Here is a 69849-nt window from a genome sequence, read left to right on the forward strand (position 1 = left end):
TGATCTGCTTTTTCTAATAATTTCATCTCCTCACCAAAAATTTTCTCAAAACTTGGATCTGACACATCTTCTTCTTCTTCTTCTGGACTTTCCTAAATGTAATTTATTTCTAGAGATTAATTATTCGGTTGGTTCCCTAGATTAAAAATGTTAAGATCAGCAGTCAAATTCCCAAATGATAACTTCATTTGAGTAGTTCTACAGTTGATGAGAGCATTGGAAGTGGCTAAGAATAGTTATCCTAAGATGATAGGTATCTATCCTTTGGGATTGGAAACAGGTTGTGTTTCCAAGACTACAAAATCCACTGAAAAAATAAAATCCCCAACCTTAATCAGAACATCCTCTATCTCACCCATGGGGACCTTGATAGATCTATCAACTAACTATAAAGTGCATCGGGTTGGTTTCATTTCATCTACACCTAGTTGCTGGTAGACTGAATAAGAAAGCAAATTGATACTGGTCCCCAAGTCTAAAAACGTCTTATCAGTGTGAGTATTACTAATGACATATGAAATGATGGGAGAACCTGGATCTTTACATTTCAAAGGTAATGACTTTGAGAGCATATCACTGATGTTGGTAGCCAAAAAGACTTTTTTCGGAACATTTATTCTACTCTTCTTAGTGCATAACTCTTTTATAAAAATATGGTATAAGATGAGATTTGTTCAATTACATCTAAGAGAGGAATGTTGACATTAACCTGTTTGAAAGTTTCTAGGATCTTCTCCTCTTGAGGGGAGTATTTCCTAGGCCTGAGTCTATCTGAGAAGGGAGAAACTGGTCTAAACCTATTAAAAGTAGGCTCAGATTCGGGTTCTTGGTCATCTGAGGGGGATGATTGTTGAATAGAGTCATCAGAAGGGGAAGGAATTTGTTTTGGTTCAAGAGTTGGAAGTGTTCTAACTTGATTATTGACCTGTCTTCCTAACCGTAGTGAATGGATTGCATTCACTTGAGCTTCGTAGGATGAACTAGATCTTGTGTCCTTAGGGTTGACCACGGTTTGACTCGGAATTTTTTTCTCTCTTTCACTCATAGCATTAACTAGTTGACCAAGTTAGGTTTCTAATCTAGCTATGGCTTGAGTGTTGGAGTTGATTATTTGTCTGGTTGATTGCATGAAGGAATTCAAAGTGCTGTTGAGTCAACATATTCGTGATTTGTGTAGAGGCCTTAATTATGGTTTCCAAACCCTTTTTCAAGACATTGAGACGTTTATCATGATCTGAATTGGGAGGAGTGTGAGTTACAGCTTGATGATGAGGAGACTACTTTTGATATGACAGATTAGGTTGTTGAAAACTTGGTTGAGAACTGAAAAGAACTGTAGTTCCCCTAGGAAATTGTTGGTTTGAAGTGGGAATGAAAATTTGATTTCTGGAGAGATTTCCTTGATTCCATACAAAATTAGGGTGATTTCTCCAACCTGGGTTGTAGGTTAGAAAAAATGGATCATTTACAGAATGCTAGAATGCAGAGTTAACCTATCCTAGTGGTTGAGTGTTTCCTAAGAGAGGACATTTTTCTGAAACATTGGATGGTGAAAGACAGTTGTGACAACCTGAGACAAAAACTTGATTGAGTTGAGCTAGGGCTCTTTCTTTGATTTATAGGGCTTCTAACCTTCGTATGCTTGTATCCATCTTCGCTTCAGATGCTATGTTCCACTCTAAGAAAAGACCACTGGACTTAGGTTGAGGAACTGATAAAACCCTGTCATCACAATATTCTCACTGCTTTAGGGATCTTAATGCAAAAAGGGATTGCATACCTAGTGGGGTAACACATGTCTTGAAGAACCGGTGGATTATTGTAGGCTATTTCTTGATTTTGTTAAAAACGAATTAAACGATTTGTGTTGTCCCTAATCCACGTTCGCATACACCAAAACAATTTCTTTTTATAATTTTTTTAAGAAAAATAAAAGTTATTTTTTTAAAGATTATGAGAAGAAAAGGAGAAAAAGGAAAAGTAAAAAAAATAAAAAAATAATCACTTTTCAATCACTCAAAACTCTAGGGTTAAGCCTAACTCAACTACATTAGCTCCTAACCAAAAACTCCTTAAGTGAAAAGATCAAAGTTTTACTCGGTCAGTTAGCCAGGTAAGTATAGTACTAGAGGAAGATCAAAGATCAATTAAGTACCCCGTTCCTTACGGAGCGCTTTACGCAACCCCTAAACATTGTCTTAGACACTAACTAATCCAAGAAAACTTGAACCGGTTCACTTAGGGTTCCTTGTTCCTTAATGAGCTCGAGTCCTTAGGGACCAACATCTAATAAATTTTAAGAGGTTTGGATTTGTGTAGTGAGGAATTAATAATTTGAGGGCTAAGAAAATAGTGATGAAATCCCCTCACCTTATCTTGATTAAGGGGTTTTGCCTTTAAGAATATTTTCAAGTGTGTGACAATCAAGATGCTCAAATCACTTTGGTGAATTCCTACTATTATATGCAATGTAGCCCTAGGAATTGAAAGCGACTAAAAAGATGGTAAAAAGAAAATCTTTTTTTTATTATGGTCAATAATCAAACAAAAGTGAGAAGGGAGATATTGTTTGAATTATTATATTGTTAGTAATAATCAAACAAAAGTGAGAAGGGAGATATTGTTTGAATTATTATATTGTTAGTAATTATTCAAGTGGATGGTGAATTTTATTATGGTCGACGAAAATAAATTTTTTTAAGTTCTACTTGTCTCTAATTGTGAAGACTAACTAGAGGGTGGAATTGAAAATACTAGATAGAAGACTTACCTTAAGAAAATCTTCAAATCCTCGATCTCCAATTCTTGATCTTCAAGCTCTAAGTGGTTCCTTCACAAGAAAACACACAAGTTAAAGAACCAAAATAATTAAAATCCTACTAAAACATCTTCCACGATAACGACGCTAAAAACTTGATAGGGGAATAAATGATATCCTAAAAATTACAAGTACACAACTAATCAAGTTATAGTATAAAAAATTATCGATTGCATGGGAAAGGTATTGTAGGAATAATTAAAACTGGTTCTTATGTTGTGTATGTGATAATTAGGAGTGATGGATGTGTGTGATTGTGGGGAGATATGAGGATTGTTGTGAATATATGCAAGTGACAATAAAAATGAGATTGAGAGGAGAGAAGAAAGAATCAAAGAAAAACTAAAAAGCAAGAATGAAATGAAAATTCAAGAAAGTCAAGATGGATGATTCAATTAAAGATATGAGAAATCTAGAATTGAATCCACTAGCTAATCTCACTTATAAGATATGAATCATTTTTTTCACATTCTACTTTAGATTTATTAAGTATAGATTATCAAACCACTCAAGAGAAGTATAACCTATCAAATTATCATCCAAGTAAAATTATTACTCATGAAAAGAATAACAACTAAATAGTAATTCTAGAATTCTTTCTACCAATTAGTTCTTTAGTTGAATATCCTAAGCATGAATATTTTAAGCATGAGAGAATGATTAACAAATCATAAGAGAGATAAAGCTAATTTCATACAATTTCTAGAGTTCCAATAAGAATTAATACCACATCTAAGAAAAGAAAAATTTCCTAGAGGGTTCTAGCCTCAAGGTGAATCAAAGAAATTAAGAACAAGCAAAAAAAAAAATTAATCCCAAGAGGGTTCTAGCCTCAAGACGAATAGTGCAAGAAGATAAATTCTAATCTACAAAATAAATTGTAAGAACTAAACTACACAATAAATTGTAAGAATTAAATGCAAGAAATTAAAGCAAGAGAATAAAAACATGAAAGTAAATCTACACTACAAGACATTAATGTAAATCTAAACTACTAAGCAATAAGAAAAGTGTTTGGTGGGAAAATTGAAAGAAGAAAATGAGAAAAATGAATTTGTCTTATTCTCTCTAACAAACTCAAAAAAAGAATTAATTACAATTCTCTCTTTATAATCTCTCTCTAAAATAAACTTAGAAAAAAAATTATAATTCCCTCAATCGGTTTTCCGAATTACAAAAGAGAGAAAGATCGATGGAGATACTCCTTTTTGTTTAAATCTGGGTTCTTTACGGTAGCGATGAAATGTCTCCCTCGATGTTAGTGTCGAGTTTGCTTCTCGTTAATGATCCGACATTTTACCTCGCTGGATTGAAGTTGATAAAACTTGCGTGGTAAGTTTAAAAATAACTCTTAACGAGTTTAAGAACTCCGTACGAGTTTAAACCTCGTAACAGAGTTGATTTGAACCGAAATTCGGTTAATAAGACAAGTATCAAAGCTCCTTGATCTCGGTTGCTGAAGAATGCTCCAAGCTCTTTGCTAATCTCTAGATCCGAAAATGCTCAAAGATCTAAAAGATCCTAACTAAGCTAATCTTTTAGTTATTTATAGGCGATTAGGGGTTGTAACCGCCCCTAAAATCGCTCCTTTGTGGGGCTTATAGGACGTAACCGCCCCTTAAATCACTATTGAGTAAAGTTGTGATCCCCTCAGATAATGAGAAATGGTTTTAAAACCGTTCAGCTCGTGTTTGAACAAGTCAAACGTAAAAATTGTGTTCTGGCATGAATTTTGTGTTTAAACGCAGCATTTGGAAGCTCGGACGCAGCGTCTGGAAGCTTCGTTTGTAGCCATTTGGAAGCTGCATTTGGTAGCACTTAGAAGCTGCGTTGGTAGCGTGAAAGCTGCGTTTGGTAGCGCTTAGAAGCTACATTGATAGTTGAATCTGAGCTGCGTCTGCGACCAGGTTTGAGCTGCGTTTGCATTGCTTTGACTCTGGAACAATGCCACTTGCGTTTTGATTTGAAGAGAACGTCAATTTGTAGTCTCTTTTCCTAGAGCGTTGTAAAGATCATCATCTTGTAACCTTCATCTTGGCTCCTTAAAAAATATGAGAGTCATCAGATTGTAACTCTCAATATTAATTGTGAAGGTTGTTGAATTAGAGTTTTCATCGGTTATTATGAAGGTTGTCAGATTATAACCTTCATCGATTTACGTAAAAGTTTTTAAATTGTAGCCTTCTGGAAGCCATCAAATTGTAACTTCTATCCTCGGTATTTGATGGGAATCAGCTATCTGTAGTAATTTTTAGATAACCTACAAAAAAAAAGAGAAAATAAAAACAAACCTCCAAATTAATCATCATCTTCATCTTCATCATCAAACAAATAGAAGAAAAATATGAAGTGGTGAAAAAAAGTATTTTATTAATTGTAACAAAAAGTTACAAATTTAAAAAGTCTTCTCAATTAAGAGTAACCCTCCTCTTCAAATGGAGATACAAAATTTTTTTACACCCTTAACCCCTCACTCTCTACCCCTATTTATAGTAAACATCCATGAATGTGAACCCAGGATGCTGGCATCGATGCTAGCATCGATGACAGCCTTCTCCAATTGTTGCCCATAGATTTTCTTCTTCCATCAGCTTTGGACTTGGGCTTTTGGCTCTTTCATGTATTCTTCATTTAATACATAGACTTTGTTGAGAGATATGGTTGTTGGACTTTAATTTTGATTAACCTATAATTAAAGATAAAAATAATTATTAGTGATATATTTATTCATATAAAATAGATAATGAAAGTATAAAATTGTAATAAAATATGATTATCAGAAGTCCTCATCCGTTTTGGTTTTTCTATGGAGTGGGTTAATCTGATCAAAGCTTGCATCAGTAGTTGTCATTTCTCAGTGGTCTTTCAAGGGTCCTACAAGGGCTACTTTTCTAGCTCTCGAGGACTTAGACAAGGGGATCCCTTATCCTCGAGCCTGTTTATCATAGCGGAGAAAGCCCTATCATTGGGCTTCTCTTACCTCATTCCATCATCAGCCAACTATTTCACTACTAATGCTGACTGTCCCACTCATCTCCTCTTTGTGGATGACCTGATCATTTTTTCCAATGCCTTCCATCTATCCCTCATATCCATCCTTGATCTCCTAGATAAATGCATGCAATCATCGGGCCAGCTTCTCAGCCGGGCCAAGAGCCGATACTACATCTAAGCCAAAGCTTCTCGATCCCGTATTAGAGTGGTAGAGTCCTCTCTGAAGTTCCCTCGAGGAGCCTTCCCTATGACTTACTTGGGGATTCCCATAGGCCCAGGCCATCAGAAAATTGCATATTTCTTGCCCCTTATTATTAGAATCAAAGCTCGTTTTCAAGGGTGGCAATGTAAACTTTTGAGTGGTGTTGGTCGTATCATCCTCATTAAACATGTCTTAAGCAGCATGTCTATTTACCTCCTCTCATCTACATCCATCCCCAAATCTATCATCAATATGATTGAGAGCTTGCTTGCAAACTTTTTTTGGGACTCCTCAGATTATGGGAGCAGGAAACATTGGCTCAGCTAGCACAAATTGTGCATTCCTATCAATGAAGGGGGGTTGGGTTTCCGTAAACCCTCTGATGTCAAAAAAACTTTCATTCTTAAATAATGCTGGCAGCTAAGTACCCAATCATCAATTTAGGCCACATTTATGCTTGCAAAGTATAAAATTTAGTCATCTCCTATAGCTTGGTCAGGCCCTTAACGGTGCTCAGTTGAGTGGAAGAACATTCTAGCCCTTTGACATGAATTTGCTGATAGATGTTCTTGGACCATTGGTAGAGGTGTCTCTTTTTGGTATGACCGTTAGCACCCTGAGTTTCGCCTGTATCTCCTTAACCCCAATGGGGATATCCAGCTGAAACTTAGGGATTTCTTCCACAGTTGTACATGGTCATTTGATGATTTACTCCCCTCTCTCGGTCAGGAAGTTGTGTAGTCTCTATATGCTCATGCCCCTATCCTTTCGGATAATGACGACAAACGCCATTGGGCTCCTAAAATCACGGGGTCATTCTCCACCAAGTCTGCATGGAACTCCATCCGTGATCACCACTCCCACATGCATATTCTTTAGGACATTTGGGCCACACCCATGCCTACCTCGGCCAAGCTCATCTGCTGGAGGATCCTTTTCAACATCCTTCTAGTGGATAAGCGGGTGCAACATACTGGTATATCCCTCGCTTCTAAATGCATTTGCTATAGCAATCATCAAACTGAGAGCCTAAATCACCTATTTGTGGAAGGTGAGCTAGCCCAATCTCTATGGAGGTACTTCGGTATCATATTTGCAGCCCCCTACTTTCCATCACAATCTATAACGACCAGAATTAAATGGTGGTTTCGGACTTGTAAAGGAAAGTCTCATTTCTCCATTATGGGTAGATTAGCTTGCATTTCCATTTTCCCCCAAATTTGGAGCTTCAGGAATAACACCATTTTTGAGGGCATGAAAAAAAACCATACGCATGCTAGGATGGTTATCATTGATGCATTGCAACATGTGGACCACCTTATTAAACCTACGATGCATTCATCAAAGTATGGTATCGACTCCCTCCTTACTCTAGGTAACACCCCTAAAGCGCCAAAGGACAAACGAATCTCTCTATGCATTTGGACCCCCCAAAGGCCAACACGTTTGCCCTTAATGTTGATGGGTCATGTTGTTAGAACCAAATGGCCATTGGGGGTGTGATTCAGGATCATGAAAGGAAGCTCGTATGTGTATTTGCGGGGCTTAAAGGAGTGGGCATGAGTTTTCAAGGAGAAATCCATGCCTTAGATATCGGAACTGAATTCATTGAGGAATTACAATTGAATTCCTCCATTGCGTACACCGACTCCAAATGTCTAGCCATGAGCATAGGAAAAGTATGCCCGCTTTGGCAATGCACTCGCCTGTGGCAAGCCATGAATCACTGTCTTAGAGATATCCCTGTTATTCATTGTGCTTGAGAAGCTAATGTTGTAGCGGATGCTCTCTCGAAGCTGGGTCACTCCTTCTCCCATATTCAATATTTCTTTGCACCAGAAGAGTTACCTATTCAAATCCAAAGGCTCTTATGGCTCGATAAGATGGGCCACAACTATTGCAGAGTTCGATAATGTATACATGTTTATGATTGAATTTTGGTTGTGTATGTATTATCCTGGACTATGCTGGTTTTCTCGGCTGATGCTGGTATTAGGCACTTGGTTGTTGGTGTATTTTTACAGTAGGGCAACAGGTTTAGGAGGGGTATATGCTCAGGTGCAGGCTGGTTGTTGCTGGTTCTGGCCGAAAGCTTGCTGTAGTGGTTCTGTCAATGTGCTGCAGTTCTAGGTGTTTTTGAGGGCTATACTATTGCTGACATTGTGGTTTTCTATTATGAGAGAACAACTATGGTCATGGGAGTGCTGGAAGAGGATAGAAGAGATAGATGAAGGCTCCACTACAACAACAAAGTTTTGGCTTAGTACACATGGCGGTTGAGTGTACATGCTCACTTATCTGATGGATGTCACGACCATTTATGCACCTCTCGTAGGAAGAAGCTATATCGAGTTGAGCACTTTTATGTATTTTGTCTTGTTTAGGAACTCCATGTGTAGAGCTCAAAAGTCTTTCGTGCCTTTTGTTTTGTTCAGGAGCTCTATGTGTAGAGCTCATAAGTCTTTTGTGATAATTTTGTATTATATACCCTTTTGTATAGTGATGGATGTCTCACTAAGTGATGTATACGCTCCCAAACCTTACGAGAGGCATCATGTATTTTTCTAACTATTAATAAAGCTTTTATTTAAAAAAAGTCCCACTAACTCGAAAGCCTGACCTGGGTGTGAGCATCGTTGGCTCCTCTAGCAACCCAAGTCCGAGACGAAAGGCTTTTTCGAGCCGAGATACGGTAGAAGAAGCCCAGTCCGAAATGAAAGACGTCTTCTACTTGAACCCTTACTGAAGAATGTCAACTTCAACAGTCATACTTTACCACCCAATCACCATCATATTAGTATTGAGTCAGAGTCATTATGACTCTTCGAGCCGAAATTATGACTGTTTGGATCATGCCAACACTTTTAGCCATTCTATCGTTATTGCATTAAACGCGAATGTGACTTGTTGAACTAGCCGCCGACAAGTATAAAGCGTTGTCTGATTAGCCAACTACACTGACTTGATCAAATTACTTATGTGCCCTTGCCAACTCTCTACAAATAGTGGGTAACCTCCACTATTCGAATGTTTACAAAAACTATTGAATAAGAACCCTGAAACTAGATTCTGCAAACTAGCTTAATATATTACTGACTTGAATGTCAGAGGGCATACCGGAGCAACAAACTCTGATCCTCTAACATGTGTTTTCTATGCAGTAATCTGCTTTCTCCTAACTGATCAGCTATCAACAAAGATCAAGAGACCCTAAACTACTCTAAATATCCATTTACCCATATAATCAACTTTCTAACATAAACAACTTTCTTTTGACTCTTTGATGTAAGCTGGTAAGAATGATGCAAGAAGAAAGAAGTCGTAATAGATAAAACTGAATTGAATGTAAAACATCTCATCAAATTTGAGTAATTTGTTAATTATTTTTTATCAAAAGATTTACATATGCTTTCTTTGGATATGGGTGAATGAGGGGTAGGGGAAAGAAGTTAAATAGATTCATCTTATTTAGGAGTTTTTTAAAAGGAATAAGAAAAAGGAAAGTAACAAAGTATATATTTGTTAACTTTCATTCTATATAATTTGGTTCACCACCAAATTGAGGTGTACTGGAAGTAAAATGTTTTGGACCATCATGATACAAATTCAACAGTTAAGAAATAATTCCCCTCCATTTCCGTTACTAAATTCCCAAACACGATTATTGCATATCCTCTCGCCTTCCTTTACCTTCTTTTGCATTGTTTCCCCTTCCATTCTTTCCCTTCTTCTGCGTAAGTAAACACCCAAAAGTAGCAATTGGGATAGGCTTGTTTACATGTAAGTACTTTCTCTATGAGTGAGAAGAATTTAGATCCTCTCCCCTACAAAAAAAGTAATGGAGGGACCACTACTTTTAATCTCAATTGACGAATTATCTAGTGAGTAATTGTGATACATTCTAAATCTAACAAGCACTGTATTCATAGTGGAAATGATCGAATCCGAGTAAAGATAACTTAGATATAATATACTTACGATATTCATTTACTAATCACAGATTCAAATATCAAAATAGGCATGATTGATTAAGGAAATTCAAATCCGGTCTCCATGAAAATGAAATATAAATGATTAAAGATAAGATGACAGAAAATATATATAGATACAAAACAAATACGATAAAATTAAAACTACAAATGTAGCCTTTAAAAGTATAAAAATTATAAACAACCCCTAAGAAAATCTAACAATATAAAAAGTCCTCTGAAAAATCTATAAATTACAAGAAGACCTTAAAATTCCAACAATACAAAGAACAACGCGAAAAATTTTAATACTATAAATAGCTCCTTGTAAAAATAAAAATTATAAATAACCCCTTTTAAAATCCAAAAATTAGAAATAATCTCATACAAAAATCTAAAAACTACATAGGACCTTGAAAATAATAATCAACCATTATAGGGATTTTCTATCAAAAGCTACTAGCGATTAAGTGATAGAACTAAAAATTTATTAGGTGTTTTTTCCAAAAATCTATTATGGAATTTTGGTCCTTTGATCACACATTAACTAGTAACGTTAATGTGGTAACTTTTTACCATTTTTTTGAGGTTTTCGTAAGAGTTTCAAAGGTATCAGGTGCTTATTATCAAACATCCAAACTTATTGGAAGTTTAGTAAAATTTATTCGTATTTAAATATTTAAAGATATGATAGATATTATGGTCACACGTGAATTTAATATATCTATTAAAGAGTAGATTCATGGTTATCATTGTTACAACATACCGTGACTATCAAATTAAGATGAGAACTAAAATCTAATGTGAACAGGAGAATCAAGTAAAAAGCATCATAAAAAATGAAAATCTAGATATGTTGTTCTGTAAGCGGAAAGATAATTTGAACTACATATAAGGGTAGAGATGGAAAAGAAAATGGTTTAAATCTCTCCTTTATATGTAAAATAAGAAATTTGTGATTTACTACTAGCCATATGTCTCACAAAAAAAAAATCAAAAAAAAAAAAAAAAAAAAAAAACCACATGTCCCTCCTTAATTTAAATTTGAAAGTTTGAAATAAAACCTATTCATGCTTAAGTGAGGTAGTGTTTTCTCTTTTTAAATTTTGGAATATTACAAAAAAAAAGGATATTATAAAGGGAGTATTCATGGTTAAGCCATCTAATTTAAATTTCAAATTTTGATATAAAATTTATCCATGATCTTATTTTGTTTTTCTTTTATAAGAAAAATAAAGCTCCGACTCAAGTTATCTACTTTTAAAGAAGTAACAAACAACAAAAAATTTAAATGTACAAATCAAAGAAACCAAATCAATTCGTGTGAGCACGAGACATAATGCTTGTATATATAGATACAAAATGAATACGATAAAAACATATGAAATTCTAAATATATATACCAAACTCAAATCTTGGGGATTCAAATTGAAAATCCAAACCATTAGGTACGTCCAATACACATGAACTTTCTATTTATGTCGTATAGTACGCGGACTCGAATTCTCTCTGATTATGTGGTAATTAGAGAGGGTAAGATTATGACTATCACAAAGATGGTTTTCAGAATAGCAGTATTTAGTACAATAGTAGTTTTAAAGATAATAATTGTAATCCCGTGTGGCAGCGTCTTATCTCTTGAAATTTGAATAGAGGTTAGAATGAGGATAATTCCTCCAATAACTACTTAATTAGAGAAAATCCCACTCTTGTTTCAATAAAACAATGTTTCTCATATCACAGACACAATCTATAAATAATTTTTGAGTTTTTAAAGAAAATTAATGGTTGATATTTGGACTACCAAAATTTATCTATTAATCTAAGTTAAAAATTATTTCAATGGTTTGTTAATAATGTATTGATATTTGTATGAATATAAATTTTTGGCTAAATTGCATTTAAATTTCTATAGTTTTACCAAGTTTGCACTTTAATGTCCCATATTTTAAAGTCGTGCACTTAAATGCCCTAAAATATTTAATTGTTGTAGAGTAATGCTCCAAAGTTAAAAATGTACTGAACAGTCTTAACTTTTCTACATGTATCCAAGAATATTACATAGTCAAGAATACTGAAGGACAACTTTTAGAAACTTTAGGCTGTTTAACTGAGGCCATTTATAGACTTGAAGGTATTTATATGCAATATTGGCTAAAAATGAAGGCACCAAGAACATTGGTAAAATGATAGATTTGTCAAAGTGGTTTCTCTGCTGCTAGTGGATGATTCGAGACTCTTCAAGTGAGGTTGTTCTTGCATTTTATACATTCTTCGGCGAAGGCTCTAGTTTGCAAGCGGAGCATGTAGCTGTTCATACAGGGCTTTGCCTATTCTATCAGCATTCTCTTCTTCTTAACTCTATATATAGAATGTGACTTCAAAGTTTTGGTTGACATTCTACTTGGTACTTATGCTTCTCATTGTGTTCTTATTTATTTAGTTCGCTCATCTGTTGTGCTGCGAGGACATACTCCTATTCTCCATATCTTTAGGGAAGAGAATTCGGTGACCAATTTTTTGGTGAGGCTAGGTCTTGATCTCAAGAATTCTACCATGTTTCACTCATCTCAGGAGTTGACGCCTCAATGTAGGGATCTTTGTGTGTAGGAGGCAATTGGTTGTCCCATTTTTAGGTCTTAAAGTTTATGGTTGCCTTTGTATTTTTTTAAAAAATCTTTTAGGAGAAGATTTTTCAGCATGTTTAGTTTTCCTTGTTAAAGGATAGTTCTAAAATATCCTACCTTTTCCATGTTTCAAATCTATCTCTAGTGGTCACTATTATTGTACACTCTTTTTTCAATAAATAACTGGTCTGCTAAGGGACTTGCATGAAGTTCTAGTCAAAAAAATAATGGTTAAATAAGAAGGCACCAATGTGCAACATTATAAAGTGTTGAGACATTGTTTGTAATATTGAAATACTTTAGGGTGTTTAAGTACAAAACTTTCAATCTCAAGGATCAGTATAACCATTACAGTCATTATCCTCAATGATATGATTTCAAGGTTGATGTAGGATGCCTAACAGATAATTTTACGGAGGATCGAGATTATCATAAGCTAATTGCGAATACATATATATTATTGACTTCCGGAAAGAAACGATCATATCTTCCAATCCATAAGGCGGATTTTAACATATTATATATGTAAACCGCCTATCTCGATGAGACGAAGCCAACCGGATTGTTATCTTTCTAAAATCTCATTAGTATCACTAGTTAACTATTTAGACTAGGAAACAAATTTAATTTTGATTCATGTTGGACTAATTTGTTTCCTCTATTATAAGGAGTCTTTTTAGGGTAGGATTTGATACTTTATATTCTTTATAATTTTAGTCTTATTAATAGTCTATTTTATTTTTCTATTTAAAAAGAGTCATGTAACCCTAAAGGAGTCAGATCATTTTTATTAATAAAATTCTCTTTATATATTACTTTGTGGATTCGAGGAGGTCTCTTTGTGGATTCGAAGATTGTTGTTTGTGGATTCAAAAAACACCCCTTGGTGGCTTTCGAGGTTTATCACTTTTGCGCTGCGTTAATTGGTATCAGAGCCTTGTTTCTCTGATCTGATAGCAGGAGATGAAGCCCATGTTATCGAATTGAGCTTGATGAGTTGAAGACAGGAGTTACTTAGATGAAAATTTTCATAGACTGACTTGCGTTGGTGGTGGACCATCTGAATCCGGGACAAGTTCGAGATCGCGTTGATGGTCGCCAAAGACGAGATCCGACTCTATAAGACAAATCCTATAGTAATGATCGTAGAGGCTACCGAAGAAAGGAGCACTATGATACTAGTGGATTAAAGATATCATCCTTCAATGAAAAACTTCATGCTGATGATATTCTTGATTGGATTGAAGTGGATAGATATTTTAAGCATGAGATAATCCCAGAAGATTTAAAAATTAAATTAGTGGTATATAGACTTAAAGGAAAAGCATTTGCATAATGGAATGAAGTATTGATAAATCGATACCATAAAGGAAAGGATCCGATTTAGGGGTGTCCAAAAAGCCCGGAGCCCGGGCCCGGTCCGGTGTTCGATCCAGATTTGGTCTTTTGACCGTTTTGCCCCTTAAAACGGTCAAAAAACGGCTATTTTTCGAGGGTTTTTTGGTCATTTACCTAGGGGGCTGGTTCTATAAATAGAGGGGGGGTTTCAATTCATTTTCTCACAACAAAACTCATCTATTTCTCTCTCTACTACTCTCTTATACAATCTTATACTATCTCATACTAATATACTATCCTATAATCTTTTGTATTTTCTAATACTTCCAACAAATGGCTTCTGGGTCTGATTATGAAGAGCAACATGCAACTCCTACCGATCCAGAGATGAGTCCTCCTACAACAACTCCTCATCCTACCGGTGTTAATCCTGAATCTGGTGGCGACGAATCTACGGCACCAAGAGCTCCAAAAAGGCCGAGGTCTGATGTATGGAATTTTTTTGAGAAGATAGACGTCACCAAGGATGAACACGGTAGGATCATCTCTCAGAATGCGAAATGTGCGTTGTGCGGCCAGATATTCAAAGCTCATCATAAGAGCGGCACCAACCATCTCAAACGGCATATTGAAAAACACAACAAAGGCCAAAATCTACAAGGTGATATCCGGCAGTCTATGCTTTCCCAATCATCCTCTTCAGGTACCCTCGGCAGTTGGAATTATGACGCTGCCCGAGCCCGGAAATGCGTAATCAGGTTTATTGTTCTTAAAAACCTTCCTTTTAAATTAGTAGAAGATGATGAATTTGAAGATTTATTTAGAGATGGTTTTTATCCTGCATTTACAAAATTTTCTCGTCAAACCTGTCAACGTGATATTTTAAAATATTATGTTAAGGAACAGAGAAAAATAATTTCTTATTTTAAAAATTTAAACTGTAAATTTTTTTTAACTTCTGATATTTGGTCATCTAGAGTGAAAACTGGTTATTTATGTATAACAGCACACTGGATTGATGAAAGTTGGAAAATGTTTAAAAGAGTTGTTTCTTTTATTGCAATTGAAGAGGCACACACTGGTATTAATGTTGCAAATTTAATTGTTGAAGAACTTACGAAACTAGAAATTGATCAAAGAATATTTACGCTTTCACTAGATAATGCAAGTAATCATAATGTAGCTGTTGATTTTCTGAAAATAACTTTGTCATTGCCATGTCATGGTGAGCTTTTTCATGTTAGATGTATCTGTCATATTTTAAATTTAATTGTTCAAAGTGCATTTTCTGAAATTAAACCCATGATAGAAAAAGTTAGAACAGTTGCTAATATGCATAATGCTTCTGAAATGAGAATTAAAAGATGGAAACAATGTTGTAAAAGAAAAAATTATAAGCCTAGACTAATTCCAAAAGATGTTGACCATAGGTGGAATTCCACCTATGCAATGTTATCTGTAGCAATAGAATATTAAGAAATTATAAATGATTTTATAAATTTTTATGCTTCTAGTTCTAACTCTGGTAGTGCTTATGGAATAACTGAAGATGAATGGACAGTTATATGTAAATTAAATGAGATGTTACAAGTTTTTTATGATGCTACTATGTTATTATCTGGTTGTTATTATCCAACTATTACTTTAGCTGCTTTACAAATTTTAAATATTCAAAAAAATTTTACAAAATATCGTATGGATGATATTTTTGGAAGTATAATTTTTGAAATGGAGAGTAAATTTAATAAGTATTTTAGGCCTATTCCTCATATTTTTGGTATTGGTGTTCTTATTGATCCATGCTTGAAGGAAATTGGCCTTCGAAGTTTGTTACAATCATTGTATGGTGGACAGATTATAGACTTAGATGATGGATCCACCCTTACTGCTACTACTCATTATTTAGCTATTAGAAATTATTTTCAAACCTTATATGATGAGTATGCAGCTAGATATGGTGTAGCTACACAACAGTCTTCAGCTTCGGCACCTTCAGCTTCGAGCACAGGTCGAGGTAAAAGTGTAAGTTTTGATAGGTATGCAATGGTAGCTGAACTAACTGGTGGATCTGGAACTTCATCAGGATTAGATGTTTCTGAAATAGATGAATATTTTTCTGCTTCTTTAGTTAGATGTCAAGGAAATGCTTTAGATATTTTGCAATGGTGGAAAGTATATGGATCAGTTTCATATCCTATACTTTCCACCATGGTTCGTGACTTACTATCAGTGCAGGTTTCGACTGTAGCCTCGGAATCCGCTTTCAGCACAGCAGGACGTTTGATCGACGACCACAGGACATGCTTAGATCCGTATACTGTACAAGCGGTGATGTGCTTACAGGATTGGTGGAGATACGAGAAGCGAACACAAGGCATCGAACGGATTGCTATGATTGAAGATAAATTTGAAGAGTTGGGACTAGCAGATAGATATAATGATTAGATAATATTCATAAAATTGTAATTTTTATTTCTTAGCTTTAAATTTGAATTAAATTATTTCGAAAAAAGTTGCAAATGATAGTGATATGGGTGAGTAGGTGCCAACCTAGTTGGGATGTACTCATCTATTGTGATGCGAATTTCGAAATAAATTTATACTTGTAAAGGATTTACCGATTATTAATAAAGAAGTTATTTTTATCATTTTTTGTACTTGTAATTTATGTCATTTCATTTCAAGTTATTAATTACATTTATGATATTTTTTATAATAATTTATGATTTATGGTTTTGTTAAAATAATTTATGATTTATGGTTTTGTTAAAATTTTAAAAAAATAAAAAAAAACAAAAAAAAAATTCTTAAAAAAAATCAAACCGGGCCGGCCCGGTGTCCGGCCCGCTCAGGCCCGGGCCCGGACCACCCGGGCCCGGGTCCGGGCTTGGGTTTTGCCCGGCCCGGGCCCGGTTTCCCGGGCTGGGCCGGGCCGGGCCGGCCCGGATGGACAGCCCTAATCCGATTCGAACATGAGAAAAGATGAAAAAATTATTGAGAGATCGTTTTTTACCTTCTAGCTACAAATAATGACAGGAGTCTTTGAAAGATTCTTTTAACTTAGCCTACACGATCCGTCTAATGAAAAAGGTGGACTTGAGCAGAATGACAAAGGACCTTCATCATGGATTTTTTAGAGAGTTATCAAACTAGTTATGATTATAGCAAAACTAAGAAACCTTAATTCATCTTTGAGAAAGAATCTGGATTTGTGAATAGCATTGAAGAAGCAACAATAAAGACTTCATCAATTATGTCAATTATAGAAGCAAAAATATTTAAGACAGAGATTGCTAAGGAGAAGGTTTCTCTAGTGGCAGATAATGAGATGCTCACCACCGAAAAGAAAGATTCTGCTACCATCAACATTCATCTTAAGGTTTCTGACGTTGATGGTGATATGTTTATGAAGAGAAATATTCTGCATGATATCATGTACGATGTTACGCGTATTGATGTTGTACTAATGGAGGAGAAGGATAAATTAAAGAGTGTGGTAATTGATGATATGTGTGAGTTATTTGGTGGAGGGCTCGAGACAAATGAGATGAAAGAATTGTGTATAGAATATGAGGGAGAATTTTCTTCTCTGAAAGTAAATGTTGTGAATAATTTCAAGAAGATTTTGATGATACTTCCAGCACTAAAATATGAGAAGTAACATATAGCATATTTTGAGGAGTTTTTCAAGTCAATTATAGATCCACATGCCGTCAGTCATGTAAACATAGTGTGGAAAAGATTTATTCAAAAGTTTGATTTAGAAGAAGTCCTAGCCGAAGAGGTAAAAAAAAAGACGGAAAAAATCAATGCTAAGTACAAGGCAGATGCTGATCATTGCAAGAGAAGAAAATTATTTATCGATATAAAGCTACTATTTAAATAAATATAAGCTCGGGGTCGATCTTCTTTCAACAAGGAGAGACTGATGTAGGATGCCTAATAGACAATTTCATGGAGGATTGAGATTATCACAAGCTAAATGCGGACACATACATATTATTGACTTCCGAAAAGAAACGATCATATTTTCCAATCCAGAACATGAAATCTGACATATTATATATGTAAATCACTTATCTCGACGAGATGAAGCCAACTAAATTGTTAGATTTCTAAAATCTCATCAGTATCACTAGTTATTAGTAGAAATCTAAAAATAATTAATATTTAGTTTATTTTTAGTAATAAAGTTAGAGTCTATTTAGACTAGGGAACAAATTCAATTTTGATTCATGTTGAACTGATTTGTTTCCCCTATTATGGTGAGTCTTTTTAGAGTAGGATTTGATATTTTTTATTTCTTTGTAATTCTAATCATATTAGGAGTCTATTTTAATTTTCTATTAAAAAAAGAGTCATGTAATCCCAAAGGAATCAGATCACTTTTATCAATAAAATTCTCTTTTATATTACTTCGTGGATTCAAGGATGTGTCTTCGTGGATCCGAAGATTGTTTTTTATAGATTTAGAGAACACCCCTTAGTGGATTCCGATGTTTATCACTTCCGTGCTGCGTTAAAGATGTAACAACCTACTTCTTTTTCCCCTTGTTTTTAAAGCATGAATTCCAGTACCTGATGGAAAATAAATAAATACTAAATGTAGAGAATAAAGAAGAGGTTTGAGATTTTACTTAAAATTTTCTTATCTTAACATCGAAATGATTACAATGTTTTATATAGACCGTTTACTAAACACACACATCCCTCTACAAACCCATCTCTATAAAACATAACCTTTTGCCAACATGTATGAACCTTCACATAATAAATCACTTAACCCATAGACAACCCTTCACATAACAAATCAAGTTTAATCAATGTTCAAAAACACAGTTTTATTATGCGTGCGGTCTAGGATTGCATAACGATTAATCAGATTAAGCGTCGCTTATTCGAATTATAGGGAATTGTGCAATTTCAAATTTTCTATATATATTAATTATTTATTATATGTTAAAATATATATAATTCATAAAAAATAGAAAAAATAATCTACCCAAAAGGGTTTTCTAGGGTCTGCGAGCAGGAAAAGTTTTGGTTAGGGTCTGCAAGCTTCAAAAAGAGGTTTCTAGGGTCAAAGAAGGTCGTCGGAGATGGCCGTGGATGGTCAGAGGGGCTGCTAGGGTTTGGGAGCTGTCGCAATCATTGTAGAGGGTGAGGGAACGAGAGGATAGCGATTAAAGATGGGGTTAGGATGTTATTTTTATGTAAGCAGGTCAATTTCGGTTCAGAATAATAGGTTAAAGGACAAATTTTCAAAATCAACCTTTTTCGTATTTTAAATAGCAAAATCGACCTCTTAGAAAATTATTCAGCAAAACCGACCCTTTTCTTCTGAAAAGGGTTGGTTTTGCTGCGGAACAAATTTTACGACATACACGGGACTACTAGTCCCGTGTATTTGAGGCAGCTTTGAAAAAACTCGGGACTAGCAGTCCCGTGCGATCGGGGGGTAAAAAAAGAACCCGTGACTTCATCCTCATTTCTTTCACCCAAACCCTTTCAACACACCTTCTTTCACCCGCTCCTCAAACCCATTTCTGTCTCGACGCCGACCACTGCCGCCACCGACCAAGCGCGCTCCGACCATCGCCGCCGCCGACCAAGCGTGCTCCGACCGTGCCGACGACCAAGGTAAAGGTGTTTTTTTTTGTTAATTTTGATTAGCCATGAAATTTCCTTTTTAGTTAAGATTTGGGATTATGGTTGAGATTTGGGAATGGATTTAATTGAGATTTGGGATTATGGTTGAGATTTGGGAATGGATTTAATTGAGATTTGGGATTAGGATTGAAATTTGGGAATGTATTTAGTTGAGATTAGGGAATTAGGGTTTAGACATGAATAATGTGATTAGGGTTTAGACATGATTAGGGTTTAGACATGAATAATGTGATTTAAGATTAGGGTTTAACCATGATTAGGGTTTACACATGAATAATGTGATTTGGGATTAGGAAATTTAGCCATTATTTGCTTTGTAGTTGAGATTAGGGTTTTAAATTTAACTTTAAATTAAGATTAATATTTCCAGTTATAATAGATTATTTACATATAATGGACTGTTGATTTTTAGCTTCGATGGCAAACTCTATACCTAGTATTTGCTTCTTCAATGAGAGCCTCGGCGTCGGATTGAATAGTGTGCCGATGTATGAGGGAGGTTCTAGGAAAATGTTTATGCTATCTAAGTCATTAAATTTTGATGGAATGAAGAATGAAATACACAGAGTTACGAAAATTAATAAAGCATGGTATGCAATTAAAGTGTTCTTCAATTTTCCGATAAATGAGAGTAGAACTATTGCTGTGGCGATTACCGACGATGAGGAATTGAATGACATGAAACAATTAGTGGAGAAGCAAGTGTCAGTTGAGTTGTTCATTGAGAAGTATCCAATTCAAGAATTTGCCCAAGTTTCACGATCACAGGGAGAGTTTTCTCGGATGCTGGACTTAGACAATGAGTCGAGTGGTTTTATGACATCTCCAAGTCAAGAGCTGTGGTGTCAACTACAACATTTAAGTGGGCATTCTCTTGGTGGGACGTCAAGTACTATATTTAATGATATATCGGGCTATGTTACGGGTGATCTACCGGCCGGATCAATTATAGAAAAAGAAGTAAATGATGACTCAGAAGATATTGAAGAAGAAGACGTGCAAATTGATAGCATGCATGTGGCAGTTGGAATCGATGATGATTCTCGTTGGATGAAACAATTTAATGTTAACAATGATTATGTGGAAGCTGAAGATCCATTGCCCGACGAGTTTCATAATGAAGATTGGATAAATACTTCGCAAGCTGAATTTATTGATGTTGGTCCAAACCTTCAATGACCTGAGGACTTCACTTTTAAAAAAAGGGGACCTATTCGAGAGCAAGGAAGCATTGATCTTTGTGGTGCGAGAATGGTCTATCAAAAATCGGGTCAAATTCAAGCCTGTAAAAACTAATGCAACCAACTACTATGTAAAATGTTATTTCAACGAGAAGAATGAAGTAGAGCATGCAAATGAGCAAGATGAGAGAAACAGGAAATGTCCTTGGTTGCTAAATGCCGCTGTGAGGAAATCAACAAATGGGCAATTTATAATATCTAGATATTGCGGGCTTCATACTTGTTGCAATCCGTCGGTAGACGTTGATCATTATTCTGCATCTTCCTCTTATATATGTAAGCTAATTATGCCTGAAGTTAGAGCTGAACTTGATCTAAATGCAAGTCAGATATTTCAAAGGGTATATGATATGCGGGGCATTAAGATATCTAAATATAAGGCATATGATACAAGGAAGAAAGCGTTGTCGAAAATATTTAGAGATTGAGAAAAATCTTATGAATTACTTCCACAGTATCTTGAATCTATCAAGCGAAATAATCCGGGTACTGAATATGAAATATTGTCTGAAGAGATTGCACCGGGGATGGAGAGGTTCACTCGAGTATTTTGGGTATTTGGTCCGGCTATTAAGGGCTTCACTTTTTATCGTCCCTTATTGAGCATTGACGGTACACATTTATATGGCAAGTACAAAGGCGTTCTTCTTTTGGCGACCGGTGTAGATGCAAATGGCGGTTTATTTCCTCTAGCATTTGTAGTTGTGGAGGTAGATGACACTTCTAGTTCGAAGTGGTTCTTTGAACTTATATACAAGTGGATTCCTAGTATCCGTGCGCCCAGATTAATTACTTTTATCTCGGATAGGATGAAAGGAATTATAAGGGCATTACATGAGGGTTTTGGTGCACCACATCACCATCGATATTATTTGAGGCATATAAGAGATAATTTCAAGAAAAAACACGGTGAGATTAATTTGCAAAATCTTTTGTGGCAAGCTGGGTGTGCAACCGATACATTAGTTATGAATATTGTAGAGAGAAAATAAAGTCTTTGTCAATAGATGCACATAATTGAATTGAACATAATTTGAAGCCTCAATTCGAGCATCGATGGGCATTATGTAAGGATGAGGGTGTGCGGTTTTGCATGATGATAACTAATTGCTCCGAGAGCTTTAACGGCGTTCTTAAAGGAGCACAAGCTATGCCAATACAATCATTGGTTACAAGAACTTTCTATAGGCTAAACTCATACTTCAACAAAAGGTGTGAGGACGGTGTAGACTGGACAACGCGTTACACACCAAAGAATGAGTCTATTTTGCATAGAAGAATTGAGGCGGCAAGATTATGTCAAATTACTATATTCAATGACAATGAATGGCAGGTACAGGATTATGACGGTATCTACACCGTTAAACTATTTGATGTTGATTGCACTTGCACATGTAACATATCACAACTCTAAAAAATACATTGTGCACATGTTCTTGCGGCTTCCTCCAATCAGCCGGGTGGTGCGAGAATTCCATATAATCGGTATTGTTCACCATGGTATTCAACAATTCATTACCGAAAGACATACAGTGAGAGTTTTCATCCACCCGATGATAGTCGGTATTGGCCCGAATATACTAAACCACGACTAATTCCACCTAAATACAAGAGACAAGCAGGTCGACCATGATCTGTACGAATTAGGGGAACCATGGATCAAGAACGAGAAGGAATTGTCAAGCATAAAAATGTAGTCTTTGCAAACAACCGAGACATACTCGACCTCGTTGTCCAGCTAGACTCAATAGATAGCAATTAATTGGTAATAATTGACATATTCAATTGTGATTTATTTTAATGTAGACAATATAATTAGTCGTGGATCGGTTATTGATAAACACGTAAAATATGCATTATCTTAGTGTGTTACAAGCATGATTTACGAGTGCTTAATGCATATTTCATGTTTAGATCGAGGATACTGCTGTGGTTTGTGTTCTTATATGTAGGTATTGGCTCAAGATTGAAAGATTTGATGATCGTTGGAAGTTATACAAGAGTTTGAAGCAACAACAAGATTTCGAAGGCATGGTTCGTGAAGAAAATGGATACACGAGTATGAAGAACTGGAAGTTCGACAATGATGCAGTTCGAATCAAGAAAAACTCAAAAGATGAAAGTTGTAGATCTCTTCAATAGATTTCCAACACAATTTGAATCACCTTATTCCGAGGTCGGACGCAAAAGTTATAGCCAAATTACCAAAAACTAAAGAAACAACCACAAAATCAATAAAACGGCCCCTACCACACCCTGGTGTGGTGCAGACCACACCTGTGGTGCGGGAATTAGTTATTTTCCAGATTTTTAGGGACATATAAATAGATGTTTTGACTTAGGGTTTTGGATATCTTTTGTTATGTTCTCTTAGCCATCAATTAGCAATTATTTTGGAGTTCAAGTATTAAAGAAAGAAACTAATTTCTTGTACAAGATTGGATTGCAAGTTTTGATTTTGAAGATCTCAATTGAAAGGCGGATTAATTCTTTCCTCTCTTTGATTTATTTCTTCTTATGATTGATTTGCATAATTATTGGATGTATTCTCTTATCCTAATCATGTGTGAGTAGATTTCTTGTCTAGGATTGGGAAAGAACCCAACTTTTTGGTGATTGATGATGGATTGATATAGGTTCTTGGTGAAAGTTTAAATCTTTGAACTTGATTTCTAGTGTTTTAATTTTGTTGATTCGCTTGATCACCGTATTAGCAATCATAGGTAATTAATTGAAGGACTGAAAGGTGAAGATTAATACCGGATCTCTAGAAATTAAGCAGGGAGCTCGAACCACGAAAGTAGGCTAGATTCCTTGGGGATTTGATTTGGGTTAGCATAAAGCTTAATGAGTTTAGCTTAATCTTAATTCCACGAAAGTAGGTTAATTGAGATTAATTAGGCACGATCTTTAGACCTTGAAAAAGGCTTTAGATTAATTTAGGCTTCATCCTTTTTAGTTTAAACCAACACCGAGAACTAAAATAATTCATCATTGAACATCGAAGTTGTGGTGAAAACCCAATCCTGGCTTTTCATTATATTGAATTCCACCTGATTAGTTATTATTTTATTTCTTTTAATTTTTATCTCTTCTAATTTACTCATTAGTTTAGCTAGCCTAATAACGTGAAATTTGGTAATTAACCCTAGTCCATGTGGGATCGACCTTGATAGCTACAACGAGTCTGTGCGCTTGCAGATTTTGCCCTATCAAGTTTTTGGTGCCGTTGCCGGGGACTACGGTGTTAATATTGAGTGCTTACGTTATTAAACTAGACTAGATTTTTTTATTCTCTTTGCTTCTCACTTTGTTTTATGCAAGGGAATCAAATAGAGGTAAACGAAAAAAACAATCCTGAACTATCGGTGACTCTTGCAAACATAAGAAGATCTATAAGGGAGCAAAGGAACACAGAACAAGCTACAATGGGAGATCAAAATCAGCTTCTTAAGGATTTCGCAGCCCCAAATGTTCAAGGCACACAGTCAAGCATTACAAGGCCCAATGTTGAAGCTAATAACTTTGAGCTAAAACCATCACTGCTCTCAATGGTTCAGCTGAATCAGTTTGGAGGAGGTGCTACTGAAGACCCGAACCTCCACCTGTCGATTTTCTTGGAGTATTGCGACACTTTGAAACTTAATGGAGTGACCAATGATGCTATTCGACTCAGATTATTTCCGTTCTCTCTAAGGGACAAGGCTAGGGCTTGGTTGCACTCATTGCCAGCTAGGTCCATCACCACTTGGGATCAATTGTCCAGAGCGTTTCTTGTAAAGTATTTTGCTCCAAGTAAAACAGCACAGATGAGGAACCAGATCACAAGCTTTGTACAGAAGGAAGGAGAGTCACTTTATGAAGCTTGGGAACGCTACAAGGAATTATTGAGGATGTGCCCTCACCATGGACTGGAGAAGTGGTTAATTGTTCACACCTTCTACAACGGGCTCACTTACAACACACGGATGACTGTTGATGCTGCTGCAGGAGGAGCTTTGATGAACAAAACAATAGACGAGGCATACACTCTCATTGAAGACATGGCTCAGAATCACTATCAATGGGCGAACGAGCGTGCTCCTCAGACATCAAAAGGAGGCAAGTATGAAATAGATGCTTTAGACCATATATCCTCTAAAGTTGATGCTTTATTTAAGAAAGTTGAAGGCTTGAGTATTAATTTTGTGGTGTCTACTTCAATTTCATGTGAGATATGTGGCTTTGTGGGTCATTCTACACTTCAATGTCAATTAGGAAACCCCCCATCCATTGATACTTCTGGTAATGAGCAAGTTAACTATGTTAATAACTTTAATCAGAAGGGAGACCCATTCTCCAATACTTATAATCCGGGGTGAAGGAATAATCCTAATTTTTCTTATAGAAACTGATACGGCATAAACATGTACCAAAAATATTGCAAGTGCACAACCGTGTCAAGTTATAGTATTTAAGATATCGATCCCACGAGGAAGGTGTTTTGTAGGAGAAAATATGAAATCGGTTCTTATGTTGTGTGTGTGACAAGTAGGAGTGATAAGTGAATGTGATTGTGAAGAGATTGAGAGAGTGAAAATGGTGTGTGATAGATGCAAAGTGTAAGTGAGAGTGGTTTTGAAAAAGAATGAGTATGATCAAATAAAAAATCAAGAATGAAGAACAAAATTCTAGAATAAAAGAAAATACAAGAAATTAAAGATGGTGGATTCAATTATAGATATGGATAATCTAAAATTGAACCCACTTCTTAGAAAAGGGCGATTCCCTAGAGGGTTCTAGCCTAAAGGCGAATCAAACAAAATAGAAATAAACAAAAAGAAAAACTAAACCCAAGAGGTCGAACTACAAAATAAATTGTAAAATCTGAACTATAAAATAAAATTACAAGAATTAAATGCACGAAAATAAATCTATTCTATAAGCATGAAATAAATCTAAGGCAAGAGGGTTCTAGCCTCTTGGCTATTTAACAAGAAAATAAAATCTAAACTACAAGCATAGAAATAAATCTACACTAATAAGCAATAAAAGAGAAAAAGAAAGAAATGCAAACCTTCAAATAATTCTTCATCTTCATCTTCATCTTCATCATCCAGTAAAGAGAAGAAGAGAAAATTTTAAAGTGGTGAAAAAATTATTATTATTAATTACAACTAAAGTTACAATTTTGGAAGGCCTTCTCAATTAAGAGTAGCCCTCCTCTCCAAAAGGAGTTACAAAAATTTTCACACCTCTAACCCCTCACTCTCAACCCCTATTTATAGTAAACATCAGTGAATGAGAGCCATTGGATTAAACTTGAGCCCCAAGAATGCAATTTCGGCCGTTGATGAAATCTGGAGGACTTCGCATCGATACCGGCATCGATGCCAGCATCGATGCTGGCATCGATGCCCTAATACAATTCTGACTTCACAGTTGGCTTCGTCTCGTCGAGATAGGCGATTTTCATATATTATATGTTAAATTCCGCCTTCCGGATTGGGAGATATCGTCGTTTCTTTGTGGCCAACCATTTTGAATATGATTTCTTTTCATATTGGATTTTTGATTTTCTCCGGCTTCTACAGGCTACACGACTTCATTCTGGGCTTTTGGATAATTTGGAAATTGATTTTCCAATGGGCTTCTTTGATTCATTTCTTCATTTAATCGATGGGTTTTTGTTGAGAGATGAGAGTTTGAGATTTATTCTTCATTAACCTGCAATTAAAAGATAAAAATAATTATTAGTGGTATATTTATTCATATAAAATAGATAATGAAGGTATAAAACTGTAATAAAATATGATTATCAAATACCCCAACACCTAAATTTTTGCTAGTCCTCTAGCAAAGAAATAAAATAAAAAGAAAAATCCTAACTCACTTTCGCAGGAATCGCGGTTGTATTTAGCGTATACAACAAGCCTTTAAACCCCTAGGTTACCCTAGTGGACGAGTTGTAGTCTCGTGAGGGTTTGCAGTGAATATACCCACAAAATTCGGTCAACTTGCCAAATTAAAGAAGTCAGTAAATAACTAAATTCACTTGATAACTTTTAGATAATCTAATTGGAGCCAGTTATCACTCAAGAAAACATTTTTATATATAACTCTAAGGTATATTTTCAAGAAAATCTTCTCATTGTAGCAATACAAAACCAAGCCAAACTTAGAAATTTAATTTAAAAGTTTTGAAAAGAACATGCCAACTCTTTGTTTTAAATAATTTTCAAGTTGATTTAAAATATTTTCCAAGACCATATATACAACTATAAAACATTTTAAATTTTTTTTTTAATTTTATTTTTTTTAACTCTTTCTTTCTTGGTGATTTTTTTTTTCTACTTTAACGGGCTTTCTAAGCGACCATTTAACGAGTTTTGGGCCAATGGATCCCAACCCAATTGGGCTTAGGTCATTAAGTATGGAAATACTCCTTGGGCTTAATTACTCGGTCAGCTTAGGCTTTATAAGATAGAATCACCTAGAATTCAAGAGTATTAATTTTTTTTTTTTTGGTGCCCATTTTTCGCACTCTTCTTTTGCAATTTTTTTTTTTTTGTATATGTATATATGTTTTGAAAATATGTAAATCAAGACACTTTGAAAAAATTATTTTCAACTCTAAGTTAAGCATGCAAAAATTTTATTATTTTAAATAAACGTCCAAGTTAAGGCTTAAGTAAAGTATACTACTTTGAAAATCATTTCTTAAGAAATTTATTTAGAGTTATCATAAAAAGTGAACTTAAGTAAATAACCAACTAGGGATTAGAGAATTTTCAATTTATCAAATAAATCAATTATTACATAACTCTATCAATTTGACAAGTGACAATATTTTTATAATTTTTTTTTAAGGAAAAGAAAAAAAAATGAAAAAAATGCACTAAAATTGTAAAATAAAGAGGAAAAAAAATAACTAATTCCCACCCCCACACCTAAATTTTGCATTGTCCTCAATACAAACTCTATGATGCATAAAGTAAAGCAGATAAGAAGTGAAGCACTTACATTTGGTTCGCTGATAAAAATCTGCAATTACCTTTGGTCTGAGGAGGAGGAAATCAAACATTTATTCTTTTCTTTTTTTTTCTTTTTTTTTCTTTTTTTTAACAACTGAACAAGAAACTCTCAAATGAGAGAAGAATAAATTCTTTTTATTATTCTGAAATAAATAAAATAAACAATGTAGAATGAAATATTCAACATGAAGAGTTCCTGTTCTACATTGAATCCTACCTTATTGCTGAAAATTCTCCCACGGATTTTAAACAATTTCAACATGATATACTCAATAATGTACTGAAATTCTAAGCATTCCGGAGTGTTCAATGGTTTTTGCAACAAGGTAAGGTAGGTATTATTGGTGTCTTGCATTTTGTATTTCTTAATGAACTTAGACTGTTGTACTGTGAAGTTTTGTTTTCTAACAACCAATTCTTCTGTGAAGTTCTGAAAATTTGGTTGTTGATTATTCTCCAAGAATCTAAGTTCATCAAGAAAGAGTTCTTCAAAATTTAATTCAAAGCAGCACATGTTTAACACAGTTTTATTATTCTCAAGGACCTGATCTGCTTCTTCTAAAAACTCTAACTCTTCATCAAAAATTTCCTCAAAACTCAAATCAGACTCTTCTTCTTCTTCTTCTTCTGATCTTTCCTGAATGTAGTTTATTTCTAGAGGCTGATTATTTGGTTGGTCCCCTGGATTAAAAATATTAAGATCAGCAGTCAAATTCCCAAAGGACAGCTTCATTTGACCAGTTCTACAGTTGATGAGAGCATTAGAAGTGGCTAAGAACGGTCGTCCTAAGATGACAGGTGTCTGTCCTTTGGGATTGGAAACAGGCTGTGTTTCCAAGACTACAAAATCTACTGGAAAAATAAAGTCTCCAACCTTAATCAGCAGGCTGTGTTTCTAAGACTACAAAATCTACTGGAAAAATAAAATCTCCAACCTTAATCAGAACATCCTCTAACTCACCCATAGGGACCTTAACAGATCTATCAGCCAACTGTAAGGTGCATTTGGTTGGGTTCAGTACACCTAGACCTAATTGCTGATAGACTGAATATGGAAGCAAATTGACACTGACCCCTAAGTCTAAAAGCGCCTTATCAATGTGAGTATTACCAATGATACATGAAATGATGGGGGAACCTGGATCTTTACGTTTCAAAGGTATAGGATTTGACAGCATTTCACTGATATTGGCGGCTAAAAAGACTTTCTTTGGAACATTTATTCTCCTCTTCTTAGTGCATAATTCTTTTAAAAATTTAGCATAAGATGGAATTTGTTCAATTACATCTAAGAGAGGAATATTGACCTTAACCTACGTGAATGTTTCTAGGATCTTCTCCTCTTGAGGAGAGTGTTTCCTAAGCCTGAGTCTATCTGGAAAAGGAGCAACTGGTCTAAACCTATCAAAAGCAAGCTCAGGTTCGGGTTCAGGTTCTTGGTCATCTGAGGGGAGTGATTGTTGAATAGATTCATCAGAAGGAGAAGGAGAAGGAATTTGTACTGGATCAAAAGTTTGACTTGGGGGAGTTCTCAATTGATTATCGACCTGTCTACCTGACCGAAGTGAATGGATTGCATTCACTTGAGCTTCATAGGATGAACTGCATCCTGTGTTATTAGGGTTGACCACGGGTTGACTCGGAAATTTTCCTTTCTCTCTTTCACTCACGGCACTAGCTAGTTGACCAAGTTGGGATTCTAATCTAGCTATAGCTTGAGTGTTGGAGTTGAGCATTTGTCCGGTTGATTGCATGAAGGAATTCAACGTGCTAGATGTTTGAGTCAACATATTCGTGGTTTGAGTAGAGGCCTTAATTATGGTTTCTAAACCCCTTTCCAAGACATTGAGACGTTTATCTTGATCTGGATTGTGAGGAGTTTGAATTACAGCTTGATGAGGAGGAGACTGATTTTGATACGGCAGATTGGGTTGTTGAAATTGTGAATGAGAATTGAATGGAACTGTGTTTCCCCTAGGAAAATGTTGGGTCGAAGCGGGAGTGAAATTTTGAGTTCCGGGAGAATTTCCTAGATTCCATGCAAAGTTGGGATGATTTCTCCAACCTGGATTGTAGGTTGGAGAAAATGGATCATTTCTAGGGTGCTGGAATGCAGCGTTCATCTGTTCTAATGAATGATTGTTTCCTAAGAGAGGGCATTCCTCTGAAACGTGGGTAGGAGACTGACAATTATGACATCCTGGGAAAGAAACATGATTGAGTTGAGCTGGAGCTCGTTCCTTAATTTCTAAGGCTTCTAACCTCCGCAGAATTGTCGCCATCTTCGCTTCAGAAGCAATGTTTGACTCCAAGGAAAGACCACTAGACTTAGAATGGGGAACTGATGAAACCCTGTCATCGCACTGTTCCCATTGCATTGTTTTTTCAGAAAGACTCTCCAAAAACTCCCAAGCTTCATCAGCATTTTTCCTCATAAAATCCCCGTGGCACATTGATTCTAAGGAAGTTTTTGCAGAATAATCTAATCCCTCATAAATTATTTGGCACAATCGCCATTTCTCTAAACCGTGATGAGGACATTGGATGAGAAGATCTTTAAATCGGTCAAAATACTTCCAAAAAGGTTCTCCCGGGATAATTTTAAAGTTTTGAATGCTGTTCCTAAGCTTTACCGTTTTATGAATAGGAAAAAATTTCTTAAGAAAAACGGTGACAAATTCATCCCAAGTTGAGATGGAATTTGTTGGTAAGCTGTACAGCCATTTTTTAGCTTTATCCTTAAGAGCAAATGGAATAAATCTAAGCTTAACCGCATCTTCATTTAATTCTCTCATTTTAATCATAATACACACTTCCTCAAATTCCGAAATAAAAATATATGCGTCTTCTGTTTCATTACCAAGGAATTTGGGAAGCATGTTTATGTATTGCGGTCTAAGCTCAAAACTTATTCCATTTGTTTCGGGGAGCCTAATGCATGAGGGGATTGCATTCCTAATGGGATAGCACATATCATGAAGAACGGGTGGATTAGGATGCTCCATTTCTATGATTGGTTCAAAGCGAATTAATCGATGTGTATTATCCCTAATCCACTGTTGCATACACCAAAATATTTCTTTTTATTATTTTTTTTATTTTTTATTTTTTTTCAAAAAAAGAAAGAAAATTAGTTTTTTTTTAGAAGATAAAGAAAAAGAAAAATCCTAACTGAAACAAATCAAAACAATCACTTTTCAATCAACTCTAATTCTAGGGTTTAGCCTAACTCAACTAGACCAGCTCCTAACCAAAAACTCCTACAGTGAAAAGATCAAAGTTTTACCCAGGTAGTTAGCCAGGTAAGGATAGTACTAGAGGGTGATCAAAGATCAATTAAGTACCTCTTTCCTTGCGGAGCGCTTTACGCAACCCCTAAACCTTGCCTTAGACACCAACTAATCTGAGAAAACTTAAACCGGTTCACTTAAGGATTTCTTGTTCCTTATTGAGCTCGAATCCTTAGGGGCCAACGTCTAATGAGTTTTATTAGGCTTGGGTGGTGTAGTGAGGAATTAGTGATTTTTGGGCTAAGGAAAGGGTGATGAAATCCCTCACCTTATCTTGATTATGGGGTTTTGCCCTTAAAAATATTTTTAAGTGTGTGTCAAATCAAGATGCTCAAATCACTTGGTGAATTCCTACACTATATGAAATGCAACCCTATGAATGTGATTGTGGAGAGATAGAAAGAGTGAAAGTGATAGTGTGTAAATCGGTACGAAATATAAGTGAGAGTGGATGTGACAAAGAATGAATATGATCAATAAGGCAAGAAGGAAAAAGATGAATAAAATCAAGAAACAAATAAAAATTCAAGAATGAAGAACAAAATTCTAGAATAAAAGAAAATGCAAGAAATTAAAGATGGTGGATTCAATTATAGATATGGGTAATCTACAATTGAACCCACTTCTTAGAAAAGGGTGATTCCCTAGAGGGTTCTAGCCTAAAGGCGAATCAAACAAAATAAAAATAAACAAAAAGAAAAACTAAACCCAAGAGGGTTCTAGCCTCAAGGTGAATAGTATAAGAAATTAAAATCTAACTACAAAATAAATTGCAAAATCTAAACTACAAAATAAAATTGCAAGAATTAAATGCAAGAAAATAAATCTACTCTATAAGCATGAAATAAATCTAAGGCAAGAGGGTTCTAGCCTCTTGGCTATTTAACAAGAAAATAAAATCTAACTACAAGCATAGAAATAAATCTAAACTAATAAGCAATAAAAGAGAAAAAGAAAAGAAATGCAAACCTTCAAATAATTCTCCATCTTCATCTTCATCTTCATCATCCAACAAAGAGAAGAAGAGAAAAATTTAAAGTGGTGAAAAAATTATTATTATTAATTGCAACAAAAAGTTACAATTTTGGAAGGCCTTCTCAATTAAGAGTAGCCCTCCTCTCCAAAAGGAGTTTACAAAATTTTCACACCTAACCCCTCACTCTCTACCCTTATTTATAGTAAACATCAGTGAATGAGAGCCATTGGATCAAACTTGAGCCCCAAGAATGCAATTTCGGCCGTTGATGAAATCTGGAGGACTTCGCATCGATACTGGCATCGATGCCCTAATAAAAATTCTGACTTCACGGTTGGCTTCGTCTCGTCGAGATAGGCGATTTTTATATATTATATGTTAAATTCCGCCTTCCGGATTGGGAGATATCGTCGTTTCTTTGTGGCCAACCATTTTGAATATGATTTCTTTTCATATTGGATTTTTGATTTTCTCCGGCTTCTACAGGCTACTCGGCTTGATTCTGGGCTTTTGGATAATTTGGAAATTGATTTTCCAATGGGCTTCTTTGCTTCATTTCTTCATTTAATCAATTTTTGTTGAGAAATGAGAGTTTGAGATTTATTCTTCATTAACCTGCAATTAAAGATAAAAACAATTATTAGTAGTATATTTATTCATATAAAATAGATAATGAAGGTATAAAACTGTAACATCTAATTTTGGTCCACCTGGTTTTCGTGCTCCTCAATCCAATTTCCCTTCTCAAAAGTCAAATTTGGAAAATATGATGGAGAAGTTTGTGATGACTTAATCAAAATTGAATGAAGAGTTTAAGCAGCAACAACAAACCACGAATGAGGTGGTAAAACAATTGGCCTCTAAGATGGATTCCCTAGCTACGCATAACAAGATGTTAGAGACACAAATCACCCAATTGGCACAAAATGTTAGCTCTTCCTCTAGGCCTTCAGGCATGCTACCTGGACAACCCGAGACAAATCCCAGGAGTCATGTGAATGCTATAACTCTTAGAAGTGGAAAACAATATGAGGGACCCAAGATGAAGGAAAATGATGGGGTGGATGGTCATCATGAAGAAAAAAATGAAAATGTGATAGATGTGGATAATGAGACCCAAACGCAAGAAGAAGAAAAAGTTGAAAAATATGTGGCCCCCGCTCTTTACAAGCCTCCTCTACCCTTTCCCCAAAGGTTAGCTAAGGCTAAATTAGAAAAGTAGTTCGGAAAATTTTTGGAGATTTTAAAAAAGTTACACATCAATATCCCGTTCACTGAAGCTATCTCTCAAATGCCTTCCTATGCTAAGTTCTTGAAAGAGATCCTATCCAATAAAAGGAAGTTGGAAGAATACGAGATTGTGGCCCTTACTGAGGAGTGTAGTGCTATCATCCAGAATAAGCTGCCTCCTAAGCTTAAGGATCCAGGTTCATTTTCTATTCCTTGTGTTATTGGTAATGTCTCTATTAACCGTGCTTTGTGTGATTTAGGTGCAAGCGTAAGTTTGATGCCGATGTCTATTTGTAAGAAGCTTGGCATAGGTGATTTGAAGCCAACCACGATATCACTCCAATTGGCGGATCGATCGGTAAAATATCCGGTAGGTATACTTGAAGATGTACCTATCCAGGTCAGTAAGTTCTTTATCCGGTCGATTTCGTTATCTTGGAAATAGAAGAAGATTCTAACATTCCAATTATTTTAGGAAGACCCTTCCTTGCTACTGCAGGTGCTATAATTGATGTTAAAAATGGAAGGCTCTCTTTAAATATTGGAGGGGAGACGGTAGAATTTGATTTAAGTAATACTATGAAACTCCCTCTAACTGATAAAATTTGTTACAGGGTCGACGTCATTGACAAGTGTACACATGAGCAAATTGCAAACAATAACTCAGCTGATCCACTTGAGACAAGTGTACACATGAGCAAATTGCAAACAATAACTCAGCTGATCCACTTGAGAAATGTTTGGTAAGTGGTGGTTCAATAAATGATGAAGACCCCGAGGTAGCAGCGTATGCTTAGTCTTTAGAATCAACATCAACTGCTCCACTTCGAAATGCAAAGCTTGAAAGATTGATGCTAGAGCCAAAAGGTTCTATTTGTGAAGAGGATAATGCACCAAAGGTAGAATTAAAACCCCTCCCTTCCTCTTTAAGGTATGAATTTCTTGGCCCTAGTTTTACTTATCCTGTGATTGTGAATGCATGTCTGAATGAAAATGAAACTGATAAGTTGCTTAGAACACTTAGGATGCATCGCAAGGTCATAGGATACACCATGAATGACATTAAGGGAATTAATCCATCAATTTGCATGCATAGAATTCTCTTGGAAGATGATCATAAACCCTCTATAGAACACCAACGTAGATTAAATTCTAACATGAAAGAAGTGGTTAAAAAGGAAGTGCTTAAGCTACTAGATTCTGGAGTAATCTATCCTATTTCTGATAGTGAATGGGTTAGCCCGGTTCATGTGGTTCCTAAAAAGGGAGGTGTGACTGTAGTTAAGAATGCAAATAACGAACTTATCCCTACTAGGACAGTTACGGGTTGGAGGATGTGTATTGATTATAGGAAATTGAACAAGGCAACCCGAAAAGATCATTTTCCACTTCCCTTTATAGACCAGATGTTGGAAAGGTTGGCTAGGCATTCATATTTTTGTTATTTAGATGGCTATTCGGGATTTTTCCAAATTCCTATCCGTCATAGTGACCAGGAAAAGACCACTTTTACATGTCCCTATGGGACCTTTGCTTATAGGCGCATGCCTTTTGGTCTTTGCAATGCCCCCGCCACTTTTCAACGATGTATGATGGCCATTTTCTCTGATTTTATAGAGGATATTATGGACGTGTTTATGGATGACTTCTCCGTGTATGGAACTACTTTTGATGGTTGTTTATCTAACTTGTCTCGAGTTTTGCAGCGTTGCGAAGAAGTTAATTTAGTCCTAAACTGGGAGAAATGCCACTTTATGGTAAGGGATGGAATAGTTTTAGGGCACAAGGTGTCTGAGCGTGGAATTGAGGTTGATCGATCAAAAGTGGAAGTCATTGAAAAATTGCCTCCACCAACGTCGGTTAGGGGAGTAAGAAGTTTCTTGGGACATGCCGGTTTCTATCGGCGTTTCATCAAAGATTTCTCAAAAATTTCAAAACCCTTAACTAACCTTCTTCTTAAAGATGCTACCTTTGATTTCACTGATGAATGTCTTGATGCTTTTTGCAGGTTGAAAGAAGCATTGATAACAGCTCCTATTATGCAACCGCCGGACTGGAATCTCCCATTTGAAGTCATGACTGATGCAAGTGATTATGCGGTTGGTGCTGTGTTGGGCCAAAGGAAGAACAAGATAGTTCATGCAATTTATTATGCTAGTCGCACTCTTGATGAAGCCCAAGTTAACTACGCTACCACTGAAAAGGAGCTATTAGCAGTTGTATTCGCCTTTGACAAGTTCAGGTCTTACTTAGTGGGGTCCAAAGTCATCGTTTATACCGACCACTCCGCCATCAAATATCTTTTGAGCAAGCAAGATGCCAAGCCTAGGTTGATCCGATGGATACTACTTTTGCAAGAATTTGACCTAGAGATCAAGGACAAGAAAGGGACGGAAAATTTGGTGGCAGACCATTTGTCGAGGATGAAGCAAGAATCACATGATAAGGAGGAGGATGAACTACCGATCGATGACTCTTTCCCAGATGATCAGTTGTTAGCCATTGAAAGATTGGATGCACCATGGTATGCGGACTTCGTCAATTACATAGTGTGTGGAGTCTTGCCTCCGGATCTGAGCTATCAACAGAAGAAGAAGTTCTTTGCTGACTTGAAGTATTATTTTTGGGATGAACCGTTTCTATACAAACGGTGTGTTGATGGGATGTTCAGAAGGTGTATTCCTGAAGATGAGGTTGCCAGTATTCTCCATCATTGCCACTCATCTTCCTACGGAGGACATGCAAGCACTTCAAAGACAGCTGCAAAAGTTTTACAATCAGGTTTCTATTGGCCGAGTCTTTTCCGGGATGCAAGACAGTTTGTGATATCTTGTGATAGTTGTCAGAGGACCGGGAATATTTCGAAGCGACATGAGACGCCTTTACACTCCATCTTGGAAATTGAGGTCTTTGATGTGTGGGGGATAGATTTCATGGGACCGTTCCCGTCATCGTGTAACAACAAGTTCATCTTAGTGGCGGTGGACTACGTCTCCAAATGGGTAGAAGCGATAGCATCCCCCACCAACGATGCTAAAGTTGTTGTGAGACTATTCAAGTACGTTATTTTTCCAAGATTTGGGGTGCCACGGACGGTATTCAGTGATGGAGTCATGTGTCAGAGAGAACTCTATCTTTTATGTGCCATGGTTGAGGGACATAAGGTTGACACAGGAGCTTTTATGATTCATCATATGTGTCGTGCAACGAGAGCAACAAGTGGAAGAATTGTGTTAGGTGGCTTGATTACCACTTTAGCTTACGGGATGGGTTTAAGAGAATTTGTAGATGGACTTCATCCATTAAGCCCTAGTGCGTCCATTAACCTCGATGCTTGTCTACATATGAAATTGATTAGTAATAAGGGCAATAGGTTATGGTTATGTTTTCAGGATAATTATCTTTTCCCACTCCCTGATCTTGATTGCACAACCATCCATGTTCACGCCAATTGGTCCTACCTCACATCTAATTTTTTGAATTGTGATGGTCATGAGGTTGTACCAGCTAAGGATGCTGACACGGTACCCCCGATCCCTATTCAGGCTGAGCCTACCAGGGGAACTAGCTCTTCCCATCACCCTGATTGGTCAGCAGAATTATCAGCTATCCATATTTCTCTTGCCTCTCTTACTAACCGTGTAGGTGCCATCGCGCAAGAGCAACAACGTCAGGGACAACTCCTGGATTCTATCCACCATATGATGCAGTGTTTTCATGAGTGGCAGCACCGACAGGATGCCTCCGCGTCGCCTCCTTCTGACTAGTGAGTTGGTATGTCCTCTGCACCCTTGCACTAATTTCTATCTTATTACATTGAGGACAATGTAGATTTTAAGCTTGGGGGTGTGGGTTGTTCATTCATTGTTTGCCTGTCTATAATTGCCTATTTTTCTTTTATTTTAGTTTTTCTTTTGCTTTGTTCCTTAATTCAAAAAAAAAAAAAACCAAAATAGGGAAATGATTTCCTGATGATGACATGAATGCTTAACCTTTATCAATCATTGAATTAGATAGATGCTTATTAATCGGGACTTGGCAACTTCTTATATCATCTTTCAACTGATTCTCAAAGGCTTTTGATTACAAGTTAACAATATGGGAGAACCAGACTTGAATGTTCTCTTGTCTTATAGGTTTTAGCGTTTATGTGGCTAGCGTCATAACCATTACTCTATTGAGACAAGAGGGGAATTAAATTTGGTAGACAAATAAAACCCGTGAGATTTTGAGCCTGAAATTGGATGCATTGCATATCCAATCATTATTTTCTTTGCTTGTGTGATATTCTCCAATGGTGTAGGATTCTAGAACTTGCATTGAATCTCTTCAAGGCCACATATAACTTTTGTATGCATAAAAGGTGATTGAGGCACATTTTTGTTTATAGTCCACATTTGCCAAATAGCCTACCATGCACTTTTGTTCCCTTTGATTAGCCCCCTTGAGCCTATGAGCCTAATTTTCATTGATTTAACCCACATATGTAACCTTCAAAACCCGATTTTATTCCTTACCCATTGCCTAAGCTAGTGGAGCACATTTTATGATACAATGGGTTATATGAGTAATGTGGTGTAAGCTTGGGGGTGTGAAAGTAGGCGTTTGCTTCCTTTTCATAATTTTTTCGAAAAAAAAGAAAAAGAAAAAAAATACTAATTCAAAAAAAAAAGATGAATAAAGTGTCATCTTTATGGTGTATGTAATTGCGGGTGTCGAAAGAATTTATTATGGCATACTAAAAGGAGTAGTTGGAAGAAGTTCTTTAATAGATGATGGAGTTTGTGTAGATGTCATTGATCTTACTTTGAGATATAATCTTTTGCAATCATAGCTCCACTAGTGATAGGCTTTCAACCAATCCCAAATATCTATCCTACCCTTTTGACCCTAGCCCCATTACAACCAAATAAAAGACCTCATGATTTTGTTGCATACCTTAGTTTTAAAAGTGGTGGAGAATTGAGATGAAATGCAAGCTTATGGATTGAATACATCCATTCGGAAAAACTTTGAGCGATACAATCACATCCTTAAACACATGAGAGATTGAGAGTCCACTTATCCTAAAGTGAGGTCTACCAATTTAACTATCTGAATGTCTCAATTTTAGTACTTCAGGATTGAAGCTAGTTACATGAATTTCTTTTTTCTACTTTGACTTAAGAATTGGATAGGATGGCTATCCTTGACTTGTGACGCTTGTGATCGTAAATAAATTTTGAAATGTGATTTTGTTGAGAGTTTTGGAAATTAATTTGTTAAGTCCCGATGAAAAGTATTTGTTTTGTGATATGTTTGATATTGGTTAAAGGATTGATGAGGGGGTGATCCCTACTCTATTTGGCTTTCACTCCTCCTAATTTTTATTGTTTATTTGCTTGAGGACAAGCAAAATTCTAAGCTTGGGGGAGTTGATAAACACGTAAAATATGCATTATCTTAGTGTGTTACAAGCATGATTTACGAGTGTTTAATGTATATTTCGTGTTTAGATCGAGGATACTGCTGTGGTTTGTGTTCTTATATGTAGGTATTGGCTCAAGATTGAAAGATTTGATGATCGTTGGAAGTTATACAAGAGTTTGAAGCAACAACAAGATTTCGAAGGCATGGTTCGTGAAGAAAATGGATGCACGAGTATGAAGAACTGGAATTTTGACCATGATGCAGTTCGAATCAAGAATAACTCAAAAGATAAAAGTTGTAGATCTCTTCAACAGATTTCCAACGCAATTTGAATCACCTCATTCTGAGGTCGGACGCAAAAGTTATAGCCAAAATACCAAAAACTGAAGAAACAACCACAAAATCAGCAAAACAGCCCCTACCACACCCTGGTGTGGTGCAGACCGCACCTGTGGCGCGGAAATTAGTTATTTTCCAGATTTTTAGGGACATATAAATAGATGTTTTGACTTAGGGTTTTGGATATCTTTTGTTATGTTCTCTTAGCCATCAATTAGCAATTATTTTGGAGTTCAAGTATTGAAGAAATACACTAATTTCTTATACAAGATTGGATTGCAAGTTTTGATTTTGAAGATCTCAATTGAAAGACGGGTTAATTCTTTCCTCTCTTTGATTTATTTCTTCTTATGATTGATTTGCATAATTATTGGATGTATTCTCTTATCCTAATCATGTGTGAGTAGATTTCTTGTCTAGGATTGGGAAAGAACCCAACTTTTTGGTGATTGATGATGGATTGATATAGGTTCTTAGTGAAAGTTTAAATCTTTGAACTTGATTTCTAGTGTTTTAATTTTGTTGATTCTCTTGATCACCGTATTAGCAATCATAGGTAATTAATTGAAGGACTGAAAGGTGAAGATTAATACCGGATCTCTAGAAATTAAGCAGGGAGCTCGTACCACGAAAGTAGGCTAGATTCCTTAGGGATTTGATTTGGGTTAGCATAAAGCTTAATGGGTTTAGCTTAATCTTAATTCCACGACAGTAGGTTAATTAAGATTAATTAGGCACGATCTTTAGACCTTAAAAAAGGCTTTAGATTAATTTAGGCTAATTCACCCTTTTTAGTTTAAACCAACACCGAGAACTAAAATAATTCATCATTGAGCATCGAAGTTGTGGTGAAAACCCAACCCTGGCTCTTCATTATATTGAATTCCACCTGATTAGTTATTATTTTATTTCTTTTAATTTTCATCTCTTCTAATTTACTCATTAGTTTAGCTAGCCTAATAACGTGAAATTTGGTAATTAACCCTAGTCCCTGTGGGATCGACCTTGATAGCTACAACGAGTCTGTGCGCTTGCAGATTTTGCCCTATCAGTTATTAATATGTTATAATTGTATGTGCAAGTATATACACCATGCAGCCTGGACAGATTAGTGATGAGGTCCTATATGACCAGCCTCGACACCGTTCACATGTTATATCCTTTACAGAGGTAACTAAGTTTCTTATAATTTTAATATTGCATTCTTATAATATTGTATTCTTATATATTCATTTGCTTTATAGAAAGGCCCGGATATTGTTATGGTTGATCATAGCCTCAGCCATAGCCGTTGGCATCTAGAGGATGAGCGCATAATAGCAGCTGTAGGACGGGCCGGCTTCTTGACATGTTCAAAGCTTCGTTGGATGAGGCTCGATTGGCCCCTACTCACCGCTTTAATAAATAGGTGGAGGCCGGAGACCAACACTTTCTACTTCCGAATGGGAGAGTCTACTATTACGCTACAGGATGTAGCCATGATACTTGGTCTCCGCATAGATGGTCCGTGCATTACCGACAGTGATAGATATTTTTGGCCGGACAGGTGTGAGGAGTTGTTAGGTGTAGCTCCAGAGTCAATGCCTGGAGGAACTATTAAATTGAAGTGGCTAAAAGAGACCTTCTCGGTGCCGTTGCCTTTTGATGCGCCGCTAATATTGATTGAGCAACATGCACGTGCATACATTATGCACATGATCGGTTCAATATTATTTCCAGATTCGAGTAAAGATAAAGTGCATGTCAGGTATCATTTTTATTAGTATTTACAATTATGTCTGTTGAATTAGCTTATTTTGATAACTTGAAATGTTGTGAAAATGCTAGGTGGTTACCACTTATCGGGGACTTGGACACGTGTGGTGCGTTATCGTGGGGTAGTGCGTTTTTGGCGTACCTATATAGAGAGATGTCTAAGGTTGCATTCATGAAAAATAGTGACCTCAAAGGGTGTCTCAGCTTACTGCAAGTATGGGGATGGGAGAGACTGCATTTGAAGCTGAGACTATGCGTGAATTTACAATTAGACGGACAAATTCCACTAGGATGCAGGTATTATATTTTTTAACGTAGTAAATATAATTATAGTTATTATTTTGGTACTGAATTTTAAAACTAACACAGATGGAATGTCCAAAAATGTTTTGACGAGACCCCGGCTAGACAGTTAGATTTCTACCGAAATGAGCTTGACCGCATGAAGATTTTTCAGGTATCATTTCTATAAAAATGAGTTTTTTCTTCTATATATCAACTTTCATTTTAATGATATGCAATAATTATATGTAATACTCTGTAGATGGAATGGGAGTCCTACACCCCATTTCTCGATCATCTACCCCCGATATGCATAGAATACCCAGTTATATGGAGATCCAGAGTTCCTCTAATATGTTTCGAAATAGTAGAAATGCATGTACCGGACCGCGTGCTTCGACAATTTGGTCTTGCACAACATGTTCCGCAATTTGTTGAAAAAATAGAGAGGAAGGTGAAGAAAGGAGGCCAACAAAAGGACTGGGCAGCTGAGCATCAAAATTATATACACAGATGGAATGATAGATATTTTTGTATTGTTGAGCAAATTGAGCCAACTCTCCAAGAATCAGATTACTACACTTGGTATTGGAGGATAACTAGAAGATGGATACTCCGTGCGACCACATCCCCGGTTGAGTTGCAAAGAGGATATGTGCCTCGGGGTATAGATGAGAGAGAATTACTAAGTATTTTCAAATTTATTTTAAGTTCATTTTTATTAGAATTTTTCAATATTGCTAAATTATGTTTTTTTTTTAAATTTGCAGGTATCAGTAATAGATGATGTTCAAACCATTGCAAATTGTGGCTTGGAATTGGCTCGAGCAGGTAATATAGAATTAAATATAAAATTTACATATTGTAATTTGAATTTTAAAGTAATTTTTGCATTTCGGATTTTTTTGAATTATCTCTCACAGGTACATATCCCGAAGCACAGAAACATGCATCAATATATCAGTCGATAATGCAGAGGCTTCACTAAGCCTTACATCGAACTCATGAAGACCTCCATGATGGACGAGAGGTAGCGCAATTAGTATACACACGTCAACAACGACACAGACGAGAACGACGCAGAAACGACAATGAAGCTGGGCCTTCCCAACATGTTGACGATGGAGCTGGACCGTCACAACCACAAACGCAACCGGATCAGAACTCATCGAAGGTCGGGATGGAGGAGGCCGAAGACAAAGGAGGAGGAGAAGAGTTCTTGGATGTATGTAAGCTAATCGGTATTGTTATATAAATTACAATCCTATTTTGATATGTACATTAGAAACGTATTTCGGGACAATAGATGGTTTTTGGATTTGTAGCCGAGACTGTGGTGTGACTTATTAGATTTGTAAGTGGGTTTGTGGCGTGATTTGTTGGATTTGGATTCGTAAGTTTGTGGTGTATTTTATGATTTTTTAGATTTGATATGTGTTTATACAGGGAATTGACATATGAGTTTGTACAGGGAATTGATATATGTGTTTATGCAATGGTGTAATTTATGATTGTTGCATTTGAAATATGAGTTTGTACAGAGAATTTTCCCGTAACAGAAATACATGCCTAGGAAGTGCACGAGACTAGCAGTCTCGTGCTCTTCTTTTTTGCAGAGATGTAACTCTCTGCAAAGTGCACAGGACTACTAGTCCCGTGCACTTCATTGTGGCCACGAAGTGCACGGGACTAGCAGTCCCGTGCACTTCATTTTTATAGACATGTCAGTCTCTGCAAAAAACACGGGACTGTTAGTCCTGTGTTTTTCAAAGCTGCCTCGAAATACACGGGACTAGCAGTCCCGTGTATGTCGTAAAATTTGTTCCGCAGCAAAACCGACCCTTTTCAGAAGAAAAGGGTCGGTTTTGCTAAATAATTTTCTAAGAGGTCGATTTTGCTATTTAAAATACGAAAAATGTTGATTTTGAAAATTTGTCCTAGGTTAAAACCCAAAAACTTTAAAACAAAAAGACCCGCATAAAAGCTTTATGTGGGCGATTGAGCAATTAAACGCTCAATCGTGCTGCTGACGGCACAATTGACCGCATTTGCTCCTTTCTGTGCGGTTTTCTCCCGCATCCGATTAATCGACCGATTAATCTGCCGGATAAGCCGTTTTTTTTAACACAAAGTTTAATCATTTTTACTAGTAACAATGTACAGCTTCATTTGTCAACAATGCAGCAAGTATGAGCACTGACCAGATGATCCAACAAGAAAACTCGGAGATGCATTGCTTGAAGTAGCATTATGATCTCTTGCCAATATTTCAAAGTATAAGATACGACGTTTCAGATATTCGAGACTGTATATTTCTATGATCTTGAAAGCTTCTGTTTATACATAAATCAACCCAGTTGAGTTATTGTTAGGATCTGTATGAGTTACCCATATGATGAGTGGTACACGATGAAGATGGAGATCAGACTGTTGGTACAGGTAAAGACTTTACCAAGGAAGAAATCGGTGTTGATGAAGATGGAGATAGGGTATCAGAAGAAAGCAAAGGAGTAAATTCTGAGGCTGGAGGGATGTTGATGCTCGTCCTGGCATCTCGTTTGCACACAGGGCAAAACGTTCTCCATGATGTGAGCCAGGAATCAACACAAATTGCATGGAACACTGGAAAAAAAATTAAAGCACTGTGTCAATGCAAAGTAGTAAATGGTTGAATAAACGAAAAGATTATAGAATATACGTACGTGGTATAGCTGTAGCAAAGCTTAAAGATCATGATTAAATAGTGGTATATCATATCCAAGAATTATGATAAGTGTATGATTCTAATAACTCAAGGTTCATCAAATAAATAGTCCAAACAATATACTCTTACTTATTACGGGCCAATCATTTAATTTTTCAATTGAATCAAATAAATGGTGATAATCAATCCGCGATTTCTCTTGATTTGTAATTCAATATGCAAAATGTTCTCCATGATGTGAGCCAGGAATCAACACAAATTGTGTGGAACACTGAGAGAAAAAATTCAAAGCATTGTGTCAATACAAACTAGTAAATGGTTGAACGAATGAAAAGATTATAGAATATATATAAGTACGTGGTATAGCTGTAGTAAAGCTTAAAGATCATAATTAAATAGTGCTATAGCATATCCAATAATTATGTCACGTGTATTTGTCAGAGAGAGAGAAAGAGATTCTAACAACTCAAGCTTTCATCAAACAATAGTCCAAACAATATACTCTCACTTATTATCAGTCCGGGCCAATCATTTGATTTTTCAATTGAACCAAATAAATGGTGAGAGTCAATCTGCGATCTCTCTTGATTTGTAATTCAATACACAAATCAGTTGGTTCTGTCATGTTAGCTATATATGTTACGTCAACTATTTTCCTCGCAAGGTGGTAAGGTGATATCTTGAGCCCCGTTAAGATCCCTATTGCTTGGGCTGAGTTAGCAATCAATCATTGCTTGGATTTATTGAAGATCCACCAAATTTGTCTTAAGATCTCTCCTTAAGCATTTCTCTAGTTCCCTCTCCGTTCACTCTTTCAATGTGCCTAACATCCAATGTTGCCTTATGATTTCTCTTGTAGTACAGCACTGGTGCTTCCCAATGCTCAATTTTCACCCTATTCTTCACACGCTTGCTAGAGAAAAACTTCATTAATTTCACACCCTTTGGGATTTTTTTCTTCTTCAAGTAGCCATATCTTGTGGGAGTTTGTTTTATCTAATTTCATCAGTCAGTCTGAAAGTGGGTCCATGTTTTGCCGTGTGCAAAATCGGAAGTCTAGATCTGCTGTTTGAGTACAGGTATAAAATAACCTGAAAGGCGCTGAAATTCCATCTAGCAGCCTCGAACACAAAATTTGGAACCAATACAACAAACCTTAACAAATCCGAAGACCCAACAAGGATTAATTTGAAAATACGGTTCAATGTTCAATAATACGAATCCCACTAGATCTAACCCTGTCTAATGAATGGCTGTGTATGGATCAAATTCTTCGAGTTGGTGCTATGTAGGTCCGGATCCAGGCAATCCAGTCGCAGCCATATAGTCATCAAAATGACATAGAAGAAGCCACCACTCACCATTGCCAAATCCAAATGATAGCTCCTTCGAAAAAAACAAGCAATACATAACACACAACCTTATGAATTTTTATCTACTTGAGTCATCTATCAAAATAATCCATACATATATCAATATCAAGGTTTATCCTGTTGGTTGTGTCATGTCATCTTGTGCATTTTCATACAATATTGATGCAGAGTTAACAGGATACAAAATTAACAGAGCAGGCATGATTTACCACTAGCATCATCAGTGTGTACGGCACAGACGCAGTTTATCCTCAGCTACTTGTAGATAGCTTTATGTTATATGTAGTTTAATTGCGTATTCATAGTAGAATTGCTGTATATATGGTTCTCTCTCAGTGCAAAATTTCAAGACCTTGCCTATAAGCATAGCGAAAAAAAGAAGAAAAATTAAAGGGAATAGTGTCTGTTAGCAATGTAAACCATAGACCAGGAAAGCGAAGCATGTTCTTAAACGACTCTAGTACCTACATGTTGAGCATATCTCAATATTGAAAAAGAATAACCTGTGATTCATCTTTGAAATGAAAAAAGAAGAAGAAGAAAGTACAGATCAAAGTGTTGACAAAAAAGCGTTAGTGGCAACAAGTAGCTAACCCCCTATAGTATGGTGGGTGTATATGCGATTCACCTTTAAAACGTAAAACAAAAAAAAAAGGAAAAAAAAAAGAAAAAAGGAAACACTAAAAATTAAAGATCTTATGTTTCATATAAAGGCAATAGATAGTAAATAACCGTTGTTATGGACAAGAGACATACTGTGGTGGCATGGTAGAATTCTAAGCTTTTCTCCTGTACTATAGTCTTCCAGGCAAATAGCACATGCACTCGAAGTACAATTGTCCTCCAAAACATTTGTGAATCTCATACTCCGCATCGCTTTCACCAAACTACCACTCATTCCCTGAAACTCCTGGACTCGAGAAGCGATAAACCTCTCACGTATTACGTTGCGTCCATGCAAACATGTAGCCACCCCAACAACAACGGCAAGTAGTGCTAAGAAAGAAACAACCTTTATAGACAACGGGCGGTTTTCAGAGTTGGATAAGATCCATGCCTCAACATCGGAACGATCTATGTATTCCTTCAACATTTTGCCTGAGGCTTTCGATATAAAGACAGAGTGTATTTTGATGCCATCTTGGGTTCCTCTCACTAAATAGTTCCACAATGAAATAATTGAATTAGTATCTGTAGGTATCAGAAAGCAAAGGCTGGCTGTATCTAATAGAAAAGGAAATTAAACCTAAACCTCAAAAAATCCTATTATTGATGTGTAAGTCAAAAATCCCAGGTCTTATATGCAATAACAAGTCTAATTTATAATTGAATGAGTGTAAGTAGGACATCACTTTAAATTGAGTAACTAGAAATTGCAGAATCCTGGTAGACAACAAATCAGCCTCTCCGCAAAGCGGAGGTAAGGTTTCGTACATCCGACCCTCCCCAAAGCCCACAATAATGGGAGACGTGCACTGGGCAACCCCTCTGGTAGACAAGAATTCAGAACTCAAGATATCTATTATTGATCAGAAACAGTCATAACGAGTCTAGTCGCCATTACTTTTAACTATGAGATGAGAATTGTAGTAATTTTTCTATTTCAAGTATTAGACCTATGATAGTTTGCAAGAGACAAAGACTGGAAGAATAATCCATGATTGGTGTCTGTGTGTGTTTTCTGAGATTACCATCATAATCATGCAAAGCAGTTATTTCTCAAAGTGGACGTAGGAACATTTCTAAAATTAGAAAAGAATAAATCATAGGCTGCTAATTGCAACGTTAATGATGGTATATGGTTAAGGGGTGAAATTGGAGAATAGGAAAAAAGAGAGACTGAGGCCTTGGATAAAAAGCAATCATTGATTACTTTAAGCAGATGCTACAATACATGACTGTTGTAAGCGATAGAAGGTAATCAGTAATTAGTTTAAAATGTTGCCGTTCAAATTCTTCATTTAAATTTTCACCAGTGAAATTATAAGGATGTAATAAATGTAAACAAGTATGCTAGCTGGTCGCGAGCCATTTCAATCTATACAAATTGAGTTTGAGGTCATCTGTGATGAAGGTCGTGGATTTGGACAGTAATAAACAAGTATGATTGTTGATGACCACATTTTATTACACTTTTATACACTGATTATCTCTTTTATTTTGAATAATATATCTACTAATAATATTTTTTATCTTATTTTCAAGTAATAAATAATTATCAAATAAGAGCTCACATAAAAGTTATCTCGAGCCCAAAAGATGTCTAATAAGGCCCAAAATGCATAAATCCAAAGCACATAATCAACTCTAGAAGTAAAATTTTAGCATTCATCATTTCTTGGTATGTTGTTATCAATAACTTGGTCTGCAATTGAGCATCAAATCAAATCTGAAAAGAAACTAAGTCAAATTCATGCTCAAGATAGTCAACCGCAAACAAAAGGGATTATCTCTAAATTCAGAAAGTAGAATTTAATATATTATATATATAAATCGTATATCTTGACGAGACGGAGCCATTCAGACTGGCAGAGATTCTAGAAATTTCATTAGCAGCAACACATTATGACAGAATTCTAAATTTAATTAATATATATTCAATTATTTGAAGGTCATGCTGAAGTCTAAGAACCCTAATACCTCGTTTGGTACGCGGGAATGGAGTGGAATGGAATGGTCATTCTCACTTCTCATTCCTTCCTACCAAACACATAATCTTTTTTGAAGTTGGAATGCACATTCCCACTTCTCATCAATTCCCACTTTATGTGGGAATGAGCATTCCTAATGAAATGATAGGGAATGGGCATTCCCACTTAAATGAGAACTAATAAAATATATAATTTTAAAATACGGTCCATTCCCACTTCATTTTATAAATTACACCCAAACGCAAGAATGAGAATGACTATTCCATTCTCACATTAATTCCATTCCATTCATTCTTCCATTCCATTTCATTTGAGTTCATTCCCGCATACCAAACGAGACGTAAGGGTATTTAAGAGAAGCACAAGAATTTTAAATAATTAAATACAAGAGAAATGAAGCACACAAAGCTCATCTCTTTAGTATGAATCAATAATGTAGATTATTTTGAGAGATAATATAGATCTGAGGGTTAATTAATTGGGGTCTAAACTAAATCCTATAATTGTGAAAGTTACTTGAGAGCCAAGACAAATCTAAGAGTTATGAGATATTTTTTTATCTATAAATAGAGAGGTAGAGTGAGGGTAAGAGTGTGTGAAAAAAGTGTATTGAAAAAACTCCATTTTGGAGAGGTAGACCACCCTTAATTGATAAGACCTTCTAAAAATTATAAACTTTAGTTTGTAATATATGAAAAACTCTCTCCTTTTAAATTTACTATTTTTTCTTCTTTGTTGATGAAAATAAAGATGAAAATTTGCTTTCAAAGTGGCAACCCCTAACAATGTAAATTTTTATTTTTCTCTTTTATTTTTTCTTTACAAATTCATGCTTTAGAATTTTATTTTTTTATTTTCATGTTGTTATATTTGATTTATTTTGATGCCTTGTAGTGTAGATTTTCTTTCATGCTCTTTTATTTCGTTATTTATTTTTCATGCTTTGTAGAATTTAATTTCTTGCATTTTTATTTTGTAGTGTTATTTACTTTTATGCTTTTATTTTTGTTATTTAGATTTCTTTTATGCTCATAGTTTAGAACTTTATTTTCTTGTTCTTATTTTTATTTTTATATTTAATTTCTATTTTTCTTGTAAATTAGATCTCTTTCTTTCATGCTTTCTAGTATACATTTTATTTTCATATTTTTATTTTGTAAAATGAGTAATTAAAATCTTATAAGAATTTTAAAATTGTATGAAACTAGTTTGATTTCTTTATGATTTGTAAATTGTTCTCTTTGTACTTAAAGTGATCATGTTTCGGATAATCAACTAGAAAACTAATTAGTAAAATAAGACTTTGATAATGTATGCTTATCTTGAGTGGTTTGATAGGTTATACTTATAAATTCTACAATTATTATCTAGTTATTGTATTTTTTATGAATAGAATTTATCTTAAATGATAATTTAATAGATTATAATTTTTTTAGTAGTTTGATAATCTATACTTAGCAAATCTAAAGAAAATTTGATAAGAAGATAACAGTTCATAAATCATAAATAACTAGTGGATTTAATTCTAAACTCTTCATTTTTCTATTTGATTTTCTCTATCTTGTACTTTCTTTGATTTTGCTCTTTTTGATTATTTTCTTCTCTTCTTGATTTTTTTTCTTGTCTATTTGTTTTTATTCCTTGTTTGTTCTTTATTTTTTTATTGTTCACTTTCTTTCTTCCATCTTATTCTGGTTTTCTTTTATTAGTAAATAATCACACACCCTCTATGCCTTCACATTTTTACTCTCCTCTTTGTCCACACACAACTCTAATGTCTAATTTAGAGTTTCTACAAATCTTCCTCATGCGATTGATATTATAACTATACTATAAATGGATAGCTATTCTTTTGCCATTTTAGTGCATGTTTATTATGCCCATATAAAGTTTTTGGCACTGTTGCTAGAGAAGGTACTTGTAACTAGGATTTTTCTATTTTTTTTCTTTGATTTATGAGTTTAATTATGAAGGAACAACTTTAAAGAAAAAGATTGGGGATTGAAGATTAAAGATTGAAGATTTACTTAAAAAGATTATTTCTCTTTCTAGCATTTTAAATTTCATCCTTTAGTTGATTTCTCACAATTAGAAACTAATAAAAAAATTGTCTATAAAAATCCACCCTCTACTCGAACAACTGCTAATAAGATAATAAATTCAAATAAGAGCTATCTTTTTTAAATTTGTTTGATTATTAACCTTAGTTAAAAAATAAAAAGGTTTCCAATTTACATTATCTTGTAGTTACTTTTAATTCTTAGGGTTATGTTGCATATAGTTAGTAGGAATTCACCAAAGTAATTTGAGCATTTTAATTTGGGCACTCACTTAAAAGTACTCTTAAAGACAATATCCCCTAATCAAGATGAGGTGAGAGATTTCATTATTCTTTCTTTAGCCTGCAAATCACTAATTCATCACTACACAAAGCCAAGCCTTCTAAAATTTAGACGCTGATCCCTAAGGATTCAAGCTTATTAAGGAACAAAATTTTTTTAAGTAAACCAATTTAAATTTACTTAGATATGTTGGTGTCTAAAGTAAGGTTTAGAGGTTACGTAAAGTGCTCTGTAAGAAAAGAAGTACTTAAATTGGTCCTTGACCTTCCTTTAATACTATCTTTTCCTGTTTAATTGACCAAGTAAACTTTAATTTTTTTCACTCAAGAAATATTTTTACTTAGGAGCTGATCTAGTTAAGTTTAAACTTAACCCTAGAATTAATGGTGATTGTTTTAGAGTGATTGTTCTTGATTTGTTTAGTAAGATTTTCTTCTTTTATTTTTCTTCTTTTATTTTTAATCTTTTAGGTCTCTTAGATTTTCCTTAAAGCAAAAACAAAATTAAAAAATAATAATAATAAATTAAAAAATTAACTTGTATTTTTTAGATATTTTTCCTAATCTCCTTTTTAGTTAAAAAAACCAAAGAGAAAAAAGAGAATTTTAATTAACTTTTATTTTTCCAAGATCTTTTTCTCTAATTTTCATTTTAGATAAAGAAACTTTTTTAGTGTATGCGAGTTTGGATTAGAGATAATATCAATTGATTAGTCTGCATCAAAACAAATTTTAAAACCAAAGAAATAGTTAATCCTAATCCATCCATTCTTCAAAATATGTGTTATCCCATTAGTGAAGCACTCACGTCTTGCATTAGGCTACCAAATGGAGCTACTTTTGAACTTAGATAGTACTTCATAAACATGTTTCTGGAATTCTAAGGAACTGGATTCAAAGAAGCTTATAATTTTATATTTCAGTTTGAGAAAGTTTGTCTCTGTCTCATGATTAAGATTAAGAAATTATCTAAGGATAGGATTAAGCTTAGATTTATCATATTTTCTCTAACAAAGCTAAGAAATAGCTGTATAGCTTACCCACTAATTCTATCTCAACAAGGGATAAATTTATTATCGTTTTCTAAAGAAAATTTTCTCAATCCATAAAACGTTTTAGCTTATAAACAACAACTAGAATTTCAAGATAGTTCCAAGTTAGCCCTTCTGAAAGTATTTTGATAGGTTTAAGGATTTTCTTATTTGTATCCTCACACTGGTCTAAAAAAATAGCGATTATGCAAACTCATCCATGAAGGATTACATTATTCTTTAAAGACTTCCTTAGAATCTATGTGTCAAGGGAATTTCATGAAGAAAAATATCACCTAAATTAGAGAAATCACCTACAATCCAGATTAGAGAAATCACCTAAATTTTACATGAAATTAGGAAAACTTCTTCCAAAATTAAAACCACTTCAACCTAATAATTTTCTAGAGGAAACATAGCTCTATTCAACTCACCAAATAATTTTCAACAACCCAATCTACCGTATTCAAACCAACCTCCTCATCGTCTAACATTAAATCCTATAACTCCGAGTTTTGATCATGATAATATATTAGTGTCTTAGAAAAAGGTTTAGAGGCTATGCTTAAAGCTTGTACACAGACCACTAATATATTGACCCAGTCATCCTAACACTCTAAATTTCTTCATGCAGACAACCAATCAAATGTTCAATGCAAACACTCAAGCCATAGCTAGGTTAGAAATCCAACTTAGTCAACTACCTAGTGTAGTGAATGAGAGTGAGAAAGAAATTTTTTTTAGTTAAGCTGTTATAAATCCTAAGGAACCTACCAATCTTAAATGAATGTAATCTATTCCCTACGGTCCGGAAACAGGTTTATAATCAAGTTAGAATGCCTCCGAATTAAACTCCTTTTTCCTCTTCTCCTAGTCCAAGTCCTGAACCTAAACAAACTCTCTCTTTTTTATAACTTTGTTTAACGATCACCTCCTTCCAATGACCAAGAACCTAAAATCAAACTTGGCTCAATTTTTAATGTGTTGCCTCCTAGAAAAATTACTTTTATATCCAATAGGATGAAAGATATTCTAAGAACATTGTACAGGAGATTTGGTTCTCATCACAATCACCGCTATTGCTTACGACACATTAGAGCTAATTTTAAAAAGAGATTTGGTCAAGTACATCTACAAAACCTTCTTTGGCAAGCGGGTGTTACACCCAAAATGTGAGTGTATGATCGGATATAGGATCAAATCAAGGTAACATCTCAAGCTACACATGATTGGATTGAGAGTAGTTTGGGAAGCGATTACATCGACCGGTAGGTACTAAGTAAAGATGGAGGGAATCGCTATTGCATGATGATAACTAATTATTCTGAAAGCTTCAACAGTGTACTTAAGGGGGCTCGAGCAATGCCCACACAGGCGTTGGTTGCAATAACATTTTATAGACTAAATCAGTATTTTGTCAAGCGACGAGATGATGGAGCAAAGTGGGGGACGTTATTCACCCTAAAAATGAAGAGATTATAGGAGCTCGTGTCAAGCAGGCCAGATTGACTAAGATTGTTAGATTTGCTATATATGAATGGAAGGTTACAGACAATCACGGTCAAAATTACACTGTCAATTTACGAGGGACACAATGCGCATGCACATGTAACATACCAGAATTACAAAAATTGCCATGTTCACATGTTATAGCGGTTACGACCAAACAATTTGGAGGTGCAAATACATTGTATTACACATACACTTCTGAGTGGTATCAATCAAGCCACTATAGAGATTCATACAGTCAGTTTTTTCACCCCATTGTAGATAGTCATTAGTGGCCACCCTATAACGGTCGCATGTGTTACCTCCTGAATTTAAGAGACAAGCCGGACGCCCGAGATCAACACGCATAAAATCTATGATGGATGGAGGTCGGGAAGGAGTTCCAAAAAAATAGGTGTCGATATTGTAGACAATCGGGCCATAGGAGATCTCATTGTCCCACCAATCCAAATAAATAGCAATTAATGGGTACAATTAATTTAATTTTTATTAATTATTCTACTTCATTTATATTCAAAATTTGAACTTTTATTTTACTTCATTATATTCTACTTCATTTATATCATCATATATACAGATATGGAGGTGGGCCCATTGACGTATGAGGTCCTTTATGACCAAGCTCGTCATCGATCTGAAGATTGACACTAGGGAGGTAATTAGATTTATTGTTATAAATTATATTTTTAATCATATCAATTATTCTAAGTTATTGATTAGGTCTGCTCTTCAGAGGACGTGTAATTCAAGACATGATGGACGTGAGGAGCGACCAATTGAGTACGGTTGTTGACGGTTCTGAGGACACATGGGGGCAAGCTCAAGCGGTGCACATAATGAAGCTGACGGCTCACAGCAGGCCCAAGCCGGATGTTCATAGTCTATTCGAGTCGATGAGGATGTCATGTACTCCCAACTTCACACACAACCGAACGAGGAACTCATCCGAGCTCACGTCGAAGGTGAACGTGTCTGGGGGAGAGGGAGAGGGAGATGGAGAGTAAGAGGGAGAGGGAGAGGAAAGGGAGTTGTATCCTATTGAAACTGAATATTATGTTTCTGATTGAGTATTGATAGGATGTTTGCATTTGAAACTAAATATTATGTATTCGATTGACTATTGATTATTAGTATGTGAATAGCATGGTATGTATCCGATTGATTATGGATTTTTATTTGAGATTATTGATTGGTATGTGTGTTATTGTGATTGTATTGTAGATTGATTGTGAATTGATATGTAACAGCAGGAGTTTGAATTTTCGGCTGAAAGTGTGTGTACTAGTAGTCTGCCAAATAGTCGGGGTTGGGAACCCCGACCATTTTGTGCACGTATACGAAATGGTCGGGCTTCCTAAACCCGACCATTTTATCGTAGGAAAATTCTCCTCTGTTAAATGGTCGGGGTTCCAAACCCCGACCGTTTTCAGCTCCATTCGGCAACTGGGCCAGAGCTCTCTGCCATATGGTCGGGTTTGGGAACCCCGACCATTTCGAAATGGGCTTTCAAAATGGTCGGGGTTGTCAACCCCGACCAATTAGACATGGCCCTAAATTAGTCGGGGTTGGCAACTCCGACTAATTTAGCTTGTACATAGCTAAATAGTTGGGGTTGGTAACCCCGACTATTTAGAGACGTCATTAAAAAAACCAACTCATTTCGTGACTACGCTGCTGACGTGACCACGAAATGGGTCGGTTTTGAAAAATAAAATGGGAGTCGGTTGAATTTTTTATTTAAATGAGTTTATTTTGAAAATTTGTTCTAATTCTAAATGAATTAGGATAAGGGGTTTAATTGCATTCACTTACATCATAAGATTGCGTAAATCGCACTAAAACCCCAATAACTTTTAAAGAAACCCCTAGATACCTTTTGGGTAAATAACATTAACCCCTAATAACATTAAAAATGCCTTTTATGTAGTTCTTTGGTTCTAATTTATGGGGGTTATCTACAAAATGTAGAAAGTTATTAGGAGTTTTCTGCAAAACATAAAATTAATTAGCGGTTTTAGTGCGATTTTAAAGGTTATTGGGGGCTAACTGAAAAACACAGAAAGCTCTTGGTGGTTTAGTGTAATTCACCCCATAATCCACATAAAAAAGAAAATTACCACAAGCCTGTGACCCTTGGCTACTAGCATATTATTAACAAATGCAAATCAAAGTAAACTTCTGTTATCTATAAAACTGATAGTAAAAATTTAAAAATTTTATAAAAAAAACTTACTGAAGTTAGCCTCCACGTCACGAAAGGACAGAGAAATGTTCTTCGCCATCAAAACAACATTTCCAGCCACAAACCCCACCATCAACACATGAATCAGTAGAGCATAAACCCTAATTAACAAAGCCATTCCCCAAAAAAAACCAACCAAGACTTGGACTTTCACTCCCAAAACGCTAAACACCTGCAAAATTCAAAGTTCAAACAGAATAAGTAACAATTCGATGAATGGATTCTTGAGCACTAAAAATATAGAGAGAGCAGACACGTTTCAATCATGGCAATATTACTTGGAGTGTCATTATTACTTGAAAAAACGGTTATTAGTCAAATCTCCTATAAATCTATTCCATACACAACTTCAATCTTACCAAATTCCACCAAATCTAACAAAAGAAACCACAGATTAGAAGGATGCGGAAGCAACAAAAATTTGTGATTCAAAGAGGTTAGTAAAAACATGTATTTTAATACAATATGGTACTTTTTAATAAAGAAAGTCAAATTACGTGTACAGATTCTCTCAACAATAGGCGTCCTTATTCAATTTATTGTACATATCAATAGGCGCATGTATTTTTTTAATTTAATCAACGGTGATGTTATCAGAAAACAATTCTTTGAGGGCAAATATTATAGGAAAATTTTTCAAAATAGACCATTTTAGAAACTTAATCACCAAAATTGACTCAGTTGCAATGTATTTATCAAATTTGACCTAGTTTCAGCCACGTCAGCAATGTAGGATGAATCTGGATCAAAATCGCGAAATATTTTACCACGAACTTTATGGGATTGAGAATCCTATGAATTTTAGTGGATAATTAAAGTTCACGGGATTCTCAATCCCGTGAAGTTTAGTACGCTACTAAACTCAACGGGATTGTGAATCCCATGGAGTTTTTGTAGCACAAAACTTCATGGGAATACGAATACTGTGAAGTTTGTGTCATAATGAAAACTTCACAGGCTTGAGAACCCTATGGAGTTGCTGATTCATTCCGACGGCAACTTGCTATATGTCATATCTTTAACAACAAAGACACTCTTAATCTATCTTTCACAATCTTAAATATATATGCAATCTCAAGATATATATGAAAATACAACCACATAAATACACACAAATCCAACTACAAAAATACATATCTCTTCGAACAACCCAACCACTATCCAACCATATATATTCATGAAACTTTCAAAATCACTAAACAAACATCATATCATATAAAAAAAAAAGTCGCATACATCCTAGAAATCCTACTCTCTTTCCTCTCCCTCTCTTACCCCTTCCTATCGTCCCCACTCCCGCCACTAAAGTCCATGAACAAGAGCCTCGATGATCTCATTATGTAGCTATTTATGAGGCTCTGTAGTGGATATGGATCATCCTCATTAGGTGGAGCACGTTGAGAAGTTATAGCTCCATCATCACGCGCCGTAGAAGAGAATGCCTTACGTCTTCGCATGTACACCTTTACAAATTATAGTGTCATGTCCTTGCGTCCTTCAAACTTATCAATGTGATTCCTATGAAAAACATTGGCTATCATCTGTCTGATCTTGTTAAATATTTATAGTGCATGTGGATCTCGAACCTCAGTAATGATATCATTTATATGTTCTTCAAGATCATCAAACGCATGGACTTGCAGTTTAATTCAAAAATGCACAGCTTAGCAAGTCATATGGTTTGACAAGAAGAATATGTTGACCTTCTTGTTTTGATGATGTTTAACAAATAATTTACTTCTAATGTTGTCTGTCTAGTGTTTGTGTTTTCGTATTTATTCTAGGCAAACAACGAGTTGGAGGATGGATGGAATCGAACATTCACGATCATATCAAATGGAGGTTGGCAGAATTGTGGTTGAAGCCACGCTATTCAAGTTAAAGATACAAGTTCAAGCTTCATCCGTAAGTGTACCAAGATAGACTATTTTGTAACATGTTCATTTACATGTTTATATACATTTTCCAAAGTTTCATTATTTTTAGACTTTATTTGTTATTATTAACATATTTTTAAAAGTCTCAAAAATTATTTACAAAAACCTGTAAAAAACCCATGTATCAGTTCGTGGTCGACTGCCACGGTCGACCGCCTGCAACTCATAATTCATTTTGTCTTTTTATGGATCGTGGTCGATCGTGACGGTCGACCGTGGTAAATCCAGAGACTTTCGCGGTAGACCGCCACGGTCGACCGCCTGCTTTCCATAGCCTTTCTTCAGCTTTTTGTTGCTCGCGGTCGACCGCCGTGGTCGACCGCCGAACTGTCAGATTAGTTCAACGGTTAGTTTCTAAGCTATTTTCTCTTAGGCTTTTTGGTCATTTTGATTGGATTTTTTGGCTGAGGTTTTGAGAGGCTATAAATACCTCCTTGCTCTAATCCTTCATGAGTAACAAAGAGAATGTTTTAAAAGAGGTTTAACAAAGTTTTAATCAAGGGTTTAAGTTTGAATGTTTTAAAAGAGGTTTAACAAAGTTTTAATCAAGGGTTTAAGTTTGTTTAAAGTGTGTTTATAAGCTTTTAAGCATTTTAATCAAGGGTTTAAGTTTGTTTAAAGTGTGTTTATAAGCTTTTAAGCATTTGAGTGTTTCGGTTTTGAGAATCAATTCCACAAGAGCTTGAGGAGATCATCTATTGAAGTTTGAACTTCTAACTATTCTCCCTCCACCTCTTGATCTATTGAGAAGTTTTCTAAACTCTTATCTAGCTTTAGATTTACTTAGTTATTTGATTATCATTCTTTAAAACTAGTTTTTATATTGAGTTTAGATTTGATTATATTATCTCATTGTTACACACACACCCACATTGAGCTTTTAGTATTTACATACATAGTATATTGGGATTGTGAGAGATTGTAACATTGAGTTGTGCTTAATTGAGTTCTCACCTTGTATTAGAGAACAAATCATTTGTTGTTATTTGTTAGTGTTGTAAATTTTTTGGTGAGCTAGAAAACCGAGTGTGAGGAGTGAACGTTGATCGGTGAGCATTGAAAACCGACATTGTGAGTGTGAGGAGTGAACATTGATCGGTGAGCGTTGAAAACCGACATTGTGAGTGAGGTGTGAACGTTGATCGGTGAGTGTTGAAAACCGACATTGTGAGGTGTAAACGTTATTCGAGTGAGCGTAGAAAACCCGGTTGTGATAGTAGATTTCTCCCCGGGAGTGGGGAGCGGAGACGTAGGATTGAAGGTCTGAACTCCGTGATCATATCGTGTGTTTGAGTTTACTTTGGCGCACTTCTCTTATGTTTATATTTCTTGTCGCCATTGTCCATTACTCATTATTTATATCATCCACTATCTTATTTATTTTGTTTACCATTGTTTATATCGCTTATCCTATCTCACATATCTTGTTGTATTTTATACTTGCTAGGATAACTTGTTATTAGTTTTAATTGGCATAAAATCGGATTAGATTAGCATAAAATCCTAATCACCCCCACCCCCCACCCCCTCTCTAGAGTCTAACAATTGGTGTCAGAGCTTGGTGCTCTTTGATTTAAGGACTAATCGCCTTGAGTTAAAGAACCAAGTTATCTTTTTGTGCTAATCTAATTTTTGATTTTTGCTTTGCTTGCATATATATACATTATGGATATGCACAGTGCACATTGTTTAGGTTATGCCATGAATGTTGCTCATTGTTTAGATAATTTCTCCTATGCTCAATGGTGTGTTAGATTTAAGCTATTTGTTAGATCTAAACATTTTGAATTATGGGAAATTATAGTTTGTGCTTATATTGTACCCACTTTGGAGAAATCCAAGTGGAATAAAGATTATCATAGAATGATTACTATGAACAATATTTTGTTAGAATATTTGCTAAATGCTTTTAATTCATCTATATCTAACAATTTTGTTCATTTTGATAGTGCTTACACCTTATGAAAATTTATTGAAGCACATCAAGGGGACTTGGAGGTGATCTGACAAGCTTTGGAAGATCCGGCTTCAAGTTCATATAGAGCATCATGCACACGGCCACTAGACGATAGCCCTAGTGAGGTTTGTGAGTTCGAAACCACTAATGAGTTATCTAATGATGAACTTGCTTGTGCTAGTAAAAAATTGTTGCATGCCTATAACATATTGCATAAAAGTTTTATTGATTTGCAAAGCAAGCATGAAGATTTAAAATCCGATCATGAGAAGTTAGCTTCTAAATTTGATATCATTTCTCAAGAAAGTATTGCTCTTCAAGAAAACAATGATATGTTAAAATTAGAAAATAATAATTTAAAATTAAATATTGCTAACTTGACTCATGACAAAAATAATACCATGTTAGAAGTAAAGAACATAAAAAATGATACTGCTTCTTTTATAAATAACTATTTATGTTCTACTTCTAATAAAAATGCATATGTGCCAAATGATGAGTTGAATGTTGTTAAAAATCCCATTTCATCTTTAGACTCAACTCTTAATACATGCATTGATAACCATAAGAAACTTATGGACAAGTGTTCTAAACTTAGTGTTACAAAATCACCTACACTCTATGCACACTTGTATAGCAAAATTTACAAATACTCAATTTGCGATCGTAAAGGCCACATTGCTAAATTTTGTTATGATGCACACAAATCTTCTAAGGTTAATGCTTCTCGTGCATCTCATAAGGCTTCTTCTTCATCACACACATATGTACATGCACACACTCATAAAGTTCATCATAAGCATGTTCATGTGTTTAAATATGATATATGTGGTCGTTTTGGTCACTTGAAAAAATATTGTTTTGATTTGAAAAAGAAATCTCATTTGCCAAATGTTTCTAGTAGATCACATGTTTTTAAATGTGATGTTTGTGGTAGATTTGGCCATTTGGCGAAGTTTTGTTATGATTTGTAAAAATATTCAAACTTGTCAAATTTCTCAAGTAAACCACATTTGTTTAATGATGTTTCTCATTTGAGATATAATTTAAAAGAAAAATCTTTATTTACAAATGATTCTCGTGCACGAGCTAATGGTCCACAAAAACAAATGGATCTCTTTCATTGCAAAAATTATAATCGGAAGGGTCGTTTGAATGATTATTGCTTTGACCGTGTTAGTGCACCACATATGCCCAAACGGATTCATAACCCTAGGGCTTTAAGCTTAAATGATAGGGGTCATGTCCCTAACCAATCCGGTACCAAGAATGCTTGGGTGCCAAAATAATTTTTTAAAAACCAAGAATTTTAGTGTTCTTATTTTTCCTTTTCTTGGTTTTGAAAATTATGTTTTAAAATCTTTTGGTTATGAAAACAATTTTTCTTTGATCAAATCTTTTGTTTTCATAATTATTAGTTTTGGTTTTAAATGAGAGGTTTATAGTTATATACCCTCTGGGTTTATTGGGTGTTTATTCCCAAATTTTGCTTACCGAATGCTAAAATGTTTATATGGATTGATACTAGCTCAAGAGCTAGATAAAATTGTCTCTCTTGATTTTTGAAAATCAATGATGATTTGGTTTTATGTTCTTATATGATTTACTTGTGATTTATAATTTCATTGGTTGATATGTTTTCATTTGAAAACTTTTTACATGATTCTCATATCTTCTTTCTTGTGATTTCATAAATCTATTTTGTACATTGTTTTTATGTTTGTTCATTTGAGACACTTTTTAATATTGATATATTTATATGTGTTCTTATTATCCTCTTATATGTGAGTGATATTTAGCATATTTTTTTATGCTTGCTCACATATTTGCCATGATCTTTTATTGCATATATTCTATATGGCATTTTGATAGGGGGAGTCTTCCCTACTCTATTATTGTTGTTATACTCACACATGCATATTGATAGGGGGAGCTTTCGCTCTCTTCATCCCTTTATCCCCTTTTTGATGTTGTCAAAGGGGGAGAAATGTTGTGAGTATATTCTTTCTTATTTATATGCATGATATATTATACTTTGTATATTCATTTCCTTTCATGCATATATCCTTTTTGTAAATTATTTGTCATCATCAAAAAGGGGGAGATTGTTGGCCTTCTTGTTTTGATGATGTTTACAACAATTTACTTCTAATGTTGTTTGTCTAGTGTTTGTGTTTTCGTATTTATTCTAGGCAAACAACGAGTTAGAGGATGGATGGAATCGAGCATTCACGATCATATCAAATAGAGGTTGGCGGAATTATGGTTGAAGCCACGCTATTCAAGTTAAAGATACAAGTTCAAGCTTCATCCGTAAGTGTACCAAGATAGAGCTTCGTTGAAGATCAAGATTGCTTGGGTAACATTTAGTTTAGGTGTTATATTATGTGTGTTGGTACTTTAAGCTCAATCATATACACACATACACATATTTGGTTTTTATATATATATAGTTATATATATACACAAGTTTTGGTTTATGGACTTAACAATCATTGTATACATATTTCATTAAGTCTATAAAATCATTTCAAGTGTTTCAAAACATTGTTTATGTCAAAACATCAAATTTTATGTATATCACATTTTTATGTTTTGGACTATTTTTCAAAATGATGATTTTTCACAAATAGGAAATGAAATTTGGAAAATTCTTTTTGTAACATGTTCATTTACATGTTTATATACATTTCCCAAAGTTTCATTATTTTTGGACTTTATTTGTTATTTTTAACATATTTTTAAAAGTCTCAAAAACTGTTTACAAAAACCTATAAAAACCCCATGTATCAGTTCGCGGTCGACCACCTGTAGTTCATAATTCATTTTGCCTTTTTATGGATCACGGTCGACCGTGACGGTCGACCGTGACAAATCCAGAGACTTACGCGGTCGACCGCCTGCTTTCCATAGCCTTTCTTCAGCTTTTTGTTGCTCGCGGTCGACGGTTATTTTTCTACAGCTGTTTTTGTGGGCTTTTTGGTCATTTTGATTGGGTTTTTTGGCTGAGGTTTTGGGAGGCTATAAATACCCCCTTGCTCTCATCCTTCATGAGTAACAAAGAGAATGTTTTAAAAGAGGTTTAACAAAGGTTTAATCAAGGGTTTAAGTTTGTTTAAAGTGTGTTTATAAGCTTTTAAGCATTTGAGTGTTTTGGTTTTGTGAATTAATTCCACAAGAGCTTGAGGAGATCATCTAATAAAGTTTGAGCTTCCAACTATTCTCCCTCAACCTCTTGATCTATTGAGAAGTTTTCTAAACTCTTATCTAGCTTTACATTTGCTTAGTTATTTGATTATCATTCTTTAAAGCTAGTTTTTATATTGAGTTTAGATTTGATTATATTATTTCATTGTTACACAAACCCACATTGAGCTTTTAGTATTTGCATACATAGTATATTGGGATTGTGAGAGATTGTAACATTGAGTTGTGCTTAATTGAGTTCTCGCCTTGTATTAGAGAACAAATTATTTGTTGTTATTTGTTAGTGTTGTAAAGTTTTTTGTGAGCTAGAAAACCGAGTGTGAGGAGTGAACGTTGATCGGTGAGCGTTGAAAACCGACATTGTGAGTGTGAGGAGTGAACGTTGATCGGTGAGCGTTGAAAACCGACATTGTGAGTGAGGTGTGAATGTTGATCGGTGAGCGTTGAAAACCAACATTGTGAGGTGTAAACGTTATTCGGGTGAGCATAAAAAACCCGGTTGTGATAGTGGATTTCTCCCCGGGAGTGGGGAGCGGAGACGTAGGACGGAAGGTCCGAACTCCGTGATCATATCGTGTGTTTGAGTTTGCTTTGGCGCACTTCTCTTATGTTTATATTTCTTATCGCCATTGTCCATTGCTCATTATTTATATCATCCACTATCTTGTTTATTTTGTTTACCCTTGTGTATATCACTTATCCTAGCTCACATATCTTGTTGTATTTTATACTTGCTAGGATAATTTGTTATTAGTTTTAATTGGCATAAAATCGTATTAGATTAACATAAGACCCTAATCACTCATCCTCTAGGGTCTAACAGAATATTCTTTTTTATTGAGTTTAAAAACTTACATAATCTCTCTCGACCATGACCCTCGGCATGTAAGTATCTGATGGGGGCGTTCTATGAATCCAGTTGTTGGGTGTAAGCCATGTTTGGTCCATCTGCAAATGATATTCCAATACTAATATATATACTTTGCATAGGAAACTGGATCTCTCTCATGCTCTACAAGATTACATCTATCATCCCACCTAATTATGTAAGTCTCACGATAAGTCCTCAAGTTCACATGTCATCTTGTCATTCGACGCATAGGATCGATTTGCTCAATAGGATCGGGTAAATGCTATATAAAATTAAATTTTTGCAAAATATGATCTGGCACATGCATCTCCACAATATTGAAAAAGATCATTGGTACTGGCCCTCCAGGAATCAGCACTCTCTACAAATAGGTGGCAAGGAATCGAGAACATCGCGAATATTGGACATCCACTTGAACTGGAAAATAATTTCTAAAAAAACAAGTATTAGCAATATGAATATGAATTTTGAATTGTGAGATAAATTTCACCTTGCTTTCAAATACATCCTCATAGGAGGAATCACCCCTAGAAACCTTTCACATACATCCTCCCAATTTTGAGCATCAACCAACTTGTCCTTGCCTTCAAACATCTTGTCCTTTTTGAATGGGAAGTCATCATCCTTTGTATCATCGTTTAAACTCGGGCCAATACGAACTTTTTCCATTGTTGAGTCATTAATTCATTCCTCTTCATGAAATTCATCATGCGGAGAATCCTCTAACACAACACACTCTAATATCTGCCAATCATTTGGTGGCCCCCTTCATTATGAACGGTCAAACATATCATGCTATTAATTTGTAAGCCATCATCTTCATCTTCATCCTCGGAGTCGACATTTGCATCCTCCTCTTCTGTCACCACTCCGGTGAAAGGCCTTACATCTTGATGGAGAGCATCATCATCATCAAAGGCACTTAAAGTCACTACAAGTGAAGGCCTGCTCAAGTATTATGATTGTGTCAAATCCATATCTCGTTGCAAAGACAAAAAAACCCAGCCGAGTCAACTTTAAGGTCCTCTAACATGCAAGAGTACACTCCGTCATGAGTCACTATTTTGCCTAAACTAATCTGAATATTTTAGTAAAAAATTTCACAGAATGCTTCTCATCGTTTAATATGAAGATAAGACTCACATCATAGTCATTTAAGATTTGAATGACGTTTGTTCTGTTCACCATTACAGGATATTGCAAATCACATTGAGGTGATACTCACGTGGGCTTTTCATGTAAGTTTGTGTAGATCATTAATCAACCCATCAAATGTACATGATTTGGTTATAAACAATGGTTTCATCACCCCTCAATCATATATGGGCAAGTTATTCTCGAGATAATTAATCTTCTCATCATAGGAACAAAGAATTAAGAATCGACCATTCATCATTAACTCTGAGAAGTAAAAAAAATTCAACATCAGCTCAATAAACTAATATTTAAAACCAATTCAATTTGACTCAATAAACAAAAAGTAATATCCAAAGCTTTGATCATTTTAATTTCCTAATTTTTTAAACTTCCCCCTAATGTTTCCTTAATATTTCATACAATTTTCCAAAAAACTCACAACATCAACTTAATAAACTAATACTTACACCATTTTTCCTATTTTTTTTCCTCAATTGCATACAAATTGCCCTAATTTTCCTTCAAATTGCATACAAGATTCACTAATTTTCCTTCAAATTGCATATAAATTTCTAAGAAAAGCAAATATTAATCCAAAAAGTAAACTAAAACAATATATTGGGATGAAATAGAGAAAATATTTTAAAAATAGAAAAATCCTTATAAAGATTAAATAATTTATCCAAAAATAGGCTAAACCCTAAAAATGAACTCTGGCGAACTTCTACCAAGGAGAGATCAACTCTGATAGCAGTGAATGGTGCTGGTCAGAGTGTATCAAGAAGGTTGTAGGATCTCAAGAGCACAAACCCAAGAGGAGAGCCTCATATGTGTGTGTGTGTGTGTGCGCGCGCGTGCGCGAGTGTGTGTGTACATATACATATATATACATATATACAGACATACACACATAGATACATACACACACACACACACACAGACTAAGATCACACAATCAGTTGGATCCAGAAAAAGAATCAGTTTTGTTTTGTATTGAAGAGGGGCTGCTTTCTTTTCTGACTTTATGACTCGTTCTTGAGTATTGACAGCACAGATAAAGCCAAATGTCATTGTAGCTTTAGTAGGGTTCATGGTGATTTGCCGTTGGTTGGGGATTAAGCCTTCTTTGAAGGTCTTCGGCCGTTTGGTGACCGTGAAGGTAACCCAAAAAGAGGCTCAATTTCATTTCTAAATGGCGGGGAAGTTCAAACTCATCACCAATCTTCCTAAATCCCATAAGGATTGGTGTAGGATATCTAAAAATTACTACAGACAACTGATCCTCATAAAGCACAAACTATGGAGGTTATAATCTAACAACATTCACAATGACAGATGAAAGTTACAATTTGACAACTTTCGCAATATACGAGAGTTACAAGTTGACAACTCTCACATTTCAAAGAGCCAAATGTAAGGATTACAAGATGATGATCTTTACAGAACTTGAGAAAAGAGATTACAATTGATGATCTCTTCAAGCATAAACACGGAGCTCATCGTTGTGTTCTAGATTCAAGATGCAGAGCTCACCTCTGCATTCCAAGAACAACATGTGAAGCTCATTGTTGCGTTCCAAACTCAAGACACAGAGTTCACATCTGTGTTCCAAGAAGAGAACGCAGGATTCACCACTACGTTTTCAGACCCAAACACAGAGCCCAACTCTGTGTCCAAAGTTCAAGATGCATAGTCTATTACCAGAACGCGAACTTCGCGTTTGACTTGTTCAAACACGAGTTGAACAGTTCCAAAACCATTTTCCATGATCTGAGGGGATCACCACCCCACTAAGGAGAGATTTTAGGGGTTAGTTACTCCCCTAAAATCCTTATAAATAGCTAAAAATTAGCTTAAAATAGATCTTTGGATCATCTAGAGATCGAAAAAAGATCTTGGCAAAGAGGGGCATTTGGAGTCTTGATCTTCTTAGCTTTTATGGAGGTTTTTGTGCAGGCTTTTCTTGGAGCTTTCGGCCTTGGCTTGTGAACCATTTCGGTTAAATTTAAAAGGATTAATTTTCTTTCTGAAATCAACTCTATTATAGAGTTTTAAACTCATTTAGAGTTCAAAACTTGCATCACAAGTTCTCTTAAACTCTTTCAGACTTCTACCAAGTTGCACGAAATGAGGTGTTCGGATCGTCAACGGGATACATGATTCAAGCTCTCATCGACACCAACAAGAGCCCAGGTTTAAACAAAGGGAATGGTCTTCGTTGATCCTTTCTCTCTTTTGTAAATCGGGAAAACGATATAGAAGAGTTATAATTTCTTTTTCTAAATCAGTTAGAGAGAGATTGCAAAGAGAGATTGTAACATTCTTTTTCTAAGTCAGTTAGAGAGATAAATACAAATTTTATTCTCCTTTCTTCTTCAATTTTCCCACAAACAATTGGAAGGAAAGATTTGTGTGGGTTGTTAGGGGCAACTAAGAAATAGGTTGTTCCAAATGGCCGGAGATAAAGAGAGAAGCACTCTTAAGGGGTGCACTACCAGGAAATTGAAAGGGTCGAGCTTGACATGATTACGGGGTTTGCTGGCTCTCATCGATTTAAGAGTCTACTTGATATGTTAGTTTTGAGGGTTGTTGGTGTGTCGAATGACCCCTTTACCAATCAAGACTTTAATACAGCCTCAGCTCTCATCACTGGGGTAGCAGAGGCAGCGTCGGCAACTATTGTTCCTATAGCCGATCCTCAAGAGGAGTCATTGGCTAGACCCATCAAGCATCATCATGAAGATGTTCCTTTCGCAGAGACCGAAGAGGTCGAGGAGGAGGAGGCGATCCCCACTCTGGTCCCGAGACAAAGGCGGAGTCATATAGAATAGACGTCTCAAGGAGAAGCTGAGGAGGGGGTGCAGGCAGAAGCCAAGCCGACCAAGATGAATGTTGGTCATTCGAATGAGTCATCTTCGGGAGAACAAGTTGAGGCTTCTCAAAGAGAGGGAGCCGAGATGAGAGCTGTTGGAAGGGGAGAGTCATCTAATCGCCGTCATGACCTGACTCATAAGGGGAAAGAGCCATCTGTGGAGGAGATAATGCCTCCTCTTGGGCTAGAACTTCCTTTTCCTCGCCGCGTGACTGACATTGGTGGTGGAAATTGGAATGAGATGTGAGCAAATACCTCATCGGGCTTACTGGGGTAGAGAATCGACATGGACAAGAGCCCAATCCAGTTTTTTTCTTAGACCCTGAAGAACATCTTGACGTCTGAGGGACCGAATTGGGCTCAGGCCGTAATCAGCGAAATGTGATAGAACAATTCTGGCTTCCTTAAGATGAGGAATATTTATAGCAGGTCGTGAACGTCAGCCTCCATAACTATCTTCATAGTTATCCTATTCAAGGGGCCTTAGTGGAAGGGGAGTTGTACCGGCAGATGGATCGGGTCTGGATCGCATATCACAGGCTCCTTGGGGAGGTTATTTCTTTAAGGGCTGAAAGAGAGGCCAGCTCGGAGCGAGCCAAAGAGATGCCGGTCCCGATTGCACTGACTTTATGACTCGTTCTTGAGTTGAGGTGTTGAACAACCTGCACATGTAGAAATCCATAAGAGGATGGGGTTGGGTTCCCCCGTTGTACCTCCAACGATCAAGTTAGTTGAGTGGGGTAGAAAAATAACTGTTATCTTCTTTATTGTGCAATTTTGGTGTTAGAAGATCAGATTTATCAACCAACCTTTATGTTAGAATGGTACATGTATTTATACTCAGTGTGTAAAGGGCAGTCTTGTCACTTCACCTGAGTACAGTAAGGCGGTGATGAAGTGTGAGCTAGTAGCTGAGTTAGCCTCTGCTTTACAGGTGTTGGTTGGCAACTGGCGGGTAGATCACTTCGACATTAAATGGAAAGTGATCAGTGGCGTTGTAGAGCCCATGTGGTCCGATGAGTCATGAATACACCGATGCTAGAGGCATGATGCTCCTGACACGCATTAAATGTGAGGTGGACATGTTGTTAGTGTGGATAGATTTATCGAGAAGTAATGCCTTCTGAGTCGGTTTCATAGGGAATGTCGACTCGACGAGTTAGCTAAGTCAAACTCTTTATAGGGCTTGGGCGAGCAACTTGATTGAGGCAAGATGAATTGAAATATCTTAGAGCTTTCATTGTTAATACAATATATGTAACGATGGAACACATACCCACACACACACACACACAACACAACACAACACACTATATATATAATATATATATATATATTGATATATATATATATATATATATATATATATATATATATAAATAATATATATATATATATATAATAATATATATATATAATATATATATATATACTATGAGAAAAATGCGGTATGCCTTCGCCGTACCAAGCACAGAATTTTTGTGCTTGGCTAGTGATCTGTCTATCAACATTTCTCTATTCCCACTCACTACCCATTTGTGGAAGTGGTCCCATATTTGAATAAGTAGAGCGGGATATCACACATCACTACCAAGCACAATGTTTTGTGCTTTGTACCAAGCACAAATTTGTGTGCTTGTAATGATTGTCACATTTTCATCCACTCACTACCCTTTGAATTGTGCGTTCCCATATTTGAATAAAGTGGAGAGGGATATGACACTATCACTACCAAGCCACAAGTTTTTGCTGCTTTCGGTACCAAGCATACCCATATTGCCTCCATATATATATATATATATATATATATTATATATATATATATATAATATATATATATATATATATATATATATATATATTATTATATATATATATATATATATATATATATATATGCTTTATTGGTGTTCCACTTGGGCCCGAGTACAACTCAAAACCAAGCTTGGCTGACGAGTGTACTTCTACATTCTATACCCCAATCAACTTGGCGGACAGAGATGAATAGGGGGACAACTTAGCCGACTCATCAAGTCGACATAAAAGGTGGTGCTTGTCGCCACCTTTCATCGAAGAAGACTCACCACGAGCCCACTCGACCCTTTGCCAGATGCCTTGCAAAGTCAACTCGAAAGGTGTTACTTCTCAACGAAGCTAGAGAACAAATTTTTGGTTCGAGCTTATCCTCACTGACAACGTGTCAAGATCGCATTAATGTCTGTCAGGCGCATTATGCTTCTAGCTCTGATAGTCTTCATAACTCATCAGACCACTGGGCACCACCACGCCACCAGTCACTTCCTATTTAATGCTGAAGCGACATTCCCTCCACTTGTTGGTCGACACCTATAAAGCAAGTGATGATGCAGCTGCCAACCCATACTTCACTACCGCCTGTCAATACTCAGCCTAAGTGACCAATCTACCCTTACCACTTTGGTATAAATAGAGCTAATATTTCTACTTGAAGGGGATCCCTATTTATGAATTCTAATCCAAATTCTCTAAACTTAAAATCATACTGCACACATAAGAACTCTGAAATTCCTTATTTTTACCCCACTCAAATTCATAATCTAACTTGGTCGTCGGAGGTACAACAGGGGAACCAAACTCCATCCTCTCGTGAACTTCTACTTGTGCAGATTTATCTATCTTGTTCAAAGAACCAGATGATCCCTTCATCAATCCTCAACAAATTCATCCAACCACGGATATAACTTACTGTGTGATCATTAGTACATCAACAACTTGTGCAGATTTATCTATCTTGTTCAAAGAACCAGATGATCCCTTCATCAATCCTCAACAAATTCATCCAACCACGGATATAACTTACTGTGTGATCATTAGTACATCAACAAC

General features: G+C 35.6%; 2 protein-coding genes across 2 annotated transcripts; one reads left to right on the forward strand and one right to left on the reverse strand.

Annotated features, from left to right (window-relative positions):
* On the forward strand, positions 40208 to 40878 carry LOC109830859 (protein MAIN-LIKE 2-like). Its single transcript, XM_020398220.1, has 2 exons — positions 40208 to 40285; positions 40360 to 40878. The coding sequence occupies exons 1-2, from the start codon at positions 40208 to 40210 to the stop codon at positions 40876 to 40878; spliced, it is 597 nt and encodes a 198-aa protein (XP_020253809.1).
* LOC109829421 (receptor homology region, transmembrane domain- and RING domain-containing protein 1-like) lies at positions 43385 to 55133 on the reverse strand. The gene is made up of 3 exons (XM_020396547.1): positions 54995 to 55133; positions 45986 to 46384; positions 43385 to 43774 (listed from the first exon to the last, which is right to left on the reverse strand). The coding sequence occupies exons 1-3, from the start codon at positions 55119 to 55121 to the stop codon at positions 43575 to 43577; spliced, it is 726 nt and encodes a 241-aa protein (XP_020252136.1). The 5' UTR covers positions 55122 to 55133; the 3' UTR covers positions 43385 to 43574.

Source organism: Asparagus officinalis, chromosome 2 (assembly GCF_001876935.1).
Source record: "Asparagus officinalis chromosome 2, Aspof.V1, whole genome shotgun sequence".
Lineage (NCBI taxonomy): Eukaryota > Viridiplantae > Streptophyta > Magnoliopsida > Asparagales > Asparagaceae > Asparagus > Asparagus officinalis.

Bases quoted from the DNA above. Each gene is read 5' to 3' on its own strand.
- LOC109830859 (XM_020398220.1), top strand. From the start codon at position 40,208: ATGCAGCCTGGACAGATTAGTGATGAGGTCCTATATGACCAGCCTCGA. The intron at 40,286-40,359 runs GTAACTAAGTTT...TTTGCTTTATAG, and splicing joins ATGTTATATCCTTTACAGAG to AAAGGCCCGGATATTGTTAT.
- LOC109829421 (XM_020396547.1), bottom strand. From the start codon at position 55,121: ATGGCTTTGTTAATTAGGGTTTATGCTCTACTGATTCATGTGTTGATG. The intron at 46,385-54,994 runs GTAAGTTTTTTT...GGAACTATTTAG, and splicing joins TGACGTGGAGGCTAACTTCA to TGAGAGGAACCCAAGATGGC. The intron at 43,775-45,985 runs GTATGTCTCTTG...TTTTTTTTCCAG, and splicing joins AATTCTACCATGCCACCACA to TGTTCCATGCAATTTGTGTT.